General features: G+C 31.9%; 3 protein-coding genes across 3 annotated transcripts; all 3 read left to right on the top strand.

Annotated features, from left to right (window-relative positions):
• Positions 1 to 29,498: 29,498 nt before the first annotated feature.
• Positions 29,499 to 47,786, top strand: LOC117933642 (phosphoglucomutase, chloroplastic). Its single transcript, XM_034855115.1, has 22 exons — positions 29,499 to 29,857; positions 29,954 to 30,019; positions 30,234 to 30,278; positions 30,377 to 30,469; positions 30,557 to 30,609; positions 39,861 to 39,912; positions 40,027 to 40,095; positions 40,391 to 40,459; positions 42,255 to 42,377; positions 42,463 to 42,515; positions 43,445 to 43,523; positions 43,612 to 43,676; positions 43,766 to 43,833; positions 45,295 to 45,413; positions 45,539 to 45,613; positions 45,748 to 45,863; positions 46,465 to 46,606; positions 46,756 to 46,837; positions 46,920 to 46,966; positions 47,050 to 47,127; positions 47,226 to 47,331; positions 47,407 to 47,786. The coding sequence occupies exons 1-22, from the start codon at positions 29,681 to 29,683 to the stop codon at positions 47,472 to 47,474; spliced, it is 1,845 nt and encodes a 614-aa protein (XP_034711006.1). The 5' UTR covers positions 29,499 to 29,680; the 3' UTR covers positions 47,475 to 47,786.
• LOC117933643 lies at positions 33,597 to 35,902 on the top strand. Its single transcript, XM_034855116.1, has 2 exons — positions 33,597 to 34,805; positions 35,123 to 35,902. Exons 1-2 carry the CDS (start codon positions 34,079 to 34,081, stop codon positions 35,155 to 35,157), a joined length of 762 nt encoding a protein of 253 aa, XP_034711007.1. The 5' UTR covers positions 33,597 to 34,078; the 3' UTR covers positions 35,158 to 35,902.
• Positions 47,787 to 62,377: 14,591 nt separating the features above from the next.
• Positions 62,378 to 64,389, top strand: LOC117932962 (gibberellin 20 oxidase 1). Its single transcript, XM_034854289.1, has 3 exons — positions 62,378 to 63,132; positions 63,256 to 63,577; positions 63,725 to 64,389. Exons 1-3 carry the CDS (start codon positions 62,579 to 62,581, stop codon positions 63,995 to 63,997), a joined length of 1,149 nt encoding a protein of 382 aa, XP_034710180.1. The 5' UTR covers positions 62,378 to 62,578; the 3' UTR covers positions 63,998 to 64,389.
• Positions 64,390 to 72,089: the final 7,700 nt, after the last annotated feature.

Genomic DNA, 72,089 nt, shown 5'->3' with positions numbered 1-72,089 from the left:
ATGAAGACCATGAAAAATTAAAAAATAAAAGGATAATATGGAATAAAAAAATTGAAAAAGAAGATAATTATGACTTATCTTTTCCAAAAAATAAAAAGCTTTAAATTGCCAATATTTCATTATAAAATGATGTGACACATTGTTGGCCACTCATTCTATAGTGTGGATAATTTTTATTTTCAAAGGAAATGATTATTCCTACCGAGTGTGATCAAGATTTGAATCATATTCTTTTGACTAAGGATTTAACTAATCATAGGATGCTGTAGGTGGTCGATGGGACTCTCATTCGTACTTTTATACTTACTAACAAACAAGTATAATATAAGGGTAGAGGAAAGGGAAATATTAACATATGCACAATCCAAAAAATAATTTTCCATTTCTATTATATTAATATTATTAAATGTTTTATAATTACTTTCATATAAGTTTATATTTTTAAATATAAATAAATACCATTTATATGATGTTGCATATACACGTACTTGTAGATTTATTGTACTTTAAGTTTATATTTTCAAGATGACGATCAAAGTAAAAGAAGAAATATTTAATCACATACATGCTAAATTGTGAAATTCAGTAGAAAGGGCTTTTAGGATTTTTAAGTCACAAATTTTAATTTTGAAAAAGACGACACCAAATCATTTCCTAGTATAATGGAATATTGTTATTGCTTTTATAGTAATATATAATTACTTTTAAAGAATAATAGTTAATTATACATTTCGTTCGTTCAGAAAATTTTTAAAATACCAATATTGCCCTTATTCAAGTTAATTTTCAAATCAATCATTCTTAATTATCTATCTTTTCATCTTCTCATGTCCATCTTCCAAATCTTGGCATATTTTTTGTATTATTCAAAAGTTCTTTTTCATAGGAGGTAGATGAGATAGAACACAACTCATTCATAGTCAAAAGAAAAAAGTTATGGAAATTCACTTTCATTTTCTTTGAAAAACATCTTTCTTTAAGATTTGGTTGGTAAGTAATCCTAGTCATCACAAGATTTGGACATTGTTTCGAAAATTATACTCAGTTTTAGTCTTTTAGATGAAAGTGAAACACACAATCAATTTTGAAAACCTATCTCCATATGAAAATATAGTAATATGGATTTGAAAACCTACCTTCATATGTGATAAGGATGAAGTTTTGGAACCTCCATATATAATAATGGATTTGGGGTTTCTAAACCTAAACATCTTTCTAATTGGGATGAAATGACTTTTGGCTATTGCAAACGATTAATTTTCTATCTTATATTTTCTTTATGTTCAAATTTTGCTGTTGAAATAAAACCACCTAGTTTGTTGTGCACAATCAGATTTTCTTTATTCAACTACCTACTACCTGGTATGCTGCAGCTACTATGGCTATCAATTATATTTTCCTTTAGGAGTCCTTTCAGTCCATGGGAGTTAAAAGAATTGGAAAACAACATGGGTGCAGCTTTCTTAGGTTGCCTTCTTCAACTCAAACTTAATCTAAACTCAATTTAATGTTTATATGAAATTAGACCATCATTTTTATTATTTAGATTAATCTTATTTAAGTTTTTTTTTCTTAAACTCAACTTAGATTGGGTTCGAACCAATGTTTGAAGAATTTGAGCTTAGTACAAACCCAATTTATTATTTTTATAATATTTATAATATGTAATGATGTTCAGTTCTTTTTAATTTTTTTAAAACATCAATTATATAATTTTTTTTCATTTTTTCAAAAGATATATAAAAATTTATTTATTTTTACTTTTTATTATTATTTTGAAATTTGTCCTATGGATGAGTTTTGAATCATACTAATCGAGTTTAATCTAATAAATTCGAATCTAATCCAAGTACATAAGCTCAATTTAAGTTCAAGCTAGAAAATGGGATTGGGTTGAGCTTGTGTGGAGTACCTTAGGATAAAAATCAGGTTGGATTTGAATTGATTATTTCCTAATTTAAGTTAGATTAGAGTTAGCCATCGCCCCAACCTAACCGACCCAAGTTACAACCCTATAAAATAAGGTGAGATGAGATTGTTAATTCATTTATTTCATTATGATTAGAGTTTGGTAAGGAGATAAAATTACAACTAGGTTTCGATAAGATTTGAAAAAAAAAAAAGAATAGTTATGGTTAAATTGTAATTTTATCTTTTTGTCGGTGTATTCTCACGAATCTTACGGATAAAACCTGATAAGAGAAGTTAAACAAAATTTCAAAAAATAGAGGGCAATTCTAAATAATAAAGACAAACGCCCAATAGAAGATGTGTATGATATTTCCTAAAACATTATTATTTGGTTTAAGAAAAATTGCTGGATTGAAAGGCATTTCAGTCATTGAACCAAGCAGCAAAATGATTGGGGAGATGTTGTAATGTAGATATCAAGAGTTCTTATCAACAAGAAACACATAGGTGTCTGAACTTGTATGTCCAATTATGTGAAGAGACAAGTTATTCCTAACCATGCACTCTACACAAAACCCTGCCATTTGAAGTGTTGAGCTACTTATAGCATCTACTGAAAGTGCCAAACCTCCCATGTTTCCCTCTACCTAATCCTCATGGCCCCCAACACCTGCAATAGAAGAAGAAGACATGTACATTGAAATTGGACAACCATTGTAGCTGCTCCACTCCTTTGTTTTATTTTGCCATTCTTTACTTGTCATGAAAATGAGAGTCACTGAATTATTTGATTGGAACACACCAATTATTACTTGATCTATTGTATAATTATTAGAGGCAATGATCCACATTTTCATTGGGGTTGTTGCCATGGATAGAGGTGAGAGTTAGGTAAAGAATTTTTAGGACATATTTGAAGTTGTTTTGGGTCCTATTTGGGAGCTAGCTAGTTTTGAAAACAATTTTCTATTGTTTAAGTTTTGTAATTCAAAAAATACATTTAGAAAATTGTAGACTGAAAATAGTTTTTTGAGAATTTCTTATGAAAAGAGGCTATTTTTGATATATTTGGTAGAGTATTTTGAGAAACAGCTAAAAATAGGAAGAACACTTAAAAAACTTTTGCATCATACATGAATGTTTGATATTTTCATAAAAAATAAATTGGGGAAATTATTTTGCAAATAGAATTTTTTCTTGAAAATAATTTAAAATTATTTTTTAGAAATATTCTTAAAAATATTCTCAAAAACTATTTTAATTTTAAGAAATATTTTTAATGATATTGCCAAACAAGCCCTTCAGCTATATATCTGTCACCAGAAACTGCATACATGGTGAAAAAGAAAAAAGTAGACAAATAAAAACAAAAGGGAAAGAGTGATAGAATTTGAGCTTATTAAAATTATATATTATTATTATTATTATTAAAGAAGTGAATTTGGAACTTCTTATATATTCTAATACCCAAACCAGGTGGTAAGGGTTCATAAGTTTGTGTCTTCTCCTGTGTTTGTCACTAGGAATGTAAGTAAAGAATGCCATGGTACTTGTGTTTATGTATGGGTAAGGATTTTTTTTTTCCTCTTTTCTTCTTTTTAATTTTTATTTTTTCTATCCTCCAATGGAGAGTCTTTAATAAGATGAACTGGTATCTCATTTTATCCCTTTTGAAGAGTTGTATGATCCATCCAAAGAAGATTGGTTCCACATCTTAATCCAATAATAAGGTGGCATTAATTTGTAAGTAAATCTTAGGAGAGAAACACTATGTTACATCTAAATATAGGTGATCTATGAGAGACGAGCCCCCCAAGATAGAAGGACTAATATCATGAATGTATGAATAAATCGAGTAAGCTATTTCAAGGTAGAGAGTCTTGATTTGATCATATAGGAGGAGGTGGGGGCAATTCCCATGGTAGGAGGTGCTCTTTTAGGTCATCATCAAGTTAGAGTTGTGAGGGAAGCTTCTCCGAGTGCTAGGTAAACATTAAAATCTCACTCATCACATTTTATGACCAATGATGCATTATATATTTTGTCTTAGGTAAACATAGAATGTCATTCATTGCATTTCATATGACCAATAACGTATCATATTTTTTTTTTTATCTTATAAGGAGGCTTTATAACATGAAACTTGTATTAGATACTCTTGATGATAATATCACATGCTATGCATAATTACTTGGAACAACGACTAAATATTGATTACTTAGATATTATATCTAATAAGTGAATAGATGATTTGAATACCATGTGTAATCGTTAGAGAATAGGTATTATATATGATTAGTTATACGATATACATGATCATATAGAGTAGAGACATTGCATATGACCTCGTAGATAGATACTATGCACAATCTTTTAGATTAATTACTACATATAGACCTTTAGAATACATACTTAACATGTTTAATAATGCATTGTTATTAGTTGCAAATTGTTCCTACTTATTAGTGATCAATTGATTGGATAATGTATATATCTATCATTGCATGTTGGGATATGAACATACCAAGAAATTGTTGCATGCATGTTTCACTACTTTGGGTTAGCTAGAAACTTTTAGACATTGTATAATACTTAGTGAGTTTAGATCATAGGTTATGAGTTGTATGAACCTCTCTTAGAGTTTTTGTGTCATTGTATTTGAGGTATTAGGTTATAGGCATTGGATTTGGTAAGCTTTCAACTCATAATCCTAAGCACTGTCGATTAAATACTATACTTAGTATAAGGATATAGGTTCTAGGATGGAAACCCTAACAGTACAAGTTATTGTTCTTAGAGAGGCATATAGAAAAATTCATTTCTACTGAAGTCCTTAGACATTAAAAATGGGTGGATCCTTGAAATGGGAAAGGATCATCATGTGCTTAAAGTATATTATCAAAGAATTATATTAATTGAATCACTACCTAAATATAAGAATTTCTAGGATGGAATTCTTTGAAAGGGGAAGTATATAGCATCCCAAATTTTAGGTTAAGAAATTGTCACAATTGGGTTAAATTATAAAGGTCAAAATAAGATAATGAAAAATTCTAATAATTAAAATAAATAGGAAAATTAAATTAGTATCAAGGCGATTATCTAACATCATCAGTATAACTAATTATGATCACTATAAGAAATCAAACTTTTTAAAGGTGTTTCATCCTTAAAACCTTTCTTTTTTTAAAAGGAAAAAAAAAAATCTCCATGAAAAGGGTATCTTCAATTGTTCTTCAATATGTCATTCCTAATTCTTGTGGTCGACAAAATGTTTTTGCCTTGAGGAACTGTTTTTTGCAAATTATGTTAGTCCCATTACTTGGATGAAAATATTTATTCATTCGGAATATATTTTTGTTACTAAAGTTTTCGTTTCTAAAGCTTAATGATAGTAATTGAAAGTTCTTTTAGTTGGACAACTCTCTAGTGTTGGGAATATTAGACATCAATTTGTTGAAAGCTCTAGAGTCCATGAAAGCCTTTACTCCAACTCTATTTTGTGTTGGAAGAATGATGCTCCTGATGTAGAGAATGATTAATAGAGTTTTCTTGAGGTTCATGAGTATTAAATCAAGTAACTCATATATGTTAATCTCTCTCTCTCTCTCTCTCTCTCTCTCTCTCTCTCTCTCTCTTCTCTCTCTCTCTCTCTCTCTCTCTCTCTCTCTCTCTCTCTCTCTCTCTCTATATATATATATATATATATATAACATGCATATTCAAATATGCTATAAAATATCAAATTATATAATTTTTTTAAAAAACTTATTGTTTTCAAAGGTTGAAAATATATTTTTTTTAATCTTTTGAAGGCTTGCAATCATAATTTAATACATAGTATGAAATATTGAATTTTATATATGATTTTCAAAATTTTGTTAAAAAATGATAATTTTCAAAATTTTAAAAAACAAAATTAGATTGTTTTAAAATATTATGATCTTAGTTTGATAATTCATATTTGTAATATTTTAATTGGATATATAGTAAAAAAAAATCAATAATTTGTTAAAAATAATAATTACAAACTTTTTTAAAACCTAAATTACATTCTTTTAAAAACTAATAGTAATAGAAAAGTTAATAATATGACATGTATAATGATAATGATTTAACATATAATAAATCATTTAGGAATCAGTATTTAAGGCTTCTCATGTATGAACACCCTCTTACCCATGCTTTAGCCACAAGAGATAGAAAAACAATCCAACTGCTTAACGAGAAAGGTTACAAGACTATATGAGGAACTTGATGATTGAAATTCTTGATCAAAGGGATAACCCTTGAAAACATCAATAAGCCTTGCACCTCCATTATGTAATAGAGTCATTGCATCAACATCTTCTACTTTGTGATATTTTGACAATTTCAATTTTAAACTACCACAAATTTGTTTCATAACTTCCAATTAACGTAATGTAGACTTTGACTACTAGATGAGTTTGACATTAACAAAATGTATGACTATGATAAAAGAACTCTATTTTCGAAAAAGAACTTCCATTTGTAATCGGGATCACATTAGAAGGTGTAAAGATAGGCTAATAAAACCTGTTTATACCTTCAATGATTACACTTGAATTCTAAAGTTCCAATGAATCTTCACAAATAACTCAAGTGATCTACCTCATTTGATAAAATCTTTTCACAAGATGAAAGAAAGGTAAGATGAACAACCATAATCTTGGTGAATCTTCACAAAGATAGGCTAATAAAACCTGTTTATACCTTCAATGATTACACTTGAATTCTAAAGTTCCAATGAATCTTCACAAATAACTCAAGTGATCTACCTCATTTGATAAAATCTTTTCACAAGATGAAAGAAAGGTAAGATGAACAACCATAATCTTGGTGAAGCATGATAAACTCATAATACAATGGTAATCTAAGATTAACTTGATGGTACTCTTAAGATTTACAAGTTGAGAAATGAATGCACTTTGAAAGAGTTTTGAATGAGAGAATAACGTAAGAAAGCAATTGAAAACTCAAGGTATCTTTTTAATAAAAGTTATTAAAAATCTTAATTTATAGGTGAGCAGATAAAATATCCTAGAACTCATCGCATAGGTTTGACCAATTAAACAACCGGTTCAATTGATTGACTAATTGTTGGATATTAAATGCCCTAACAAATGACCGTTAGGGTTTAGAGCTTAATTGGTTGAGCAACTACTTCAAAAGGTCCGCGATCAATCAAGACTCTTGCCTCAACTACAATAACCTTTTAGAAGTCTTGGTGTACATAATCCACCTTGACTAGTTGAGTCAAATCAACTCATCTAGTTCCTTTTTACCTTAATTGGTTACACTTATAAATGTTGAAAATTTGTCGAATCAAGTTTGAGAAGCTCTAGGAAAGCTTCCTTAATAACAATTAAATGCTTTAAAGAATATTTTGAAAGAATTATTAATGATAAGGTTTAATAAGAAAAAAAAACACACACACACACAAATGTCCAATTTCATGAATATGCGATCAATTTAAACGCAAGATATAATGATTTTTAAAAACTTTGAGTGCATGAAAGCTTTTAATGAGTCAAGTGTGCGCACCAACAAGACTAATCTTACATTGGTTCCTACATCTTCTTAGGTCTTCAATAAGTCCAAGTCTTCATTGACAAGAATCTTTTATTAATTTCCTTGTATTTTCTTCAAATTTCTTAAAAATTTGAAACAATTAACTTGATTGAACCATTAATAAACTTAACCCTATTTTTTAAATGATCAAAACTTGATTAAGAGAAACCTTAAGCTAACAATCTCCTCATTTTTTATGATGACAAAACTAACCTATCTAGTGAAAAACTCATCCTTACTTTATGCATAAACATTTTCCAAGTTAATTGAAAACTTAAAAACAAATGAATGATGCTTAAATAAATAGATGATAGAAAAATATATATCAATATGAAGAAAACATCCATCAAAGTGACATCTAAAAATAGTATTAAAGCCATACATGAACGAAAGTAGAGCAAACAACATGTCTCAAAAGATGCAGCAAACATTCCCATGCCCAAAATATGCAAAAGCCAAGCCTAGATATGGCTATATAAAGATGTTTCCTCATTTTGCTACATTAAAAACAAGCTAACATAAATAAAAGATAATGGATCAAGGTTAAGAAAGAGAAAGTAGGAGAACAAGTAAGTCATCATCTCATTGTATTGTAATTGCATTCGAGTAGAAACCTCCTTAAGGCCATCATTCAACTGATTAAATTGACTTTCAAACTAAAAAGTCATAACATCTTGGTGTTAGTCCATGTAGTCTCTAGAGAATAGAATTGGCAGTCGCCCATAAGGCTACTAGCGCTCACTTTAAGGATATGCCAAGTGAACCGATTTGTGCAAATATGTTCTCCTAATATTATTGATCAAATGGAGTTAGAGCACGAACATCACTATATTAGGGAAAGTGCTCAAAGGCATCATAGAATAAGTGGGAGCAAAGTGAAAGGACTTCTTAATGGCCTATAGGGTTGGATAAGAGACATATGGCTAAATAGTGGGGAGAGGTTTCTTAGTTTGTGTAATGATCCAAATTTTATTAAAAGATAATTTAAGTGTTCTTAATTTCTTAATGTTGTGTAGTGTCTTAGTTAAATAAAATATTTGGTTGGTAATTAAAAAAGTTGATTAGCTTGTTAATTGTCTTGTTGAGTTAAGTGAAAGATGGTTAAAGATTAAGTGTTGTTGCTATGTTTTTGTTGGTCAGAAGTAGATTAGCTGCTTAGTCAACTTGTTGGATGAGCTAAGTGGCTTAGATTTCAACAGGAGGTTGTTATGTTACTTGGTTGTCAAATGAGCTAACTATTATTTAATGGTACAAGTGAAAATGGGTCAATTTAAGTATGAGAAACAGGAGTTGGGAAATACACTAAAAGAGGTTTCTAGGGGAACATTTAACAATAGTTTAAAGTTTAGTCTCTATTTTAGGTATAAAATTTGAAACATGAAAGTGATGAGAGAAGTTTTTGGGAAAAATTTTGAAAGACTACTTAAAAAAGATGTGAAAGGAAAAGTTGAAGACTAAGGTTGATCAAGTTGTTGGATAGGTAGGAAAGTTTTTTTAAACCTCTATTTTCTAAATATTGATTAAAAAAAAAACTTTGATAAAAGGTTTGGTTAAATCTGGTTTTGAAAACGGTTTAATGAGTGGTATCGTGCATGTGCATGTAGAAATTTTTATTGTGCACGATATTTGAACACAAGGATTATTGTGTGAAATTTGTTATTTATATTTGATGTATACTTTGGTTTGTTAAGATATACTTTATTTTTGTTGGAATTAACTTGTTGATACACTTGAGCAACATTGATTGGTGTTGAAAGCATCAACACAACTTTTGAAAAAAAAAAAATACCAATAAGGATGATCTGAAATGAAAGGTAAAAAGTAATAGATGGGACACTCCTAGGGTGAGAGTTCCTAAATGAAGAAGAGTAAAATACCCTAGGGTAAAAGACCTAGAAACATCTCTAGGAAGTTCATAAGTGGATTAATGGGGGGCATGGAAGTATATTCTTGTGTGAGAGCCCCAAAATAATTTTCAACAATATTAATTATTATAGGTTATGGAAATGGAAATGAAGGGAAATATATGGGTGGAAATTATTGGTTTAAATGATTATAATTGTTATTATTGAGTTAAATTTGATGTTACATTGAATTAGTTGTAATATAGTGTGCAAGATGTTTTATGAACTAGTTTTATAAATTTTATTATTAAACTTAAACCTTTCTTTACCATCCATGTTAGTATGACCTAACTTTTTATACCACAACCAACTTTGATAATGCATGGATAAAAATCGTTTATTATGTTCATTATATTTTTTTAATATTAATTATGTAAACAATTTCATTTCTTTGACTCATGAAAATAGTTTGATCACTTTGAATATCTTTAATAATGCATAAAGAAGATAAAAAAATCACTTTAAAATCTTTGTCATAGAATTGGCTAATACTAAGCAAATTATGATTTAAATCATTAACTAAAAGCACATTTTCAATCAAAGAAAAATTGTCATTACCAATGTTTCATTGACCAATGATTCTTCATTTTTCATTATCTATAAATGTAATAAATCCTCAATTTTTTGTGAAAGTGACAAATTTGGATTCTTCTCTAGTCATATGTCTTGAGTTCCCACTATCTAAGAATCCAAATTTTTTTCTTTCCTTGGAATCTACAAGATAAATCAAGATGACTTGAACACTTATGTCTTCTTGTATCCTTAAGGGTTAGTGTTCTTATCATTTGCAACCCAAACGTTTTTTTATTTAAAAGTAGTAGTAGTAGGAAATGATTTTTTCAAATGGCAAGTACTATTAACGTGACATCTTTTTTCACAAAAATTGCAAGTAGGAATTGAGCTTACACCAAATGTTTCCTTCATAAAATAATTTTTGAAATACCTTTTTATTCTTGAAAGGCTTATAACTTAGTCACTTTTTTTTTTATATATCAAAATTACATTTTTGGCTTGTAAGAATCATTTCAAAAACTTCTTGCTCATAAGAGAAACTTTAGAGGAAATAGGCCAACTACTCATTTTCCTATTTCAATTCATTATTTTCCTTTCGAAAAGTGGTTTTTGTCTTCTCTAGATTTTCAAAATTTTCTTTTAGCTCATGGAGATCCTTTTCAAGACTTAATTTTTTTTCTTAGGAAAGTCATTTTTCAAATAAAAAATTTCAAGTTCAAGATACATTTCCTCAAATATACTTTGAAGATCATCATCATTACTAGTAATGTAATTTACCTCATTTTCATTATCTTCACTTGCCATGAAGCATATGTTTGCCACTTCATTCTCTATCTCTACATCGAATGATTATTTTTCATTAGGAAGCATGATTTTCTTATTTCTCCTCATTAGCTCACTCTTGTAGATGGGATATTTATACTTGTGTGTCCTGGTTTCTTACACTTAAAGTATATGAATTATCTCTTTTCCTTGTCTTTACTTGAGAAGTCCTTTTTATATAACACCTCTTTCTTATGTAAGGATTCTTTCTTTGGAAATGTTTTCATTCCTTTACTTTGAAATTTCATAAGTTTTTTGAACTTTCTTGAGATGAGTGCAAGACCTTTATCTTCTTCACTAACCTCCTCTACTTCTTCCTCATAATTTTTTTTCTTCATTTATTAAGACTTTGAATTATTTTTTACTTCTTGATGATTCTTTATTGTGACTCATGAGTCAACAAAAAGTTAATCAACTCCTCTATAGGAAGTTTAATGAAGTCCTTAATCTCTTAGATTGTCGAGATTTTGATTTTCCACTTCTTAGAAAGGGAGCTTAAAATCTTCACTACTTTCTTTATTTCTATGTAGAATTTTCCTAATTCTTGAAGTCTATTTGTGATGTTGGTGAATCTAGTGAACATCTCAATCCATAATCTTTTATTAAAAATAATTCATAACTATGCATAAGGATGTTAATATTGGATTTTTTAACTTAGCTGGTTCCTTCATGAGTTACTTCTAAAAGTTCCTAAATTTCCTTGGTCGACTCATATTAGCATGTTATATGATATTCATCTCTATAAAGAGACTAATGAACATAATAGATGGTCTTTGCATTTAATTGAGTCCTTCTTTTTATCAAAATCATCCCATTCTACGATTTAAGAATAAACATCATGTTTTCAATCTTTGTTGGAGTATGATGACCATTTTTTATAATATACCTAAGAAAATAAAGGGCTAATCTAAGTAGATAAAAACACCCAAGAGGGGAGGGTGAATTAGAGTTATAAAAAAAATTCTTTTTAAACATAATAAAATTAAGCACAAGAAGCACAAATATAAATAGATAAGGTTGTAGAAAGCAAACACAGATTTATAGTGGTTCGACACTTCCTTGCCTACATCCACTTTCCTTAAGTTCTTAACTGAGTGAGAGTTCCACTTATACTTGAAGCTTCAACCAAGCTTCTAATCACTTTTTACACTTGAATTCCAGCTCCAATGGACTCTTACACAATTTCTTCAAGACTTTACTCACTTGAAGATTTTAACACTTAATTAACAAGTTTGAATCTCTTAACTTAACTCAACAATGGCTCAAATACAACTCAAGGCTAGGATGAATCACAAAGGTGTACTAAAGAATATGCAAATGGAAATTTAATGCACCAAGAAAAGAATGAGAGCTTTTATGTTAAGAACAAGTAGGTAAACAAATAAATGTAGGTGTTATCTTGCTCATAAATGAAGTGGAGCTCTCAATTTATAGGTTTCTAAGTTTGTGAGCCAAAAAACCAAAAAACAGCCTCGACCGGTCAAGTTGGGAGTCAACCGATTCATTAGCCGTTGGAGCATTAAATGCTTAGCAGGTGACCGTTACCTTTGACCGGACCTTGAATGGAAAAACAAATCCCTCGATCGAGAAAGAAAAACTACTGGAAAAGAGATAAGGTTTTTTTCATCTCTCGATCGGACCTCGACCTGGAAGGAATAACCGCTCGACCGATACCTTAGCCAGTTGAGCCGGTTAGCTAGTGCCTCGACCAATTCACCATTTTTTGGCCTGAAAACCTATCTTTTTCTGGTCTTTTTGCTTTTAGTATTTAGGCAAAGTCTTTAGGTAAAATAATATGTCAATTTTGAAACGTTTTGCCTAAAATTCATTTGATAGAACTCGGATTTTGATGGAAATGTAACTTTAATGCATAAACCGAGTTTTCAAAGATATATGAAATGATATGAGAATTCTAAGCTCACCCATGCATTCATCTTACATATGTTTCCTGTGATTAAAAGATCTTTCAAAAGCCTTGATCTTGCATCCATTAGGTCATTTGATGAATTTCCAAATTAACACCTGAAATTCTTTATAATTCAAACCAATTAGTAATTTAACCATGATTTGTTATCATCAAAACATGATAAGAAGAACCCTTGGGCTAACAATACCATAAATCAAAATCAACAGATTTTAAAAACCATGTCATCCTATTTTTCTAATAAGCATAATTGGTTCTAAAAAATAATGAAGATCTCTTTATGAAGATCTACATATGAAAAACCTAGTTATACACCCAAGGAAGAGAGGAATGAATTCAGTGTTAGTCTATTTTGAAAATTTTAATGAAAAATACTTAATTAACAAATAGAAATGCAAAATCAAGTATACAAGTAAATAGCATAGATAGAAAGGAAGTCCAAACTCAGTTTATAGTGGTTTTGGCTATCTGCCTACATCCACTTTCCTCCATTTTCTATCTAAGCGAGGGTTTTACTATTCTTATAGGCTTGAACCTAAGCTTTCAATGAGTACATTTAGCACTACAACAAAAATAATTTATGGTGTCACTATTTATGATGTCACTTTTAAAATAATGACACCATATGACTTAAAATTCATAAAGGTGACACATTATATAAAATTTTTTAATTAGGATAGATGATATTAATTTTAAATTTAGTGTCAGTTTTAAAAAAGTGACACCATATAAAATAAAAATTTTAAAATATTATAACTAAATGGGCCCACTTTGAGAATAATAATAGTATATAAAAAAAACTCATTGTTTCCACATTCCCACAATCCAAAAAAATCTCATTCCATAACCCATAACCATAACTTTCTTCTACCTCTCTTCTCACACCCGTAGTTCACACACAACTACTCTTCTCTACTTCGTGGACTCTCAGGTAACCCAAAATCTATTAGATCTATCTTTTTTTTTTTTTTTTTTTATTAATGCCAAAATCTTTATTAGCACAACTGATTTACATTCATTGATTTGGTATATTTGTAATGTAGATTGTGTAAATAGTGTTTTTTTTATTGAGTTGCAGGAAAGTAAAAATTAGGTTTACCATTCCACCATATCTTTTGTTTCATTATTTTTACCTTCTTTTCTTATTGTTTTTATATGCTTTCACCAAAATTTAGAGTAATTTGAGATTGATGATGAAATTTCCCTTTCAAGGTTAAAAAATTTCTATAAAATCCTTTTATTACAGAAATTTTCCTTCCATAAAACTTTTTTTTTTTGAAAAAGATATTTTATAATTTTCTTTTGATTTTCTATGAAATTTCCTTTAATTTGTTTATTTTATAAGAATATTATAATATGTTGTGATGAAGATATTGGTTGGTAATATTTGGAAAATAATTTTTGAGAAAATTATTCTCAATATTGTCATCTCCCTTAAAAGGATTCTAAAAATTTGTTTTTTTTTTTTTTTTGTCTTCTTTTCTTATTGTTTTTATATGCATTGACCAAATTTTGGAGTAATTTGAGATTGATGATGAAATTTTCCTTTCAAGGTTAGGAAATTTCTATAAAATCCATTTATTACAAAAAAATTTCCAATCCCTTCCATAAAACTCTTCATTTTCTTCATTTCTCTTTTTTCTGAAAAAGATATTTGATAATTTATTGATCTAAAGAATATCAAAAGTAAAATTTAAAATATTGAATATCTTTTCCTTTGATGTTTTTAATCTTTTATTATTTTTATTTGAACATATTTTTCATATCTAGATTTTTATTAATTATTTTAATTAGAAAAATAAATATTAATTGGAGTTATGACTGAAAAATTAATAATTTTTATGAAAGGTTCTTTAATTCTTTCTTATACTAATTTTTCTCTTAACATTTTTAATAATGAATTATGTTTTTTGTCTTATATACACAATCTTCAAGCTTGTTATAATATCATGTCCTCTCATATTAGTAGTTGAAAACATTTTTATATTTTATTACTAAAATTTTATTTTATATAATTGAGATGAAATTTAATGGACATTGTTATTTCAAAAAATGAACATTAAAAAAATATTGAAATTAAAAAAATCCTTCCAAGAAATAAAAAAATATATAAAAGAATTAAATGTTAAAAATGATTTTTAAAGCACAATGAATTATAAAAAAATAAATTTAAGAAGTGTAGATTTTAAGTGGAAGATTACTATTTTCTAAAATTTTAGATTTATTTTTTGATTTTCTAGTTTTGCTTTATTTTTTATTTTCTTTAATTGTTTTTATTTGAGTTTAAATGTGACTGCTTTGTTATGAGATTCATTAAAGAGATAATTGTTGATTCTACAATTATTGTATTAAAGGTTTTACTCATTTAATGAATTGTACTTAGTTTCATACTTCCAATTATTATGATATTAATGTTACTCTCATTTGATTTCAGTTTTATGATAAATAAATAAAAAAAAACATATTCTCAGGTAGAATTTGATGAAATTAGAGGAGAATTAACTTCTTTTGTGTTATAACTAATCATAAATCATATTGATAAATCATGATCATGCATGGTGAGTCCCTTAGTTGTTATATGAATTTTCCATTAGTATTGTATAACATTACTTATTCTTTACAAACTATTTTTATATCAGAATGGGAAAAAGAAAAAAGAAAACATTATTACTTAGATTTGTTTATTTTTTATAACATCAATTAATTTTTATTTTCAATAAAACTCTAAATCTCATTAAACTATGAAATGCAGGTATACACTCTTGGGAAGACATTATGAAGAATAAAAAGAAAGGAGAAAGAAACAACAACATTTTGGGTTTTTAGATGTGACTCTTATGTCATACATTATAGGACATCAATGTTACTTTATTTGGTATTGAGAATTTTGGGTTTTTGGATGCAACTCTTATGTCATTTTATGATTAGCCGGTTTTATGCATATGAAATGCAGGTATACATGAATGTTGGAATACTTAACATTTCTAAATCATATTTTAATATGTATTCACTTTTCTTTTTTAGTTTCGGTGGGTTTGATGTACTATCATTTTGTAAACATTTGATATACAAATATCATTGGATGATATAATGTATTACAGGTTAATCCATAAGCATTACGAAAATATAAGTTAAATGTGATATGATTATTATATTTATGGACAAAATATACACAAGTTGATCTTATTTGTTAATAAGCATTACAAAAATCAACAGGCTAATTAATAAAAAACAACCATATCTTCCATAATCATTTACAATGATGTGACACCATAACTCAAAGGTGATGCATTTAACATGACACCATAACTAAAAGGTGATGCATTTAATATGACACCTTATATATCTCATGCAACTCTATATCAAATTAAGTATAACTAAAAATATATGGTGTCGCTTCTGAATGTGTCACCATTTATCTGTTTTGGTGTCGCTTCCAAATACGTCACCAATTGGTACCCTCTATGGTGTCAGTGGATGAGGTGACGCTATGTTGTAGCGACACCCTATGTTTATAGTGACTCATTATAAATGTCACCATATCTCTTTTTTCTTGTAGTGTAGATTCCAAGTTTACAATGGACCTTACAAATAATTCAAGGGATCTACCTCACTTGATAAACTTTTCTTACAAGATGAAATAAAGGTAAAACGAGCAACCTTAATTTTTATGAAGTAAGATAAACTCACAATACTATAGAACTTTAGGATTGACTTGATGGTGTACTTAAGATTTGCAAGTTGAAAAATGAAAAGCTTTGAATGAGATAAGAAGGTAGGTAAGAAATTAAAAACTCATGGTCTTTTACTTATAACTATTAGAATAGAACACTATAAAAAGCATGACATGATGTAACAGATTTTAGTTTCATTAATAAATTTATTTATTATGATTTTGGTTCTCTTTATGTATTCTTTTTGCATTAACCATCTTTTGAGCATTTGTGTCCCTATCATTTGCATTGTATGTGAGTTGGGTGCAGTAGGAGTTGCATAGAAGATTTAAGTTATAGATTCCTTGCAAAATGATAAGTTGTTCACAATTAGTTCATGGATTTAGGTAATCGATCAAAGACTATAGTACACTACTTTCTAATTGAAGGGATGACTTGTCTTGGTTATTAGAATGGTTTTCTCATGTTGAGTACACTAGTGTGTATGATTACATATTAGACAATATATACAGTAAATTATGACATTAACTATTAGGTAATCATGATTCACCAAACTATTATACTACATAGACTCTTAAATTGAGAAAATATTAACCTATGTTAAAATCAACAAAAGGCTTTGACATATGGGTGAGTTCCTAAGATAGTCGTTTATTCCCTATGAATTAAGTCATTGTTGATGAAGGTTGGTGACGACAAGTATTCTCGATAGAAGCACCATGATATCCCATGAAATTGAGACAATGCGTCCCATTGGGTGATCCTAAGGATATGTTATTAAAAAAACTATGATCATATTAATTCCTTAAGTGAAATTTTATATATACACTTTATGCACTAGAGTATGTTAGTTGATCACATAATAGAAGGATTTTTAAGCGAAGAATTAAAAAGGTAATCTTGAGATAATGATAATACATGCCTCATTAAATTACTGACACCAGTTCATGGAGGGGAAAGGGGTTGCATGTAGTAGATAGTAGGTTACAAACCTAAACTTTGTCTCATTGTAATATCATAAGATAGTGAAGTGCAATTAACTCTCTTTAGTGGAGTGTTAAGTCAACTTCAAAATTAGATTATTAGGGAGTTAGTATTTTTCCTATGGGTCTAAGTGATCTCTGTTCGAGCACCCAATTCATGGTGACACGTTTGTTTAAGGGAATTATGGGTTTGTAATTCATAAATGTGCATAATGGTGTTTTGATAAAAATATAAGGTTGTTATTTTTATGAATGACCTTTCTAAGTTAGACTAACTAATTAATTTGAGCCTGATATGACTAAATAATTTCTAAGACCTAAGTGGTTTGCATTAAATGGCCCAAGCCCAAGTTAGGCTCAAGTCATTTAATCTTATAAGGAAGCTTATATATACTCCCTTAATGGTTTAGGGTTTTACTTTTGACCATTGTCTTTCAAACTTCGAACAAGAAAACCCTCTCTCTAAAGAAAACCACTCTTCTCTTATGCTAGAGATCCATGAAAGAAGTGATCAAACAGAAGATCTTTGGGTGTATAAGATCTATGATGCCTACGATTTGATTCATTAGACTAGAGTTAATTTAGAACATCCAAATCTTAGGTATGATATTTTCTCTCTAGATCTATATATATTGTTATGGTTTTATTCTCATGTTTTCCACTATGTTTAGATATAGAGAAACCTAAGAATCATGGTTTTAAAAATCAGACCGGACTGACCGGTCCGACCGGTTGAATCATCGATCGGTGAACTTTTCGATTCGGTCCATCTCAATGAACTGTTTTGTGATCAAACCAGCATTGAATCGTTCAAATCGACCGTTGAACCGAACAAACCATCCGATTTTTTGCAAACCAGCCACACCTTAATCCTACAAATATTTGTTTACTATTAAGAGACCCATTATCCACCAGGCCCATTCCACGCCTAATGCTTTCAAAATTGAAACTAATTATAAGCTCATCTTTGGTCCAAGCCACTAGGCCCAGTCCAATGACAAGAAAGCTTATAACACTTTTATTTGGGCTATGCCTCCAGGCCTAATTTGTTGGCATGTTTGGCTTAAATATAACACTTTTATTTGGGTCATGCCTCCAAGCCCAATTTGCTAGCTTGTTTGGCTTAAAGGCATGTTGCAAGGTATTTATAGAGCATATAAAGCACATAAAATTCATGTGCTTCTGATGTGGGATTGGGAATGAGACTAATTAAAGGTAAAACATTACCTCTTGAGGGTTGGACGCACGAAACTTTGAAGTCTTTGAACTTTGAACCATTGAGTATTGCACCATAATGTTGTTAATATATATATAATTAGAATCTAATATTAATGTTTTTATTTCAAATTTTTATCATATAAAATCTTTTAAAAAAATGTAAATATTTAAATTCCTGTTTATTTTTATAATAATAATTGTAGAAAATAATATAAATTAATTAATAGAATAATTTTAAAACAATAAAATACAAAGACAAAAAGATAGAATTAAATATTATAAATTTTTTCATCTTAAATATATCTTCATTATTAAATTTTACATATTTCTATGTAATAAAATTTAAAATATTAAACTTTATCATTTAATTTAATATACCAAATATGAAAATCAAACATTATTAAAATTTGTAATTTTATATATTTTTTATTTTTATAATTATTTTTAATTTTATATAATATATAAATTATATATTTAATTATTTATTACATCACCGATTCAACTGCGATTCGACCGTCGGTCAGACCAGTAAACCGTGAACCGATAATTTTTCTAGTTCAATGACCAATCCAGTTCTGAAAACATTGCTAAGAATAGATTGCATGCACCTTACGAGATTCAGGACTAGAAAATGAACCAATCCAAGGTTCCTTATAGTAGCAACTCTTAAACATCTTAATTCATTGGTAAGCAACTCATAAACCCCATAACCCATGACTTGGGTTTTACCGATTGAGTAATCAGTTCAATCGATTGACTAGTCATTTGGTATTAAATGCCTTAGCAAGTGAATCTTAGGTCTTTGAGGCTCAATTAGTTGAGCAACCAATTGAACCAGTGAAGGTTCTTGCCTTAACCACTTAAAACAACCTTCTAGAAGTCTCAATGCATAAAATGCACCTTAATCACTTGAGCCTAATAGGCTCAATTGGTTCATTCCTACTTTAATTGGTTGCATTGTAAATGTTGAAAATTGGTCTAAATGAAGTCGAGAATCTTCAAAAAAGCTTCCTTAACAAGAATTAAACTATTTAAAGCATATTTTGAAAGAATTAAGGCCAATATTTAATTAAAAAAAAAAACATGAAATTATAAATTTTGTGAAGATATGATAAATTTAAAAGCAAGATACGATGATTTTGAAAACCTTTTAAGTTCATGAAAGATTGTAATGACTCAAGTGTACCAACAAGACTAGTCTTACATTAGTTCCTAAGTCTTCAATAAAGTCAAGTCTTCAGTAACAAGGATCTTATATTGAGTTATTGAACTTCTTTTAAATTTCATGGAAACATGAAATAAATAACTTGATTGAATCATTAGTAAATTTAACCTTGTTTTGTTATCATCAAAACTCATGTGATTAAGAGAAACCCTAGGTTAACATAAGGAATTGATTAGCACACAAAAATGATGTTTTCTATCTATATAAATAAATTATTTTTCATATTCTTGAGTTTTAATTAGTCCTTATAGGATGATATTTTTATCTAATGAAAGGTGCAAAAAAAAATGATAACAAGCATATATTATGCAAGTATCAAATGAAGCCTAAAAATCTAAGAATGATGGAAACAAGATGGTGAAGCTGGATATACACAAGAAAGACTTGGAGTTACATAAAAACATGGAAAAGATAAGGAAAAATAGAATAATCAAATGCCAAAACAAAACTTGATATTAGAAAATGTATTTTGATACCTAATCAATAAAAGGAAGATAAGATGCTTGGATGAGGATTTGATGCTTAAAGCATATCCTTTGTATTCATGGGATACCTTAGACAAACTTTCCTAGTTGATGATATTTATTTTCATTAATTTTAGTTGCCTTTCATTGTTCTAGGCATCCATTTATTAATTTTGAATACAAAGATGATAATTTTTTTTCATGTTTCACTTTATGCCAAAAGAGAACACTTGCATCATTATCATTGATTGATATATTAAACACTTGGTATGTAAGCACTGCCACCAAGGATAGTATATCTTAATTTAACCCTATAACATTCATTGGGTAATATAGATTATTGCAATCTTAGATTACCTAATCAATAGTAGCCACTTGCATGATGAGTTTCCCTAATCTCAAAGGGCCTTTGTAATCAAGCAGCAAAATTTGAAATAGGAAGACCTTGGCACGCATGAAAGACCGCCCCAAGAACCATGTCCCTTTTCTTAAATTCTCTTGGTTGAACCATAGAATTATAAGCAAGTGCATTTCATAGGTTGTATGTTTTTAGTTGTTGAACAATTGTGCAATGCTCATTCAAACATTCTAGGTTTAAGAGTCTTTGATCTAGATCTAATTCACTTTCTAAAATCATCCTAGTTGATGGAACAACAATCTCAATAAGTAAAATAGCCTCTACCCTATTTGATAAGAGAAAAAGTAGCTTGAGTTGGGCAACACTTTATGGCATAATAGGCCTATAGTGCTTAGGGTGTCTCATGCCATGTCTTTGGAGCATCATGTAGATTTTCAATAAAATCTTATTTGCTGCCTTTACTTACTCATTGCCCTTAGTATAATATGGAGTAGACTTGAGATGTATAATCTTGTAGCTGGATAGAAATTTGCAAACAATTTTATTCATAAAATTAAAAGTATCATTTTCATAATATATTTGTCTAGGTATACCAAAGTGACATGATATGTCCTTGAAATAGATTATCTATTATAGCCCTTGACAATTTATTTATTTAATGTAATAGCCTCTACCTGTTTTTTATAGCACTTAGTGGCCACTAGGATTGATATATGCCTTTTAGTTGCTAGAGATATAGGGTTAATAAAATCCATGGCCTGAGTGTAAAAAGGCTAATGATGAAAAAAAAAAAAAAACTTTTGAATTCAAGTAACGAAGCATAAATATGATTGCCATATATTTGGCAAGGATGGTAGCAATGAGCATGTTAAATAACATTAGCCTCCATTATGGGCTAATAATAACCCAAATAGAGTTGCTAGCTAAATAGCTTATAATCATCTTAATGTTCACCACATTACCCTTGATGAATATAATCATAAAAAAAATAGCTTTCTTTTGATGGCAACAACTTCTTTTTTATCAGTAGGGGGAGAATAATCAATAAGGTAGCCAATACAAGGTTGTCTCCAATCTTGGACTTTAGTGACTAAATACATTATATGGTTAGGAAGTTCTTGACACTTGGTGCATTTTTGTTGAAAACTCTACAACATCTTTAGCCATAGTGGGCCATTAATACCCTTGATATTAAAGATGAAGACAAAGACTCATGGATGCATTGCCACAATTGTTTATATGAATCTAATATAGACAAAGATGTGCCCAAGAGCTATTGTTCACTAAACTCAATGCTATTGATGTACTAAGATAAAATAATTTCTATTCCCTTCAATTATTTCCAAGATCGAGAGGGAAACATGTCTAAGATAGCTTTGGCTTTAGATGAGTTAATGTTTATACCATTCAAATACATAAAACACTTTTTTTCATTCATGAAGCAACTCTCTTTCTTTCCCCATCTCCCCTCTTACTTTCCCACATGTGATATATATATATTTTTTTGTTTCAAATTCAAATTCCTTTCTTCTCTTTCAATAAGAGATTTAAATAAATGTATGCTCTCCCATCTTCCTTTTTCAACTCTCAATAGCTTACATCAATTTTCAAGATTTAAACTGTTTTCTTTTCCTCCCCAATCATAAAACCTCATTATTTCCAATTCCTACCTTCTTCCAAAGATTATACCTCTCCCTCTTCCTTCTCTTCTTCCTCTTGCATCTCCCAATATCAAGATCCTTCTCCATTCAACTCTCTTCTTTTTCCTTCCACCATTCTTTCCACTTTGGATTACGTCAACCTTTTCAAATTTTCTAAACTTCTTTTTCTATCCCACAATCATTGTCAATCGATCCCAATTCAACTCTTTCTTTCTTTTTTTGGTTTTTTGTTTTAAAAAAGTAAATGGACTTGTAATCCTTAAATTGAGTGAAAGTGGGCTTTGTCTATCTTCTTACTTGGGCTTTAAGGCTCTAAAGAAATGAGTCTTACTCAATGGACAAATTGGAAGTATATAGGTATTATTGTAAATATCTTAACAAATAAAGCTAAATAAAGTGTCACAACAAAACTCCGGATCACTTGTTACATATGACAAATTTGAATTCGAGTACATGCTAGACTAGGCCCATTTCAAACTTTAGATTTTTTTTTCTTTTTTCTTTTTCTTTTCGAGTTTGTTATTGACTTTTGGGTACCAACTTGTTTTAATTTTTCCTTTTCTTCTTGAGTTTATTGTTGACTTTTGAGTATCAACTCGTGAATTAAAACATTTTAATTGTTATTTCTTTTAAAAAATGATTAACTAATAGAAAAAGACTCATTTTTGTTGGTTTGTACATACAATTTTGGTTCCGTTTGGATAACTATTAATTAATTTAAATGAGTTTGAAAAATTATTTCAATAATTACTTCCATAATTTTTATATGTAAAGAAAATTCAACCATACCTTTTGGGTAGTGGGTACTATACTAAATAGATCAGCTAAGGAAAGAGTCCATATCTGTCTTTATTTTTTTTTCTCAAAAATAAAAATCCAAAAATACTCGGTCTCTTTTCCCTATTCTTATCCAATTTAAATTTTACTATTCTCCTAAAATTTATATTTCCCTATAATATCTAAATAAAAATTTAAAAAATACCTTAGTAATTTCCAACAAATTAAAGAAAACTAGCTAGGAAAAATAAAATGAAATAAAATTAAAATTATGAACTATTACAAGAAATAAAATAAATTAAAAATAAGCTATTTTATTTGTCATTTTATTTTCATTGTTATAGTGTATTATTGATTTTTATATTTGAAATGATTTTTTATTTATAAATAGCATGGATAACTCAATGGATTATATTGTAAACTAATTTATATCTAATAATTTTTTTTACATGAAAAATAATATAAATAAATAAATTACTATTTTCATTATCGTTTTTTATTTTTCTTCTCTACTAGTGATCTTAATAGTATAATAAAATGTTTAGTATTATTTTTTTTTACATAAAAAAAATTAAATAGCTAAATTATATTTATTTAGTATTTTTTTATTTTAATAAAATAATAAAAAAATTTAATATGTCTATAATTAATAAAGGTATTGAGCTACTATGATCTATTAAAATAAGTTACTTTTTAGTTTTTAATATAAAAATATAATATTATTGGTAAAAAGAAAAAAAAAACTATAATATTGTGATATTATTATTAAATATTTATATTTCTATAATATATTTTAAATTATTTTATTGACCTACGTGTTTTCACATTTTAAAAATTTTATCCACTTTCTTTAAAATAAAATTTCAAAACATCATATTGGTGTTTTCACTTTTTCTATTTTTTAAACTTATTTAAAAAAAAAAACCAAAATGGAAATAGAAAATAAGGGTATGTTTGGTTGCTATTTTTGAAAATTGTTCTGGAAAACAGTTTTTTAAAAAAAAAATTGTGTTTGGAAACTGAATTCTAGAAAATAGTTTTTTTTCTAAAAAAAAAAAACATGTTTTATTGAGTTGATAAAAAAGTTTTTTAGAATAAGTAAAACAAAAAACATGTTTGAAAGCTATTTTTAAATTAATAAAGTGTTTTCTTCCATTAACTTGATATTATAAATATATAAATAATTTTTATATGCACAATTCATTTAAATTAAAAAAAAATATTTCATTTTGAAATTTTTGCACCAGTTATAATTTTCGTAAACAAATGATGACTTTGTAATCATATGTAAGTTTATTAATTTCAAAATTTTAAGGAAGAAGAAAGGGTTTGCAGGTGGGGGTGGGGTGTGGTAGTTAGGTGGAGCTCACCTTTGTGGAAACACAAAAAGCAACTAAGAAAACACAAAAAGAAGAAAAAGAAAACACAAAAAGAAGAAAGAGAAAACACGAAAAATAATCTATTCTATGAATAGTGAAAAAATAATGAAAACATCTTTTTATTGTTATAAAAAAAATGGTTTTTGGGAATACGAAAAACACAAAAAAAAAAAAAAAAAAAACAAAAAACACCACTTTCCTCAAACAAGTTTTTTGTGTTTTTTATTTTCAAGAACAGAAAACAGTTCTTGAAAACAAGAACCAAACAGACCTTAAGAGACTGTTTGTTAACTATTTCAAAAACAATTTTAAAGAAACAGTTTTTAAGAACAATTTTTTAAAACTGTTCTCCCATGTTTTGTATAAGTTTGGAAATTTAAAATATTTTTAACCTATTTTTAAAAATCAACAACAATAAACAAAATAACTCAAAAGATTGAAAAGATTGAAAAAAAACATAAGAATTGAAAAAGAAGAATCAAACAAAACAGAAAACAACAAGTCAATAAAAACAAAACAATAAACAATAATTTCTTAAAAAGCGGATAAGTAAATACTTTTTGATGTTATATATAAAACAGATTATGAAGGTTTACAAAGAAAATAATTACAAAACTTAAAAAAATTAATTCTCACAAAAAATACAACTAAAACTCGAGTAATTAGACCTACACAATAGTTTATGGATGAAATTTTTAATAGATTAAAAAATATTCAAAAGTCCATGACTATTGAAGATTTGAAAGATAGAAATATAAGAAATATGATAGGAAATAGAACAAAAAAAATGAACAAATAAAAAATTTAATACAAAATAAACAAAAAAAAATTATGTTGCAACCTTTGATAATTAAAATACATAAATAATAACGTCAAATAAACAAAATCTCATAGAATTATTTATTAATACAATATCTAAAATGGATTTTCAGAAGCTAATATGAATTGTATTCAAGAAGGAATAATATCTACTTATTTTTGTGCAAATAGAAGTAAATTAGAGTGCACTTATTTTTATTCTATATTTATCCCTTTATAAAATAAAGAATTTTATTATAAGATAATTTTATATTAAAATAAGTCTTCTTTTGTATCAAAATTTTGCTAAAAAACCAATTTTAGTGGATGTCTATGAATTATATTAAATCTAGTTCTATATTTTTAATTGATTCTTGTTAAAATTGAATTTTTCTTTAAGATATAATTCTTTGTTTTTAGGCATGATAAATTCTACTTAATTTATTTATAAGAACTAATATTTCAGTAAAAGATAAATCAAGAGATGGAAAATTATGATTATATTATATTTTTAATAAAAAAAACTAAAAAAAAAAAAAAAAAAAAGGATTGTATTACACTTTTTACTATAATTTATTTTTATTGATTTTTTACTATATATTATTTTAAAAAATGCTATATTTAATTTTTGAAAATTTTGATAAAAGTTAGAAAGAAAAAATTTATAAAATCAAAATGATAAATAAAAGTGTGTTTGATTGTTATTCTTGAAAGTGTTTTTAGTTTTTCAAATACTTGAAAGATAAAAGTTTTCAAATATTAGAATGTTAAAAACATTTTCTAAAATTACTACTACAAACTTTAAAACTTTTTTTAGTTGATTATTTATAAAAAATTTGAGAAATAAATTTTAATAGTTAATAAATCCATTTTCTAAAAAAAAAAAAAAAAAATTGAAATTTTTTTATAATGTTATACCATGTTCCTTATTTAATATTTTCTATCAGATTTTATTTGTCTTTCAATAGGAAGAGGATTTTTCTTGATATGTTATTTTATTTTAATATATATATATATATATATATATAAAATAAGAAAATGTAAAATTTTCTATTTTTTTTTAAAGTAAAAAATATATGTGTGGACCCCGTATTTTGCATGATGCGTTCCTACTTGATGGCGTGACTCATATTTATTTATTTATTTATTTGGTAAAAAATATGATTTTTAGAAAAGACTTAGAGTCACCACTTATTTTTGTTTTATTTTTTTAAGGGAAAATAAAATAAGAAAGAAATCATAAGTGTGACTCCTTATTTGAAAAAGACAGTATGTGGAAAATCAAAGTCGGGTTCGAGGGTCAAGTTACCAATTGAGAATATACGATGATGAGTCGTAACACCCTTCTAAACTCTATAATAAGGTCTCTACTAAATAAGGTGATACAAGTATGATAATTAATAAGGAAATCAATTGATATCAATGAAATGATCAAATAATTAAACAAATCGAGTATGAGAACGAATAAATAAATAAAGTAAGAGTGGGAGTGTACCTTAGCAGCAAATAAGAACGTGCTATCATGGAAATAAGGTTAGCTCATAATGATAAAATTAGCACATACATGCCAAAGAGTAGGACAAAGATCAGACAATATTCATTAAGTATAGCAATTGACAATCAGAAGAGAAAACTCGTATATATGGCCCCCACCAAAGCTCAATTTATTTTATTATGAATTGGTTCCCATAAATTCCATTATTTTTTAATTATGAAATTTTATTCATTTTTATTAAAATTCGAGAAAATTGGAAAATTATTTAAAGATTCAAATAAAATTTGTGAAAGTACTTACCTAAAGGGAAATGTAGCAAGTTTATTAAAAAAAACGAGATTTTTGTTGACTCTAAAACCTGAGGAATGAAGAATAAAAGAAAATACTTAAAATGATTTGAAAACCATAGTGGAATTAAAATTATTTTGAAAATATAGAGTTTTGAAAATTATTTGAAAATTGAAGTTTTGAAAATTATATTTTGAAAATTAAACTTAAAAATTGGAGTTTTGAAGATTAATTTTTTTTAAAAAAAAAAACTAAAGTTTTAAAAATTATTTGGAAATTGGAGTTTTGAAAATTAAATTTTGACAATTGGAATTTTGAAGATTATTTAAAAATTAAAGTTTTGAAAATTAGATTTTTGAATATTAAATTAAATAAATAAAAAACTAGAGTTTTAAAAATTATTTGGAAATTGGGGTTTTGAAAATTAAATTTGAAAATTGGAGTTTTAAAAATTATTTGAAAATTTAATTTTGACAATTGGAATTTTGAAAAATTATTTGAAAATGAAAGTTTTGAAAATTTGAATTTTAAAGAATTATTTGAGAATGTAATTTTTAAAATTAAATTTGAAAATTGGAATTTTGGAAAATTATTTAAAAATGAAAATTTTGAAAATTGGAATTTTGGAGAATTATTTGAAAATGAAAATTTTAAAAATTAAAATAAATTTTCAACATCAAAAGATGAAAAAACATGATGATAGCATGTGGCAGTCGAAAGGATGGCATGTGGTCATTGGGATTGCATGCCAAAAGTGGTCATGCATGAGTGTGGACGCAAGGTAAAAAGGTATAGGTTTTGTTGGTGGTGAATTGATCTGACACTATTGGAATTTGCAGAATTCCAAGTTTCTCTCTTAACTTCTAATTCCCATTTTTTCCAAGACAAAAAAAGAAGGCACCACATATCATCTAAATGGTCCTGCCACCTCATCACCCACAAAGTCATCACTCAACACAAAACAACCTTGGCCCCACCGTATTTCACCTCATCCTTCTCTAAAAACCTTAGTACTTCTTTGAAAAACCCCACTTCACAGGGAAAAACCAGGCCTTTGCTTGAACGAAGCCCGAACTTCTCCCCCGCCTTGTTCAATAGAGCCACGAAGATTGGCAAGTTCAAGAGCCTAGTTGGGATCACGAACCGTCAGCGATTCGTGCCTACATAGATGGCCAGGAACCTAGAAAGGGTACGTCAAATTGACCCGGAGGTGCGATCGGAATCAAAATTGGAGAAGGAGTGTATGGACCATGATTTGAGACTCACACTCATGGTCTTCCATTGCTGCAAAAGTATACTAGCAACATTTTTTAATGTGAGATTATTATTTTTTATAAGACCATTGGCTGATTTCTAAGTTCGAAAGTGTAGCAATAGTTGTCAAGAGGTTAGATTGCACCAACCATTGAGGTCTTGGAGGCTTGGGATCCACAATTAGATGTCCCTCGAAAAGGTATCATCTATTAGCCCTATTTTTTGTTGTTTCTGAAGCTTTAGATGGGATCTCTACATGGTTCAGTTGTTGCCTAGCACCAACAATGCAACTCTTCAAGTTCTTTTTCTCAGAAGAATCAGTCACCATGGATTCAGCCTGTTAAAAAAGCCTTAACCCAGCAAGCCAGAACCCGAGAGCAAAGAGTAAATAACAAGGGAGCAAGCATAAAAACAAGGCATCAAATAAGCCAAAGAAGACATTAAAATGAGCCCTTTCTCATACTGAAGTCAATGGGCATATGTATAGGTGGGAAAAACCAAGTGGAAATAAGATCAAAGATGCGACTTAGACACCCAAAGGAAAGCTAAAAAGGAACTAGATCACTCTTAAACAAATTTCACATAAAGAACATGGCATGAATTTATTATAACACAATCACAACAACCCAAATAAAATCAACTGCAATCAATACGTGGTCTAGCAAACATACCTAAAAATGCTCCCTTCCAGCGGAACTAGCTGTGGACTTCAAGCTGCTCTACGTCTTCTCCTAAGCTTACATCAAAACCACAACAAACCCACTCCATTTCTCTCTTTTTGTTCAACTCCTTCTTTTCCTTCCTTCCTCACCTAGATATCCTCCTGTTTTCTTCTTTTCCTTGCTTCTACCCATTCCACTGCTTACCGTTTAGCAAAAGAGTCTTCATCTTCAACCACCACCATGGCAAGGCGGTAGCGTCCTTTGCCACACATCCCATGTAGCCCGCTCTTATAGAAGCCATCCCCCCACTCCAACAACATGCTGCCAGCTCCTCTCGGTCCAAAGGAATATTCGAATATCCCTTGGTCCACAAGGAGGGTCTACAATATGCAACCATTATTGGTATTGGTTTTGTTGTCAAATAAAATTCTATCCCCTTTCCATTAAAAATTTGGTTGCATCAAAACTTAGGAACATAGGAATTATAAATTGCACCCATCCCAAGAATATTTTTTCCAAAAGAAGAAAAAAAACCCTTAAAATACACAAAACTTATAAAAAAAGAAAAAAAAAAATGTAATTGGAGGATTGGAAAGCAGTTCACGGGTTGGAGAAGCTGTGTAGATAAGCGTTCCTTGAGACCTGTGGCCGCTAGTGTACTTTCTCCGATTCTGGTACTCCTTCACTCAATTTTCCTCACTTTCTCGCTCTCCAAACTAGGGAACACAGGCAAACTGAGAAAGAGAGAAGCAAAGCCAAAGAAAACCAAATCATCAAGATGGATAGTGTCTTCTTTTCAACCCTCAAACTCACTCCACTACCCAATGCCTCTTTCTCCAATCGCCACTTCGCTTCTCTTTCTCTTCTCTCTCGCAAGTTTCCTATCAGAAGACTCTCCGTTAAAGCCTCTTCTTCTGCGCCTTCCACCTCCACTGCCAACTCTCAGACCATCAAGGTGGTTTTTTTTTTTTTTTTTTTTTTTAAATGTTTTTGTTTTTGTGTGATATGATGTTGGTTTGATTTTTCTTTTTGTGGGTTCTCTGTTTTTCAGATCATATCGATGCCCACAAAGCCGATTGAAGGCCAAAAGACTGGAACCAGCGGTCTACGAAAGAAGGTGTCTTTTTTGTTTCTATTGAATTTGCTGAGAACCTGGATGAAAAGAAAATTGTGGGTTTCTAATTTTTCTGCTGTATGATGCAAATAGTTGTGTTATCTTAAGTTGAATGGAGCGTCTGCTATTAATTGGGAAAAATAATATTGAAGATATAATTTTTATTTATTTATTTATTATAATGCTTTATGATGGTTCTGTTTCTCTTTCTTCGTAGGTTAAAGTTTTTATAGAAGAAAATTACCTTGCGAATTGGATTCAGGTTTGAATTATTGTGTTTTTGTAATTTTGAATTTGGAATTGATGTTATGGGGTTTATGCAATTTGGGCTTGATAAAGATGAGGGTTTTGGATTTATAGGCGCTGTTCAATTCATTGCCACCTGAGGATTACAAGGATGGGGTGTTGGTTTTAGGCGGTGATGGCCGATATTTCAACCGGGAAGCTGCACAGGTCTTTCTTTATCATATTTCCTAAATTACAGTTGTTGTAAGTCTGTATTATTCCTGAATGTTGCTGTTGTTTGTATTCAAAATGCAGATAATTATCAAAATTGCGGCAGGGAATGGCGTTGGAAAAATATTAGTTGGCAAGTGAGTATACAACTATGCCCCATTGTCCCCTTTAACAGAGTGCAGTTAATATAACCATTTTCTTCATTATCTTCAACTGAGATATGGTAGTTTATAGTTCATGGGTTCAAATCCCACTCTCAACAATCACATTAATTTATCAAAAAAAAAAAAAAAGTTACGCAATGGATAGAACCATTGGAACCTTTTTTTGAAATGAAAAAATTGTTGTATTTGACTTAAATTAATTGTTATTGGTTTTTGGAATTGTGTTGATTTATTTCTACTGACTGAACACCAAGCTACCAATTCTGTACTTGTTTGCATTAAAAGGTTTGGTTGCTTTAATGAGCTCAAACAAGTGATTCCTAAATGTCCTCTTAATAACTTAAACAATCTTATTAGGAGGACATTTAGGTATCACTCGTTTGAGCTCATTAAAGCAACCATAGTAGTCTATAGCTAATGGAACGATGCACGATGCCAACAATAACCATAGGAATTGTCTTCTTGAATCATTCCAATAAGAATTGTCTTATTGTTGGCATCATGCATCATTCCATTAGCTATAGACTACTGTGGTTGCTTTAATGATCTCAAACAAGTGATACCTAAATGTCTTCCTAATAAGATGTTTAAGTTATTAGGAGGACATTTAGGTATCACTTGTTTGAGCTCATTAAAGCAACCACAGTAGTCTATAGCTAATGGAATGATGCATGATGCCAACAATAACCTTAGGAATTGTCTTCTTGAATCTTTGGAGATAAGGGGATTTTCATCTTTTAAATCCTTTTAGAGATGTATGCAGAGTATATGTTTGAGTTTAGGCAACTAGAGTGAGGATGGAGGAGTTTTCAAGGGGCTGCCGGAGTGGAAGGCATGTTGGCACGTGGAGGGCGGTGTTGGTTTGCTGTGGACTCTAGGTCCTTTGATATTTCTGTAGAGGCGGTAGGAGGGAAGTTGAGAGGTATCATTGAGGAAAGAGGGAAAGGCTTTTCATCCTGGATTAGGTTCGGGGATTTGAGCTTTTGATGTCTTTTGGAAGGGGTGGAATTTTGCTGTAGAGATGAAGTCTTGGCAAGGTGGAATAAGTCTTGGGAGGAGGGTGGGAGAAAGTTCAAGTTGGAGAGGCATTCGAATGAGGCAGGGAGGTTTTTGTTCTGTGCTGTTGTGACGGAGGAGGTGAAAAGGTTTTCATTAATCTTCCTTGAAGGGAGGGGTCATCTTGGGGTTGGGTTGTCCTGGATGAGAAGCTTCATTATTTAGGCATTATTCCCTTTTCAGAGGTTAAGGAGTTGGGCTCCTCTGTTGAGGTGAAGAGTATCCCCAAGGAAGGGATTGCTGTTGGGTCCTTTGCAGTAGTGGTCAGGAAGGATCTAAGGGTGGTGGGAGATGTCGTTCGATTTCAGTTGGAGGAGGGTGAGGTGAGTTGTAGGGAGGAAAAGTTGAGGAAGTGTTTGGTAGGTCGGTTTGAGGAGTCGTCAAACCAACTTCTTGATTTTTCTTGGTTGAAAAACTGTGTTGAGTCTCTAGTTGTTGAGAGGAGGGGTGAAGATTTCAGCTTTTGGGGGAGCATTACTTTTGTTTGACTTTGATGAAAGCTCTGAGGCAGAAAGGCTGCTCGTTAGAGGGGTTAGAAGGTTCAAGGAGAATTTTTTGCACCTTGAAAGATGGCATCCTGAGGTAGGGTGTCTTCATAAAGGGGGGTCTCTTAAGGAACTTTGGGTGAGGGTGCTGGGACTTCCGCTGCACTTGTGGGGTTGGGAGGTGTTTAAAAAATTAGGGGACCGTTGTGGGGGCTTTTTCACAATGGATGAGGACACTGCGCTCTTGTCTCATCTTTAATGGGCGTGGATTTTGGTCAAGTATGATGGAAGAGTCTTGCCCGGTTCTCTGCAAGTAGATCTGGGTTGCTTCGGTTTTTTGGTTCAGTTGTGGTGGGAAGCTCCATCTTGGGTTTCTATGGATACTTCAAGCAACAACTGTAGCGGGCCTTATGGTTAGGAGGACAGGGAAGAAGTGGAGGGTGGTCCATGCGCCTGTGAGAGAGTAGGAGAGAAAAGGTAGCTTGCACATCCTACAGGTGGCATCGTGTTGTAGAATTTTGGCAGTGTTTCTTAGATAGGGGGAGAAACAACTTTAAGTTGGTCAAAGGCTGTAAAAGTAGGGGAGGAGTAGGAATGAAGGGAGAGGAGTACAACTGGAGTGGTGGGGCCCAGTGTTGCAGGTGGTATGGGTGGGTTGGAGATTGGGCCTCTTTCTTTGGGCAACCACGGGCCTTCTCATACCCAAAACTTTGTTGGGGCTGTTGTAGAGGCCCATTTGAGGGAGTTGTTTTGTTTCTTCTGCTGTATGAGGTTTCTGGGGGGTTATTGTGTAGGGTGCTAGGTTTTTTGCTTCTTCTCTCCCCTCTTGCTTGCCTTGTGGCCTGTCCTTGTATACTTCGTATGTACTCCGATGTGCTGTTTTGCAAGCGCTTTTAATATATTTTTATTTACCTATCAAAAAAAAAAAAAAAACAACTTAAATAATCTTTTTCAATACTCTGTTATGTGACCTTTTAGACTCTCATAAATATGATAACCAGTGTTTGACACTTATAAACAATTGATGAGACTCAAAATAAAACCAATTTTGCTTATTCTTACTTCAATAAGGTTTTATTTTTATTTTTTATTTGGTTGTTCAAACTTGCGTCACCTATCTAATGGAAAGCCTTGGCAATCCTCATGACATTCTTGTCCTCGAACCCATGATAGATCGCACTAATCTCATAGAAAAACCATTTGAACCTTCAATCTTTTCACCATTTAACTCCTTCAAAGCCGATGTTCTCTTGAAAATGCCTTCCTAGCTAATTTGTTGGAAAACTGAAACTGATATGGAAAGAAATAACTTTGTAAAACTGTAAATTATTTATTAGTTGTCAATCTTTGTATTTTTAGGAAAGTAATTGTTAGGAGTTATTCTTTCCTTTTAATCAGTGATTTAGTTTCCTAATTTGAAGGATTTGTATATGCTGTAAACTCTATAAAAGAATAATCTCAATGAAAGAAAATTATTCATGTGGAACCCTATTCTTCAACTTGGTATCAGAGCTAGCAATTTGCTTGCCGAAATCCTCCTTCTTCCTCTCTTTCAATCCCTGTTCTCTAAAACCATGTCGGATATTTCAAACGAGTCCACTACTGTTCCTCAACCTTCTCTGAACAATCCCATCATCACTGATTTTTCAAAAATCAGTCCTACCACCTCAGAATCTCACTTTGTCCAAATCACCACAATTCGCTTGAATGGTGACAACTTTCTGAGATGGTCTCAATCAGTTCGGATGTACATCAGAGGACGTGGAAAGATGGGTTACCTGATGGGTGAAAAGAAGGCTCCTGCAGTGGATGATCCGAACTATGCCATATGGGATGCTGAGAATTCCATGGTGATGACATGGCTTGTGAATTCTATGGAATAAGACATTAGCTCTAATTACATGTGTTATCCAACAGCACAAGAGTTGTGGGAGAATGTAAATCAGATGTATTCTGATTTAGGGAATCAATCACAGATTTTTGAATTAACCCTCAAACTTGGTGAGATACGACAAGGGGAGGACAACGTCACAAAGTACTTCAACTACTTGAAGCGGATCTGGCAAGACCTTGACCTCTTCAACACCTATGAGTGGAAATCTGCCGAGGATGGACTTCATCATAAGAAGAGCATGGAAGACAATCGGATCTTCAAGTTCTTGGTTGGCCTTAATGTCGAGTTTGATGAGGTAAGGGGGAGAATCATTGGAAGACAACCCCTGCCTTCAATTGGTGAAGTTTTTTCAAAAATTAGAAGAGAAGAGAGTCGGAGGAATGTGATGCTGGGCAAGAAGGGACCTGGAGTTGCTATTGAAGGTTCAGCCTTGGTTACCACGGGTGGAGGCTATAATAAAGCTGTTGCGTTTCAGCACAAATCAGATGAAAGACCATGGGTTTGGTGTGATTTTTGCAACAAACCTCGCCATACTTGTGAGAATTGTTGGAAAATCCATGGGAAACCTGCAAATTGGAAAGGAAAAACAGGTGACAAACCAGGCCGAGCCATTATTCCTACTGCTAATGAGGCTGAAACCATCCCCTTCACCACTAAGCAAATGGAGCATCTTCTTGCACTGCTGAAATCCAACTTGACATCCGGTACTTCTAGTGTTTCTTTGGCACACACAGGTAATGAATTATATGCTCTATCTTGTCGTTTTAAATCTACTCCATGGATAATCGATTCTGGAGAATTCGACCACATGACCAATTCCTCAAACATGTTTGAATCCTATTCACCGTGTCCTAGAAATAAAAAGGTTCGGATAGCTGATGGTAATTTCTCACCTATTGCAGGAAAAGGTCTAATAAAAATCTCTGAGGGAATAGATCTTAAATCTATTCTTCATGTTCCTAAACTTACTTGTAATCTCTTGTCTGTTAGTAAATTATCTAGAGATTCTAATTGTTGTGTTATCTTCTATGAATCCCATTGTATTTTTCAGGACCAGAGCTCGGGGAAGACGATTGGCAGTGTTAGGATGATCAGTGGTCTCTATTATTTCGAGGATAATTTACCTAGTAATAAAATTGCTCAAGGACTAAGTAGTATTAGTTCTCTTTCTATTCGTGATCAAATAATGGTTTGGCATTGCAGATTAGGCCATCCTAGTTTCTCTTATTTAAAACATTTATTTCCAGTGTTATTTCAAAAGGTTGATCCTTTTTCATTTCAATGTGAAAGTTGTTTATTGGCAAAGAGCCAACGAAAAACTTACATTCCAAAACCCTACTATACATCAAAACCATTTTATTTTTTTCACAGTGATGTTTGGGGACCTTCAAAAGTAACCACAATTTCAGGAAAAAAAATGGTTTGTGACCTTTATAGACGACCATACACGTCTTTGTTGGGTATATTTAATGAGGGAAAAATCTGAAGTCGAAAGGATTTTTAAAGAATTTTACAGAACGATTGAAAACCAATTTCAAACAAAAATCAGTATTTTGAGATCTGATAATGGGACTGAGTACTTTAATAAAGTTTTGGAAACCTTTTCAAACGAGAAAGAAATTTTACATCAATCCTCGTGTTTTGATACCCTTGAACAGAATGGAATAGCTGAACGTAAAAATAAACACTTGTTAGAAGTAGCACGGATTATGATGTTTTACATGAATATTCCAACATACTTATGGGGGGATGCCATACTAACTGCTTCATATCTAATCAACAGGATGCCTACAAAAATTTTGCAGTATACCACTCCTTTGGAGTGCTTGAAAAAGGTATTTCCAGAATCTCGAATTAATTCCGAATTACCCTTGAAAATATTTGGTTGCACTGCATATGTACACATTCCAAAAAGGTCAAGATCTAAGTTACACCCAAGAGTAGAAAAATGTGTTTTTGTAGGATATACTTCTAATAAAAAGGGTTACAAATGTTTTAATCCCCTTACAAAACGTTTTTACACAACTATGGATGTTTCCTTTATGGAAAATGTCCCATATTTTACCAAAAATTTACTTCAGGGGGAGAAATTAGTAGAACCAAATTTTTGGGAAATTGTTGAACCTTTGCCTAATGTAATTCTTGATATCTCTCTTGAAAGAGAAAATAAGGAAATTAAGCCTACTGAATCCGAATCTGAAATTGGTCTATCAGAAGAAGAAATACTACGAATGAAAAAAAATAGAAACAATCTTGAGCTTGTGGTTTATTCAAGAAAAAAAGTCCTTGGAAGAAGTAAAGACCAGCCGATCATCCTAGCACATGGTCAACCGAAAGCCTTGGGCAATGGCTCTCTAAATGTCTCAGGTAACTCTCCTTCTATTCCTACTCATATACATACTTCTTCTTCTTCTGTTACTGATTTAAGTTTACCATCACACTTTGGTCCAAGTCCAGAAATATCTGCACCCGAACCCGGTTTAGGATTAGCCCCAATTGTTCCTGCACAGGACCTTGACCTTGATCTCCCTATTGCTCTTAAAAAGGGAACCCGAGCCTGCATTAAACATCCCATTGCCAAATATATCTCCTATAGTAACCTTTCTGACAACTATAGAGCATTCACTACAAATATTTCAAAACTTGTGGTACCTAGAAATATTCAAGAAGCACTAGATGAACCGAGTTGGAAATTGGCAGTGTTTGAGGAAATGAATGCCTTAAAAAAGAATGGCACTTGGGAGGTTGTAGATTTGCCAAGGGAAAAAAAAGTTGTAAGGTGCAAATGGGTGTTTACAATAAAGAGTAAAGTAGACGGAAGTGTTGAGAGATACAAAGCCGGACTTGTGGCAAAGGGTTTTACTCAAACCTATGGGATAGACTACTAAGAGACTTTCGTCCCTGTAGCTAAAATAAACTTGATTAGAGTTTTGTTGTCCCTTGCAGTAAATTCCAATTGGCCTTTACACCAATTGGATGTTAAAAATGCCTTTCTTAATGGAGACCTGGAGGAGGAAGTGTTCATGAGTCCTCCACCAGGTTTTGAAGAAAGTTTTGAAGTTGGGAAAGTGTGCAAATTGAAGAAGTCCTTATACGGACTTAAGCAGTCGCCTAGAGCTTGGTTTGAGCGTTTTGGCAAAGTAATAAAGCATTATGGATATACTCAAGTCAAACTGATCACACGATGTTCTACAGACATTCAAATGAAGGTAAAGTAGCCATCTTAATTGTGTATGTTGACGATATTGTGTTAACTGGGGATGATTGCAATGAACTAGAGAAGCTGAAGGGGAAACTTGCTGAGGAATTTGAGATTAAGGACCTGGGGGCATTAAAATACTTTCTTGGGATGGAGTTTGCTAGGTCCAAAGAAGGTATCTTTGTAAATCAACGGAAGTATGTTCTTGATCTTTTTGATGAGACAGGTATGTTACGATGTAAGCCTGCTGAAACACCTATAGAGCTGAATGTAAAACTGCAACAAGCCAAGAATGTGAAGGACCGGGATCGTTATCAGAGACTTGTTGGGAGATTGATTTACCTATCCCATACACGCCTTGACATAACATTCTTAGTGAGTATGGTTAGTTAGTTTATGCATGCGCCTGGACCAGAGCATTTTGAAGTTGTTTACAGGATTCTAAGGTATCTAAAGGGGACACCAGGTAGAGGTCTTCTGTTCAAGTCACGAGGACACCTACAAATTGAAACCTACACCAATGCAAACTGGGCTGGAAGCATAGTGGATCGAAGGTCCACCTCTGGGTACTGTTCATTTGTAGGTGGCAACTTGGTTACGTGGCGAAGTAAAAAACAGAGCGTGGTTGCTAGAAGTAGTGCTGAGGCTGAGTTTATAGCTGTAGCTCATGGTATTTGTGAGATTATGTGGATAAGAAGATTACTGGAAGAGTTAAAGATGACATGTTCATCTTCTATGAAGTTGTATTGTGACAACAAGGCAGCAATTTCAGTAGCTCACAATCCGGTTCTCCATGACCGCACCAAACATGTGGAAGTGAATAAGCATTTCATTAAAGAGAAGATAGACAACGGATTGGTCTGTATGACCTATATCCCTACTGAGGAACAAGTGGTTGATGTCTTCACCAAAGGACTACACAAGAGGCAATTCGATGTTCTAGTTGGCAAGCTGGCTATGGAAGATATCTTTAAGCCAGCTTGAGGGGGAGTGTTGGAAAACCGAAACTGATATGGAAAGAAATAACTTTGTAAAGCTGTAAATTATTTATTAGTTGTCAATCTTTGTATTTTTAGGAAAGTAATTGTCAGGAGTTATTCTTTCCTTTTAATCAGTGATTTAGTTTCCTAATTTGAAGGATATGTATATGTTGTAAACCCTATAAAAGAATAATCTCAATGAAAGAAAATTATTCCCGTGAAACCTTATTCTTCAACTTAATCACCTTTTGAACCTTTCATCCTATAGAAAATAAGACCATTTGAAAGACAAGGTCTTCAACCATTTTCTCTTTTCATAAAACAACATTTTATGCAATCTTGATTATCTTCCCTGGAGAGAGACAAGATGATGGTCATATTCTCATTTTGGTTGTCACAAAGTTTGGGAGTTTCTTGAGTAGATTTTATTGGATTTCTATTACAAGAAATTTTTGAAAAGAACTTCTAGAGATGATAAATTTTCAAATTAAAAAAAAAAAAGAAGAAAAAAACTATATTAAGACTAAACATTAGATTGAATCCATCATAAACCAACAGCCAAATAGGAATAGTTTTTCATTTACATCTTTTATTCCCAAGAGTAACTATTCCTAATCCATTTGGAATACCCAAACATGCCCTTAATTCTCCTTTTAGCGCCATCAATGTCTCGGTTAGAATGTAACTAAGAGACGTATGTAACTAAGAGACGCATTCATTCTAGTACTTTCCCACAATCCCAAATTTTTTGACAAAACCCTCATCCTTGCTTGACAATTTCTCAAAATTGGTTGGATTCCTTCTCCATTTCAAACCCCCAAAATCATACAAAATAGGAATATTGTCTGACAAGAGATGTGAGAAAATGCTTCATGCTGATATCTGACTTGTATTCTTCCAATATGGAAATGTCAAAAACCTTGCAATCCTCCTCATGGCAAGACTCTTACGACTGTTTGTCCAAATACAAAACCACCCTTCAAAAAGAAGTCCCGACGACACCGCACCCCCCGCCCCAAAAAAAAAAACAGCAAAATCACCTTAATTTAATTAGTAAAATTCCTCTAATTCTAGAAGAAAGTACTGCACATCCCCCAAAGTTGAATCCACCATATAAAAAAACTTCTGTCCTTTTTGAACTTAAGTTTCAGTAACCCTGGGTATGTGTTCTATCTTTCAATTCAACTTGGAAAGATGAATGTATTTTTTGAGTTAAACAGATTGGTTGTTTCTGATTATTCTCATATTTTTTACTTGATTAAATTGTTAATAATAAGAAAATAACTAAATAAGTGAAGAGAAGGAACTCCTTAAGATTGAGATCCCACCAGAAACTATCCAGTTTACACAATCTTGGACTGCCTTGGCATTTCATTTCCTCGTGAAGAAAAGGATGCATGTCCCTATGTTATTAGTGTTGTAGTGAATCCATTTGGGGTCTTAATTTAATTGTCTTCAACTACTTGTGCTATGTTATTGGTTGTCTCTTCGACTGCTTGTGTTACATATGATACTGTGAGCAGTTTGAATTGGCAGAGCAGTATTTTCTTGAATTCTCAATCTGGTTGAGTTTCTATTATGGAAATTAAGAGGAAATTTCATCATTTCAGGGAAGGCATCATGTCAACTCCAGCTGTTTCTGCTGTAATCCGGAAGCAAAAGGCAAAGCATATTCCTCTCCTTGTTCCTAGCTTTCTGCATCTGGCACCTTATTTTAAATCCATACTCATCTGCCTTGTTCTTTTATAACACAATTAAAACCAAATAATTTTTCAGGCCAATGGAGGTTTTATAATGAGTGCAAGCCATAATCCTGGTGGGCCTGAATATGATTGGGGCATCAAGGTGAATGTTAATGCTCATATTTATATAGTGTCCTTTGCATAATTATTTTAAATTCTCAGCAGTTTTTTGGTTTACAATTACACTGCAATAGTTACTGAACCTAATGGGATATATATATATATATATATATATATTAATATTGTTGTGGAAATTTATAAGTTCTGATTCATATTGCCCAGCATAATCCTGCTGTGTAGATATATTTTGCATCCAATGACTGGATCAAATTATTTGCAATTCTCTAGTTAAAATTTTCTGACTGAAAATGCTGTTGTTTTCATTTTTCATTTCCCAGTTTAATTACAGCAGTGGACAACCTGCACCTGAAACCATCACAGACAAGATTTATGGGAACACTCTTTCGGTATGCTTGCAATCTTTTATGTCCTTTTGTTCTCCATGTTTTCCTAATTGCTTATTGCTTTATCTTGTGTAAAGGGCATTTATTTCATGATCTCATTTTCAAGATTATCCTTTTGCTCATGTAAAGTTTAATCTGATTTATATGAAAAATGTCATTATGAAGTTAACAGCACCAACCCCCAAGAAGGAAGAGGAGAGAGATGGGTGGGGGGTGGGGCAGTTTGGTTTGGGATTGTGGGAAAGATAAAGAGGATGGTGTTTGTCGAGTTAGAGCAGAAGGAGAAGTGGAAAAGTGCTATACGATTGTTTTGTTATTGCTGTAACAAAAATAAAAAATATTGGTAATTTTGGGGCATCAATTGGGGGCATTGGTTTGCCATGTTGTGGGGCGAAGGAAATTTGTAGAATTTTGTCAAAATACCACCGAAATTTCTGAGTTGTTTCCTCAAAATATTGATATCAGAATTAATGCCAAAATGTCCCCAATATTTTAAGTTACTAATCTTCTTTTTACAATTTTCATCCTTATCCTTAAAAAAATTATAGGAAAAACATCAGTAGTTATGAGAGAAAAGATAGTAGCACTAGTTGAGAACCAAATTAAGAGAAGTTGTTTAAGATGGTTTAGCATGTATAATGAAAAGCTATTGACTATCAATTAGAAGGAACCATAGGCAATCAATTGGGAGGAGCTATGTGATTCAAGTGAAAGGAGATTTTAGGACATGAGGTGAGAGTTCATGTTTGCTAAAATGATGACCCTATGATGTAGGATTTGAGAAAATTCAGATCTGAAGGAAATGAATTTGGGGGTAACTTTAGGGTTGATTACGGTTGAAAAGCAAAGGATTGTGGAAATTTTGGCTAACTGACTGAAACAAAGGAATTAGGGTGGGGACTTCTCTAGGTCTCATTTCAGTCAAAATCTCCCTGTTAGGGTTCAACTTTCTGATTGGGTATGGTCTAGGGTTCATGGATTGAAATGTGAGGATTTTTGAGAGTGAATGAGTTTTTGAAGCTGAAGTACAGTCAGGTGAGATTTTTATTCCTTTTGAAATCAATCATGGCAATAGCTATGAGACATTCCTCTGTGATTTTATTGATGGCCATTTTGTGCAGGGCTTCCTCTGTTTGTGTTTCTGTTGCAGACAATCTTTTGCCTATTTTCTCCTCCTTTTTTTTCTTCTTTTTGTGTTATGCTGGTGAGTGGATTATCCTTAAGGAGCAGCAACAACAATGGCAAGAAGTTGGCTATATGACTGCCATTGAGCTCTATCTTGGGGCATGTCTTTTAAAAATTTAGATTACCGTGTCTTTTCTCATTATCTTGACTCAAGTTCTTTTTGGTCTTCCTCTCACCATGCAATGAATGCTCAGCCACTGGCAATGCAAACACCCACCTTTAAGCATTCCTGAATCCTGACCATCATTTTCAAGTATTCCTTCATTTCTTCACTTAATCACACCAAAATTCTTTTCAATATACACATTTCTTTTGTACTTATCCTAAACCTTGAGATGCCAATTCATTTCTCTGGAGCTCTGGAATATTAACTCTTAACTCTAATCTTACGACTCATCCACTTAAACAATGAATTGCATCTGATAAATGAATTACATATGATATTTGGTGTAACAGAATTCAAAATGCAGCTGGAGGTATTGGCCACAAAGTTTCTTTGAGCATTATAGCCCTAGTGATTTTTCTTCTTTGGTTTAGCATTTGCCTGATTATTTGCAACCAATAATTTATTGTTTACTGTATTTCAAGTTCCATTGGTGGAATTGTTGTGCAGATCTCTGAAATTAAGATGGTAGACATCCCAGACATTGATCTTTCTTGTCTTGGAGTCACAACATATGGGAATTTCAGTGTTGAAGTTGTAGATCCAGTTTCTGATTATTTGGAGCTACTGGAGGTGAGAACACATAATATTCGTATTTTCAATTTTTATTTGACAACTCATGTGCATTGGATATGATTGTTTTATGGGTTCTTTGCAGAATGTATTTGACTTCCAGCTCATTAAAGGTCTTCTTTCGCGGTCAGATTTCAGGTATCAAGCAGTGTTGCAAACAATGAGTATTTTGGTTTTATTAGGTGCTCTGGTCACTTTTTTTCTTCAGGGAGATTCATTCCTAGGTAGAAAATAGTGGGAATTTGTTCTATCAAAGCCGATACTGAATTGCCTAGTTGGGAGTCCTGCTAAAGAAATCAATTTTTTTTTTTTTCAGTCTTGACTCCTGTCAATTCTGGCATCTGTGATGCCCTACCATTCTTGAAAGTCTTTATCTTTTGCCATTGAAATATAAGTTTGTTTGAATCTACTTGTAAGATGCAGCTTCTGCATTCTTGTGCCATGAATGCTTTTGGATCTACTCATAACTGAAGACTCTTTGAGAATAGTCTAGAATTTTTTATTTTATTTTATGTTTTATTTTTAAATTTATGAGCAAAAAAGCGGAAATATATCTTGAGTAAGATCAGTATCTCTTCATTACAGGCCAGCACTCTTGAGTTGCTTTACAATAATGTTATCTAATTCTGAGAATGAGCTTAAATTTCATGTCAAAAAATCTACTTTACACTTTCAATTTGTTAACAAAATTTGTCAACTTTTCTTTTGAGATGTGGGTTTGCGTGTGGGGTGGGGAGGAGGATGTCAGGGAATAAATTAGCACTTGCAACTCTGTGCTACTATCGTTGGAAAGACTCAAAATCCAACCGTGGGCACCACCAGATGAACTTAAGTTTCCTTGATCTTCCCCTACAATTTCCCTGTTTGAAATTTTCTATTAAAAAGATCTCATACGTTTAATTTGGTAGTTTAACCAGAGTTCCATGTTCTGTATAGTGTTATTGAAAATCTTGGTTTGTACTTTAGATTTTCTTCCTATAGGAATGATTAAATCTGGAAGTATTGGACATGGTTGAAAGTTATATTCCATGATTCAGGGTTATTTCATGTTTCATTTTACTTTTCAGGTTTACGTTTGATGCCATGCATGCAGTTACAGGCGCCTATGCAAAACCCATCTTTGTGGACAAGCTAGGAGCCAGTCCAGTATGTTCTATATTAAAAATTGTTTAGAGAATGTTTATAACCTAATTACTATTGAAGTTCCTGATAATAGATATTGTATAACTTATAGGATTCAATTTCAAATGGAGTACCTCTGGAAGATTTTGGGCATGGTCATCCAGATCCTAATCTTACGTAAGAGAGTAATACTTGTTACATAGTGTGATTGCAGGTTATTTTTCATTATTACAAGCATCATTACTTTTACTTGTATGGTGAAACAGGTATGCTAAGGATTTGGTGAATATTATGTATGGTGTTAATGGACCTGATTTTGGAGCTGCAAGTGATGGTATGTGAAGAGTTGGCATTTTGTTCAATGGTTTGAATGTTTCAGTCCTAAGTTGTATCAGTAAAATGTTTGTATATGCATCAGTGAAACCACCTTCGGATGTTTGAATATTATGTATGGTGTTAAGTCGTTCATAGGTCTCATGTTTTTTTTTTTTTTCCTTTCGAGTACTTTAATTCACATTTCTTTAGTTCTTATCCTCGTGTTTGTATAGCCATAACTTGAACTACAACCAACTTCTCTCTCTCTCTCTCTCACACTCACACACACACACACACACACACACAAACAGCACCAACTAGCTAGCAATCATCATCATCATCTTCTTAGTTGATCCTTTGTCAAAATATTTTCTGAGTCCGCCTCCCTAGCAAAACACACACAGAGACACACCCACACTTCCATTGGGGCTTTTTAACCTCATGCTTGTGTTTGGGAAAGGACCTCAAAAAGCATACTCCATTGAACAAAAGAAATATTTAAGATAAAGCTTCCCATCGTCAGCTCTCTTCTAGACTAATCTCTATCCTTCTAATCCTTCATTACTACATTCTCTTATATCTATTTAAGAAAAGATTCCACTCTCCAATTTCCAAACATGAAAGCTTGTTAAGAAACAACAATTCCAATACCTAGCTACCTACCTCCTCTGATATATTGACAACTGATGCATCCGTAGACTTTGAAATAGAGAACAATGAGGCATAAGAGTCTCTCAAGTAGTATCACGACAGCACAAATCTTTCTAAGACCTCACTCTCCTATCATTACCCATTACAACTTGACATGGGACTCAGTCCACCCTCTTCTAATTGCTTTCTACAACCCTATGAGAAACTCTTTCCCTTCCCTTCCTAGAACATCACCTCTCTATCTCCTTTCCAAATTAACCCAGTATACTCCACCTCCAAAGCCTCTTCATCTCCATTGTGGATCACCAAGTTTTACTTATTACAACCTTGTTCAGGAAAAAAAAGTTTCCAACACCTTATCCACCCTTTTGTCCAAGCACACAGTTGACCAATTCCCTAAATTAGTATGCTTCTCTAAAAACCCACCTTCTCTTAAATGCATTCTTTTAGACTGAGTTTGTCACTTTCTGTACACCATGCAATTGATGATTTACTAATAAATACTAAGATCACAGGAGTATGTTTTACTAAGCTCCTTAGTGATTATATCTTCTTGTTTGAAATCTTGTGTGCTTCAAGGAAATTCGTGTGCTTAAACTAATGAATAGTGTGTGACACTATTAATTTTAACCACTTTTGTTCTTCTCATAGCGGTAATAAAATTAGTAATCTCTGACTGTGTTCTTTTTTATTGTCTGCAAAACATTGTAACATTAGACGTTGTCTTGGTTTTGTAGTAGTATTGTGGTCGAGTTTGGATTATTATGTAGGCATAATGCTAACATAATTCTAACATTTTGACTCTTCTTTTTCCTTAATCTTTTTTCAGGAGATGGTGATAGAAACATGGTTCTAGGAAGGAGTTTTTTTGTTACACCTTCAGACTCCGTTGCTATTATTGCTGCAAATGCTCAAGAAGCCATTCCATATTTTCAGAGTGGCCCCAAGGTAGGAAAGTTGTGCTGTTTTTTCTTGGAAGGTCTCCCTCCACTGTGTATGAAATTAAGAAAAAAAATGTAAAATTAAAAAAGAAACTTCCTCTTTTAAGCACTTTTTTTTTTCTATTTTTGTAGGGTTTAGCTCGATCTATGCCAACGAGTGGTGCTCTTGATCGTGTTGCTGAAAAATTGACTCTTCCATTCTTTGAGGTGAAGCCCTTCTGAACTAATTTGTCATGATTAACATGGAAAACTGTCTTGCTTAAAATGGAAAGGTTTATATCCATTGACATACTTCTCTCCTAACAAACTATGTCCTTAACAATGACTATTCTTGGTTTCAGGTCCCCACTGGATGGAAATTTTTTGGGAACCTTATGGATGCTGGAAAGTTGTCTATTTGCGGGGAAGAAAGTTTTGGAACAGGTTCTGATCACATTCGTGAGAAGGATGGCATATGGTAAGTCTCTAAATTTACTAGTAATAGTGCCTTTTTTTGCCTCAAGATCGTCCGTAACTTAAAGCAATTAACCCAACGATGCTTTAAGCCCCAACTCTTTGGGGTTGGCTTCAAGAATTAGATTGTTTTCCTCTTCCTTTTAGCTCTATTTAGGGTTATCTCCCGGATTGATTACATGTAATCATGTCTTTCATTACTGTCTCAGCCCTTACTTTTTTTTAAAACTTGGATCAGATTACTTTTTGGTGGTTGATGCATTTTTTGGCTTTTCCTTGCTCATGATTAAGATGACTTGCCTCATCTTTTTCTCATCTGGTTCTGCTTCTAGCTTGCAGCATAGCTGGCCCAGACCATGACCTGGTTTCAAAAGTAGTGATGGTATATTGAGAACATACCTTGTATCCTCCTTTAGTTCTGCTCCCACAAACTTGTTTTTACCATATTACTCTAGTTTCATTTACTAATATTAAGTTGGTCAGAAATCTGACTCCTGCAGTTTGATTCTAGGTTGACTTCTGTTTGTTTCATCCCTTCGAGCTATTTCTGTAGATTTTTAAGTCCGGATCCCATGTGGAATGTCATTAATTCTTCCAATTGACAGGGCTGTTCTAGCTTGGCTTTCAATCATTGCATATAGAAACAAGGACAAGAAACCTGGAGAGAAATTGGCATCTGTTGCTGATGTCGTAAAGGAGCACTGGGCAACATATGGAAGGAACTTCTTTTCTAGATATGACTATGAAGTGAGCATGTACATCTAATTTGTATTGAATTATACTGGCTCAACTTTTGCTGTCAATTTTGTGTTTTCTGGAACATACACACTAGAATTAGATGTATAGTCTTAGAGTAGCAATTTTTTTTTTTTTGACTAATTCAAATCCTTATTCAGGAATGTGAATCTGAAGGTGCCAATAAAATGATAGAATATCTTAGAGATTTGGTCTCTAAGAGCAAGGCAGGTGAAAAGTATGGTAAGTTCACAAAAATATTTTGTAAATCCATCAAAACCTTTCATGATAACATTCAGATGCTAATTGCTTTTTGGTTTAATAGGAAATTATGCACTTCAATTTGCGGATGATTTCTCATACACTGATCCTGTAAGTCTGAATCTAATTACTTTAAGGAACCTTAAAACTTGGTATCTGGATAGGTTTGACTTGGATTTTATTTAATTGCTCAGGTGGATGGAAGTGTGGCATCAAAGCAAGGTGTTCGATTTGTTTTTACGGATGGATCAAGGATCATATATCGTTTATCAGTAGGCATCATTAATCAACCTATTTATATCTCTTCTATTCCTCTTGGGGATCCATTTACAACTGTGGTGGAAGTAACTATTGGGTCTCATATTTACAGGGAACCGGTTCTGCAGGTGCAACTGTTAGAATTTATATCGAACAGTTTGAGCCAGATGTCTCTAAACATGAAATGGATGCCCAAGCAGCATTGAAGCCATTGATAGGTTAGTTCAATGTCATTTCCACAAGATAAACTAACTCGTATCAAGATATTGATTACTTATTTGCTCATGTTTTAGATTTGGCGTTATCTTTGTCGAAGCTCAAGGACTTCACAGGAAGGGAGAAACCTACAGTGATCACATAAGGCACATTCCCAGTCAAGTTCATTGTCCAATGTCATCCTAAGTTACATGGAAGGCAGGTTGGGCTTTCCATCTTTTCCCACTCTTCCACTCTCGATCTCATGTAGCCCAACAACATTATAGTTACATGGAAGGCAGGTCGGGCTTTCCATCTTTGTATGGCGTAGGTTATTATAAATATTCTTTTTATTCAGTTTTGGTCGTGCAGTAGATAATTTCCCTGTAAGGAATAAGTTCTACCATGTAAAATGTATGAAATAAATTCCCATTAAAAATAAAATGTTCATTTTCTTAATAATATCAATTCTCAATGATAGGATGCTGTTCTTATCTTGATTCAGCTTAATGCCAAGCCACATCCAGTCGTCATTATTTCTTGCAAGGGCCTCCACATGCGGTGTCTTGCATTATTTGTTCTTTTTTCCCAGTATCTTATGAAGTTCACACAACCCACATACAATGAACATGCGTGAGTGTTTTCCTCTATGCTGTTTCATCTTCTACTGCACTGGCATTTGTCCATGGGACTCATGACATGTTAAAACACCATGAGTGTGGCTCAGCACTTACAGTTTCTTTCATTTTCTTTCATTTTCATACTTGTTTGTTGGATCATGTAGTGGAGAAATCTTTGAAAGAGGTAGCAGCCATAGGAGATGTACTATTTGTCCAATATAAAATTAGGTTGACTTCTGAAAAACTTTACACTGTAATGAATCACTAGATATTGTGTTGAGAACCTGAAGTGCGATCTTGTCTCACTGTCTTCCTAGGAAAGTATAACTAGTGTCTGGAACATTCATTCTCCCAAGGGGCCAATGCATGTAGTATAGAGTGAGCCATCATCCTGGATACAACTTACTAGTACGCAACCAGCTGGTACCCAGTCAGGACTCATCACATGTTAAAAGTCTACTATTCTTTATTAGCCCCTCAGGTCTTTACCCTGTTATTTCATTTTCAATCAGTTTCATCCATCTCTATGGCAATGTTAGTAGAGAAATCATTCACTGGAGCACTAGTCCAAGGAGAGGTGGGATACAACCCGAGATAAGAGTCTGTTGACAGTGGGGAATACAACCCGGTGAAAGTGGTTTTAAAAAGCACTTTTAGTATAAGCACGTCGGTGAAAAAAATTAAGTGTTTGACAAAATCTTAAAAGCATTTTTAAAGAGTTGAAAAATCATTTATAGTGCTTTTTGAAGAAACCCTTGATGGGTGATTCTCCTTTTGATATACGATTTTCCTTAAAACGTTTTTAGTGAGATACACTTGTATTAAAAATACTTCAAGTAGAAATGTTGTCAAAGAACTTATTTGATAATGATTTTATGAAGTGTTTATAACTTTATTAGTATTTAAAACTAAATTTTTTTGATAAAAATTTGAAGTGTTAAAAAGATTAGAAGTATGTTTTAGAATCACCACCAAAACTTGTATAAATGTTTCACTTTGAAAATCTTTACAAGTCAATTGGTTGCCACTTAATAGTATTGCATTGGAAACCCGGATTTGTGATCAATTTCCTGCATTCTTAGAAGTTATAACATGAGTTGCTACCACAGCCTCTGGCGAATGGGATAATGAAACGTACCTTATGGCTACCACCTAGGAGATGTCACCTTGGTGTATTGGACCCAGATACTTTATCATGGTTGCCTCTCCTGAAGACATAAATTAGGTGGTATTTCTTTGAACTTGACACCCCACTGGCCTGCTTTTGGTTTGATGAGATCTCCATGTTGATAATCATTCAATGGCAGATCCCGACCACCCGATGTGGGAGCCAAGTGTACGACTAAGACAAGAAGAGACACCATCTTCACTTGGAACAGAAGAAATGGGGAAAAAGTAGTCCTATAAATACCTCTTTTGGAGTCCTCCCAAGTGCAAGCCAACAATTAATCATCCACCCCAACAACCACAAATGACATCAATGCACAGGGTGGTGCAAAGGCGCACTCAACGTCCAAGATAAACACGTTGGGACACTATTTTTGTCCAACAAAAACTTCCAATTACGATCTGTCACCGTTCAATATTTGGTCTCCACTTTCTTTTTTGGGATGTGACAATGTCCAATGCCTTCTCCCGCTGCATTTTCTTTTAGCACTACTGCAACAGTGTCCAACTGCTTGTTGGAGTACATTTCCTTCCACAATACCTAGGGGTCGGCCCCCTGAGAGAGTGTCCTTTTCTGTGTAAGCGACAAGCTGTTGCATGCACACACGCCCTGACACATTCTTTTTAGGAGGAAACTCTCTGATTTATTCTTAATACAATGTCTATAGATGAGTTTAAGTGTCTTGGAGTTGAAGCAAGCACCCAATGGAGAAGATTTTTGAAGGGTTTTTCTTTCTCTTTTATTTTACAATAGGTGTAGCAGATTTCTGTGCCCAGTTAACAATAGCATTCCCCGTCTAAGAGAAACACACTTTTGAAACCATTGTCGTCAGATGAACCTTTTTTTCTTCAAGAATCCAAACCCAAAATCAATTCTGATCGTCCCTGCTCCCCATTTCTCATAAGATCTGAATCTCCCACTAGACCCACCAACAAATAATGGTACAGACAAGGAAAAAGTAAGCAGCAATCTTTGAGTGGATAATGAGAGGGTGGGGACAGACTCGGTCTTTTAACTATAGTTGTATTGAGCCTTCCTTGTTGGGTCTATCGTTTTCATGGGATTTGCCCTTGGAAGGAACTAATTTGCCCCACCTTTTTCTGCATGACATTGTGACAACTCCACCATCATGTTAGTTGCCTCTATAGATGGACCTTGATGTCGCCCTCCCTCTTCCCCACCCATTGTTCTGTCCTTTACCATTGAATTCAGGACTTGGAGAAATATTTCCAATTCATAGAGTACTCAAAATATCATAAGCAAATAGAAACTCCTGAGTAATTTGCACTAATTTTGTCTTGGTATGATTGGTCACAGCTAGCCTTCTATAGTCAACTTCCTTAGGTGCATACACTTTCAAATGTGGAAAATAAAACAAGCATTTCATGCCACCATCCTCATGGAAAATCTAACAAAACTTCCTTGTAGTCCATGTTTGAAACACTACAAATTAGAAGATACAATCTTCTAGATGAAGATCACAATGGTTTTTTGTGTGTGATATTGATGATGGTTTCCTGTAAGGAAAGTCAACTCTTGTTCTTCAATTATCATGAGCCAAAGTTAATTGGTGACCATTACCAAAGAAAACCTTGAGCTTGATTGGTCAATTGGTGGGTGGTGTTGACAGTATTGGACATCAGATAAGGACCCAGTTTGATATCCCTTTTTCTTTTTGATCATTGTACAATTTCATTTCGTAAAAGGAGAGGATAATTTTCTTTTTCTTTTATCTTCATGGGTCCACTGAAATTCCAATTTTTTTTATAGGAACTGTAAACTCCAAGGCGTCCAAAATCCTTAATGAATTCTTTATGTACATAAATCCCAAAAAATTCCACCAAGCAATGGGTTGCTCCTCTAATGCGACACACTTCTATCAGCACTAGATGCACTGAGAAACAGAGGTTAGAAATGGCAGGAGATCTGGGTCTATTTTGGAAAATTCAGTTCAAGCGAGTAAGTTTTGATTATTCAAACTACATTAGTTTGGTAAATGGGATTGAGCTTGTAGATTCAGCGACTAAGAGGAGAGTTGATATTAGCATGCCTTTGGGAAAAACTCAGAGGATAGGTAAAAAACAAAGGAATTTGGGAATGTTGAGTACCAAAGAAGATAAGCTTCTTGCTAAGGTGGTGGCTAATAGGTTGAAGGGGGTGGTGGGAAATGTGGTTTTTGAGTTTCAGATGTATTGGAGAGGGAAGGCAAATACTTGATGCGGAGCTTAATAGCTATTGATTCTATGAAGAAGAGTGACAACCACAACAACTAAGGTTTTTTTTATAGTTATTATTGGAAATATGGGATTTGGATAGAAATGGACTAAATGGATTACACAGTGCATTACAATAGCAAGTTTTTTGTGGATGATACTCCTTTAGGTTTTTTCAAAGCTTTTAGAGGCTTGAGACAAGGGGACCTCTCTCTCCCCCATCTTTTTGTTTCAGTGATGGAGACGCTTAGTACTCTTTTGGAGAAGGCTAAGGAGGGTAGCTTTTATTAGGTTTTAGGATGAGTTTGAGGGGGCGAGAAAGTGGAGGTGACCCATGTGTTGTTTTCTGATGACTCCCTAGTTTTTTGCAAGGTCATGCAAAGTCATTTGAAATATTTAGGTTGGGTACTATCTTGGGGCTGAAAATTAATCTAGGAAAAAGTGAATTAGCCCTAATAAGGAGGGTGGTTAATGTGGAGAATTTGGAGTTAGAGTTGAAATACAGTGTTTAAGAGGTTTCAACTATTGGTTTTTTTTTTTTTTTTTTTGGAGCTTCATTTAGAGCAAAGTTAGTTTGGGATAGTGTGGAAGAAAGATTTTGTAGATGATTATCATTGTGGAAAAGACTATTTCGAAAGGGAGAACGCTCATCCTAATTTGAAGTATTTGTACCTTGTCCAATTTACTTGTTTATTTTATGTTCTTGTTTGGCATGCTTAGAAAGGTTAGATTAAGGTTTGAAAAAATTCAAGGAGACTTCCTTGGAGGAGAAAGAGTTTTAGAAAAAATGATGCATTTAGTAAAATGATTGAATATTTGTCAAGAGAAGAGAAAGATGGTATTAGGAATGAAAATCATTTCCTTGTTTAATGGGTTCTCATGGGAAAATGGTGTTAGAGATATTCTTTGGAAGGAGGAATGGAAAAAGTTCATTTAAGGAAAGAATGAAGAGCATGTGGGGACTGGTGTTCTTGCAAAGTGAGGGAAAGGAATAGGGTTAGAGTTTGGAAAAACATAAAAAAGGGTTGAAACCTAGTTGGCAATCGAGATTCCTTTTATGAAATGGGAGGGGGCCACCGGAATCCTTGTTTCACTAGACATTTAAATGATTGAGAGCTAGATAATGTAAAAGTGCTTTTCTCAAGGCTTCAAGGAAGGTTCAGGAGGAGGTATAAAGTGCTATGGATGGATTTTATGAATAATGTATTCTCTAATAATTTTTTATATTTCATTTTGAAGTCAATGTAGCCAATTGCTTTCCCTATGCCCATTATTTGGAATTCATGGATAACATTAAAGGTGAGTTTTTTTTTTTTTTTTGCTTAGGAAGTTAGTCACGACAAAGTATTGACCTTAGATCAACTTAAGAAGAAAGGGTCATTGATGGCAAACAACTGTGTTCTTTATCAAAGCAAAGTCAAAACAATAGATTATATTCTCCTTCATTACACCAAATTAAAATGGCACTATTTGTTCTCTTTGTTCGACATTGCATGGGTCTTTTTTTACGATCTAAGACTCTTTTAAGTTGACAGGACTCTTTTGTGGAAAGACAATGTAAGAAGGTTTCAAGAGTCTCTTCCCCATGTAGTTTTTGGATAATTTGGAAAGAAATAAGTAAAAAATATATTCAAAAGCAAGCAACCATCTATTCAAATGCTAAAATGCTCTTTCCTAATTAGTAATCTTGTATCTTAGGTTAGCTTGTACATAGATGAACCAATACAAAGAATGACCGGAGGAGAGAAGGAGTGCACCGTATTTAAATTGTCAAATAAGAAAAGATAGTTGATGATGTCATCTAGGTCTAAGGGGACAAAGGAGTGAAAGGCCTAAAAGGCTATTTTATGGAATTTCATGATCTTATGACACTCAGCACATACTCTTTGGAGTATTGGGTCAAAATGATCAATTTATTAAAAAAAATATAATATCTAATCACGGTATGAAACTTATGTTTAAATTAGTCTCTTTGGTGCCATATAAGCATCATGTCATTAAAAAATATTTTTTTCATCATTTTAGTTAAAGTCTTAATTGACAATTAAGGCTTCATTTTTTAACTAAAGTCTCAGTTGGCAACTAAGGGTTCATTTTTGAACTAAAGCCACAGTTGCCAACTGAGACTTTAGTTAATTTTTTTTAAATTAAAAATTATTAAATTATACAAATAAATTAATATCTTGAAAAACAACAAATTAAATATCTTAAATTAATAAATTATACAATTTTATATATTATTTATATGTTATATAAATTTATTATTTTAAGATTATTAATTTATTAATAAATAAAATATTCATTTACAATATCTTCTATTTATCAATTTATATTTGTTGAATTAATACTAGATTATTAAGTTTAAATATAAATAATTTATTATTTAAGTATATTTTTAAAATTATAATAATAAATTTTAATTTAATAATTTTTAATTAAATTTTCAATTTAAAAAAAAATTAACTAAAGTCTTAATTGACAACTGTGGCTTTAATTCAAAAAATGAAGTCTCAGTTGTCAACTGAGACTTTAGTTCAAAAATGAAGTCTCAGTTGCCAACTACGGATTTAGTTAAAAAATGAAACCTTAATTGTCAATTGAGACTTTAACTAAAATGATAAAAAAAAAATAAAAAAATTAATGATATGACGTGTACGTTGTACCAAAGAGATTAATTTGAACATAAGATTAAAAAAAATGACATGTTATATTTTTTTTAATAAATGGGTCATTTTTACCCAATACTCTACTCTTTGAAGGCAAGTAGAATCTTTAATACGTGACAATATCCATGAAATAGGTTCAACATATTATGCAGGTTAATTGTACTGTCTACACACATTTAGAGATGGCACAGAAAAAGAAAAGAGACTAGATATTGCAGAACAACGAGATGACTCTGCTTTAGATATACCATCTTCCCAATATTCTAACCGTAGAAAAGGACAACCAACCCATATCATCATGCTAATAGTACTTGGAGGTGACAATTCGTATGGAAAAGCTTAGTCAATGAACTTAATAGATCAACACAAATAATAACTGAATTAAAGACAAAAACTCAAATACGATTTAATTATCAACCAATAACAGTGTTATATAACTCATTTAATAATTTAGTTAAATTAAATCTTGTTTAAATTTATATGATTGACTTCTCAACCCAAAATGTTTATGATTCATTTATTCAAAATTAAGGTTTAAATAAATCTAATTTTAAATTTAAATAGATCAATTCGGATTAAATTTGTATTATATAAATTGACTAAAAAAGAATTTATTTATCAAATGAGTTATATAGATCGATAAGAATTTGATCCAAATATAATTATAATCAATTCAAATACAACTATATTCAATCCATACTCATTTCCCTGTATGCTATCATTACATGTATACATATAGATGGACAAATAGCTTAGACTTTTAGGACATGTAATAACTTAACTAAAGGAAAACTGGCAGAAAGAAGTTTGAAGGTAGAACATGATAAGCAGGCTTGTTGGTACAAAAAAAGTCATGTTACAATACTTGGCAAAGGAATTTAAAACAGTGACATGTTTTAGAGAGGATTAATATATAAATGGAGGAAATTAAAGAAGTGGCCTGGAGGTTAAAGCTTATACAGGATAGGCAGAAAACCTGATCATGTTAACCGCAACAGGATTGAACATTAATTAGAATGATGATCACTCAAAGGTTTCCACTTCAAAGCTAGTAATTACTAGGAAAGCGTGTATATATATATAGATAATGTTAAAAACTTATTGCCTTATTTGATTCGGGATATCATGTGATGATTTGTGTTTTCCTTTGTACAAAAGAAAAAGCTTATCATAAATGGGTTTGCCTAGAAGTTATTCACCTGTTCACATCAGTTGCACCCTTATTTTCAGACAAAAAAAAGGAAAAAAAAAAGGAGAAATTGTTTCCACCATAAATTCCATAAATTCTAGTGTTTGTCCACATCCCCATATGCAACCTCTTTTCCGATATTGGATTTTTGCAGTTTCTACATTTAGTAGAATGTTTGTCGAGATCTCTGGCCCCTTTTACCGTTCTAGATTGTAGTGTAGGTTTTTTTTTTTTTCCCTCTATCTCTCTCTCACATGCGTGCACAAAGACACACAAAAGGTTTGGCAAGACTATGCCTAGCCTGCTTTTACTTTCTCACCCCATTCTTTCACTATTTGTTCTTCTGTTGCCTGTGTTTGGTCATGTGGCTTTGCTTGTATGTAGCCTATCACCATTCCTCGAGGGGGTGGCCCTTTTTCTTCTCTTTTTTGTATGCTAAAAGATTAAACCCAAAAAAAGTAATAAAAAAATTCACTTTAAAAGACATGAATGAAAAAGCTGTTCATCTTGGCCACATTGTCTTCATCATATTACTTTATTGACCTCCACTGCAGTGTTCGGGCCCTGAAATGAAACTTTTGGATCCCTTTACACAAATGTTTTTCACATTCTTGTTTCACCATCTCAGATACCAGCTTAGTGATTGGGATCATGCTACATACTTTTGCTGGAGTAAGTAATATTAGAGACTCCAAGACAAGGCATAATGTTTCATTATCATATGATAATTCATTTGCCAATATGTTTCTCTTACAACCTTAATCCATGTCCTTTACGACCTGTCTGTCTTTGGAAATCGGTCATCGTTAAACATTTCCAAATTTAGAAACTAGAGTTGCTTTCTCGCATGAGTTATAAGGTTGGAATGATAGGTTTTTTATTAATCTTGAGTAGCTTGAAAGTCTATGATTGTTCAATCCTCTATATCAAATTCAGTCTTGTTTGATTTTAGAGTGTTCAGTAAATGGAATCCTGGCCTGTCGATGTCCACAGGAGCTGAGAATGCCCAGTCTGTCCCATTCAAAGGAAGCTAGTTAACCATTCATATATGGGTTGAGTCATACTTTGTGTTTTCTAGTTCTACACGAGATTCAAATTTTTTTGCCTTACATATGTTTTTGTCCCTTCTTTTGTATGATCCACCGGAGCTTTTCTAGGTACATCCCCCAGTACAGCGTGCCTGCTGTGCCATGTATTATTCTTACTAAAACCCTAACGAGGGTTTTGGGGTTAGTCGACACAATAGAAATGGAAAACACACTCACAATTATAGAAAAAATAAACGCAAAGACATGATGTTTGAGGGGCATTTGTTTTGCAAATTGACCTCTTTTTGAGGCCACTTCCATCTAACCCAACCTTCTTTTGTCTAAAATCCAAGCCAAACCAAACCCCATTTTCTCATAAAAATCCAGATTTTCCACCAGACCCACCAGCTAATAATGGAAGAAGTAAGAGAAACTGGTAGTGGATAATGAGAGAAAGTGAACTTTATTTGTCCCAACATGGCACTCACTTTCTAAGTATAGCTGTAGGGTTACAACCCACCAAAATTGGGGTCTCTTCTCTTGTTTTAAGGGATCTGCTTCGGAGAGAACTAATGAGATCCCTCTAATCTGCATGACACTGTGACCAACCCCACCTCACTCTATTACTACACCTTGATTGCCTCCTCCCCTGTACTATTCCCTACCTCACTTGTAACTGCTGCTCCCCATTTTCTTTCATCCGGAGGACCATCCGCCTGACCCACCTTGTTTTTTGTCCTTAGAAATGATGGTGAATTGGGTTTTGGCCTCATAATTATAACCAAACTTTTTTTCTTAGCTTAATTTATCACATTTGAGACCACCTATACCCCTACTTAATATGCCTGTTTTGGCCACTTCTAAAGTTCTCTACCATAATTATGAGAACATTACAATGTCTTTTGATTATGTTAAATCACTAATTTAATTCTTGATTTGGACCTTAGAAATGATGGTGAATTGGGTTTTGGGCTCGTTATTATGACCAAACCTTTTTTATTAGCTTAATTTGTCACATTTGGGACCATCTTGATCCCTACTTAATATGCCTGTTTTGGCCACTTTTAAAGTTCTCTACCCTAATTATGAGAACATTACAATGTCTTTGATTATGTTAAATCACCTTAGAAATGATGGCGAATCCGGTTTTGGGGTCATAACTATAACCAAACCTTTTTTTTAGCTTAATTTGTCACATCTGGGATCACCTTTATCCCTCATTAATATGCCTGTTTTGGCCACTTTTAAAGTTCTCTACCATAATTATGAGAACATCACAACGTCTTTGATTATATTAAATTACTAATTTAATTCTCGATTTGGACTAAAGCCCCAACACCGGGTTTCATGGGTGACTTTCTTTTGGGTTAATTTGTATGTGAACGTACAATATGGTGAGGTTCACAATCAAGACTTTGATATATGTCATGTTTTAAGTTACTGATTTAACTAAAAGTTTTTAAGTCATTAGCTAATAACTAACAATAAAGTGTATATATTAAGTTGACTTTAAATAAAATCCTAACAAGTAACCACTAAAAACCATTTATTTCCACAAATGTCTTATCTTTTGGTCCTTAATATTGAAAGAATGGAGAAGGAAATGAGAGGAGAGATTATAATTTGGGATTTGAAAATGGAAGGCCTTTTTGTCTTGTAGCTAATACATAAAGATAGGGGGCATTACGTGAAGTTGACTAGCTTATTGCATTCACAGTTAGGATCCACCATTACGTAGATGCCCCAAGAAGAGTTTTGCAACTTGTTTTATGACTTCACATTGTAATTAGTATAGTTGACTCCACCTCAAATTGAATTATGATCACTAGTCGAGAAGAGTAGAAGATTATTGAAGAAATTGGACTTTTTGAAATGCTTCCACACAATCATTCAAGTATTTTAGTTTCTTCTATCTCTCCCTTTAAAATCATATCAATCCCTTGCTCTCAAACTAGTCTTCCATAAAGCTCTTCCACCACTCATTGTGGTCGAGACTTATTGCTTATATCAAATTGCAAGTAGTCAAAACATATTAGTATAAAATAATGGTTTATCTTGAGTCTTGATTAGTTTTCCACCTTCCACTTGAAATCTCCAAGCATTCTACAGATTTTGAATATGTATTTATACGTATCTCCATGAGCAACCATGGGTGGATATCACAATCACTACTTATAATTTATAAAGAGCACATGATTTTATTAGGAGTTTTGAAGTTTTAAATATCACTTTTATATTTGTTATTCAGACCAAATGATGAATCTCTCAATGGGATTTACTATATTTTGATTGAGAAAAACATTTCTTTCAAAAACATTTCTTTAAAAAGAGGATTAAGTGCCAAATGACTTTCTACTTTAATTGGAAAAATGAATCATATATTGAAAACTATATATAGATTATCACAATGATAAAATTCCATTACTAGTATGAATCCATAGTGGGATAACATGAGTGGTTTACATCAAATTGTATTTTATACTTCTAATAAAGAGGAAATATAACATTTGTGTCCCACATTGACTATATGTAGTAATTTTTCTTAAACTCATTTTAAGTTATGAGGGTTTATTAGGCCTAAAATAGATAATATCTATATAGGAGAAAGTAACTCATTACAAAATGTTATCAAAACCCTATTCATAGTGTGAGACTTTGAATGGCCCCATCAATCCCGTGTAGGGATGGCAATGAGGCGAGTTCGGATTGCCCCCATTTCAACCTCATTTCTTTTATTCAAAATAATTATTATCCTCATCCCATTAAAAAAATTAAACAGGGTTGGATGAATTTGTAAATTTCCCATACCCCATTCTACCTTATCCCGTTTAACTTTAAAAAAAAAAAAAAAATAGTTTAAATTTTTCTAAAAAAAATTAGTTTAAATTTTTCTAAAAAAAATTAGTTTAAATTTTTCTAAAAAAAAATAGTTTAATTTTTTTAATTACATTAAAATAAATATATTTTATAAATAATTAAAATAGTATAATTTTTATAACTTATTTTATTGAAAAGTATTCTATTATTATTATTATTAGTATTACATTAAAAATAGAAAAATAAAAATTAAATTAAATAAATTCAATATATAATCGGGGTGAGGAGTGATGGGACAAGACAATACTTGAACCCGCCCTAAACCCATCCCACGTTTAAAAAAAAATTCCAAACCCAACCCTAACCTGTTTATTTAAATTTTAAGCCTGCCTCATTAGGGGCACGGTGGGATGGGTACCCAAAAAAACCCGTCTCATTGTTATCCCTAATCTCATGAAATAGAATGATGACAATATATTTGCATAAGGCTAACTATGATATCTCATATCAATTCAAGGAAGACGTTTCTGACATTATTTATGTAATGAGTTTCTCTTAACTTTTTGAACATGTTTTAAAGCCAAAATGACTCATGGGTTCAAAGTGAATAATATCTATATATGAAGGAATTGATTGTTGTAAAATGATATATCACATGAGACACAATAATGATATTGTATCTATATAAAGAGGTGATTGTGATATCTTCTCGTATTAGATATAGGGTCATGAGGGTCATGAGGGCCTATTGAGCCTAGAATGGACGATATTTGCATGAAAGAGAGTGGATCCTTATAATGGTATAGTCAATCCTTGACTTGAGAATGAGATTTTGAGTGAGTGTTTTAAGTAGTCTTGCAATCCTTTGAGACACAATGAAGATGTTGTGTTTGTACAAGGGATGATTGTAATATCATATCCCAAAACAGGGAGAAAGCTTTTTAGCACTATATATATAGTGAGTTTTTTTTATTTTTATTTTTTATTTTTATATATTGCTTGTTTTAAAACTATGAAAACTCATTGGAACCAAAATGAACAGTATCCATACAAGATCAAGTGAGTCCTTACAAATAGTATTAAAGTCAATTCTTATTTCTAATGTGGGGCTCTGTTTATTTAACCTCATAAGGGTGTCTATTTGTCTAATCCCACAATCTCAAGGTACATGATGATAATATTGCCTATATGGGAGGAGGAACAGAGGTTGATTGGATGTCTCACATCGCTTAAGAAAAGAAATTACTGACACTATATATGTAGTAAACTCATTTTAATCAAGTAGACATATTTGAAAACCACGAGGGCTCATTGAGTCAAGCTGAAAAAAATCTTCAGGATAGAAAACATGTTACTACAAGTGGCATAACTAATCATCAACCTTAGTGTAGGATTTTGAATGAGTGTTTTGAGTATTCGTATTCTCACAATCTCGTGGGATACAAGAATGACATTTTATATGTATAAGTGATAATTGTGATATCCCACTTCAATAAGGGAAGATATTTCTTTCATCATATATGTAGCGAACTTTTTTAAACTGGGCATATACGTTTTAAATTTATAAGAACTTATTAAACTCAGAGAGGACAATATTTATTTGAGAGGAAATGAATCATTACAATTTTTATTTCTACTTTTTTATTTGCTCAATTAACATGTTCCATAACATGGTTTTCAATGTTTAATTTTTAGAACATTTTATAATGTAGCATTATGAAAAGATCCTAATAAATTTTTTGCAAGTAAATGTATGTTTCTTTTATTTACTAAAAATTTTAATTTAATTGATTATATAAATTTTTATAATAATGTTCTTTTAAAATTTGAGCATTGACATTTTAAGTTTAGTATCTAACTCATTAGCAATATAACATCTTGTATGGGCAAACTTTTTTTGGGAAAAAAAAACTTACACATGGAGTTAACAAACAGAGGAAAATAAATATCCCAATTTCTAACATAGAAAAAAACATTCAAAACAAGAAGCAATTTTTTTTATTGTTTTCATTTTTGTTTTGTGGTATATTTGCAGCTAGTGTAGCTTGCTTAGATGATAGCTATAGGATTCACATGATATGGCATTCCACTAGCTGATACTGATTTGAGTGCTTCGTTCATAAGTCTTGGTGAAGGCAGAAGACAATGCTGTGTCTTCACTATATCCTTTAGTTAATTTTAACTTCAAGATTAAGGTAAAACTTAAACGAAGTGCTCTTAATCCCGTGTGCGCCCCAATATACAAGTATATTACAGGCCTCCTACTCCTCCTCCACCAACCTTATATATAGTGGAAGATCAGTAGCCCCAAGAAATTAGTCACTGCACTCAATTTCCAAAACCCATATCAAAGAGGTGATTATTGATTAGGATTTTTAAAGTCCTAGTAAAGGCCAATATCACCAAGTACTCATAAGAGAAGCTGATCATTGTTGGGGGTAACTCAAACTCAAGTCCTAAGGTCATTATACACTCAGCTTCTTTTTTTTTCTTTTTTTTTTTTTAATTTTCATGAGTCATGACCACCCCATTATCTCTCTCTCTCTCTCTCTTAAGTTTCAGTCATTTTGTTTCTCTTGAAGATCCTAGTGATTGCAACAGAAACTTCTGTCTCTTCCTTGTACTGCTTAAGTTGGGTTGGCAATCATTCTGGTGCGCCATTGCTACTACAAAAACAACTGCTTCACAAGTACTTGGGCTCACAATTTTTAAGTACTTTTTTGTGCTATTTCACTGTTCCAAATGTAATATGTATATTTTCTGCTGTCTTACTTTTGTTATAGTGCTTTTACGCTTTGAGGGCAAAATAAAAGTTGAAAATGTCTACGGTGGTGGTTGAGGTACTGTTTGAAGTAGATACGTGTCATGTAAAACAGATGGGAAAGGGGAAAGGGTAAAGGGAAAGGGGAAAGGGAAAAGGAGAAAGAAAAGGGAAAGTTGGTCATTTGGGTTTCTCATAGAAATGTTTTGGGAAAGGGAGTATATATTTTTAGTAAAAGAGTACAGAAAATGGAGGTTAACACTTGTGTCTAAGTAGCCTAATAATTTCCATGTTTGAACACTGATCAACACTGACTAAGGAAGATGAGATTGGACTGATGATGGGGAAAGAGGGTTAGGCTGAGTGAGTGAGTGAGTGAGTGAAAGGCGGTGAGTATAGGAGATGGGTGAAGCAGGAAAAGCCAAAATGCCATTGGGAAACGCTTTTCTGGCAAAGCATAGAAAAGACAAGAGAGCAAGGGACCAGACCTTAATTTGGGCATGGAGAAGCACCCTCCATGTGAATATGGGTTTTAAGGAGCCCCCTGCTTGCAAACTAGAGATGTTGAGAGTGCGAGGGAGAGCTATAAGATTCCACTTTTTGTTCGTTCATCTCCCCAATGAACGGCCTTGGCTTTTCTTTCATCACAACTCTCTAACTTATTTCACACTCCCTTCTTCCTCTCCATTAACTAACAACACTGGTCTCCCTCTCTCTGTCTCTCTGTCTCTCTATCTCTCCCTCACACTGTCTCCATTGCCAATCACTCTCAATTTCACCCCTTTAGCCTTTGAAACTACTTAATGCAATGTCTATAGTTTGTGTCGAAGGTAACCCACCATCCATGTTTAATCCGCCTACAGACGACCACAAAAACCAGGAACCACTAGTGTTTGATGCCTCGGTTCTTCGGCACCAATCCAACATTCCCAAGCAGTTCATATGGCCGGATGCAGAAAAGCCAGGGGACAAGGCCACAGAGCTGTCTGTTCCACTCATAGACTTGGGAGGCTTCCTCTCTGGAGACCCTGCTGCAGCCATGGAAGCAACTAGGCTTGTGAGGGAGGCATGCCAGAAGCATGGCTTCTTCCTTGTTGTTAACCATGGGGTTAATGATAAACTCATATACAAAGCTCACCAGTACATGGACAGCTTCTTTGGGTTGCCTTTGGCCAAGAAGCAAAGGGCTCAGAGGAAGCTGGGTGAGCACTGTGGATATGCCAGCAGCTTCATTGGCAGGTTCTCTTCCAAGCTGCCATGGAAAGAGACCCTTTCTTTCAGCTATTCAGCTGAGAAGAAGTCATCCAATGCTGTGCAAGAGTATTTCCTCAACAAAATGGGTGAAGATTTCAGTGAATTCGGGTACTAAGAACTAAGAACATGACCATTGTGATCCTTTTCCTTTCCATTCTGTTTTTTTCTTTGCTGTTACCGACTTAAATAAACATGTACTTTTTTTTTTTTTTTTTTTTGTCTTGTGGGCAGGCAAGTGTACCAGGACTACTGTGAGGCCATGAGCACGCTTTCCCTAGTGATCATGGAGCTGCTGGGGATGAGCCTGGGTATAGGCGGAGCCCATTTCAGGGAATTTTTCGAGGAAAACGATTCGATAATGAGACTCAACTACTACCCCCCATGCCTAAAACCCGACCTCACTTTAGGAACAGGGCCTCATTGTGATCCAACATCTTTAACCATCCTTCATCAGGACCAAGTGGGTGGCCTTCAAGTGTTTGTAGATGACAAATGGTGGTCCATTAGCCCAAATTTCGATGCCTTTGTTGTTAACATCGGCGACACCTTCATGGTAACCTGAATCACGTTTTCACAGACCCACTTTTAGTTACTGTTTTGCTTCAAAAAAAGGTTTTCATTTTTTTTCATTTTTTCTTTTTCTTTTTTGGTTTTTAGTGGTTGATCATAAGTGCTTTGTGGGGTTTTTGCCATCTTTCAGGCTCTTTCAAATGGAAGGTACAAGAGCTGCTTACATAGGGCAGTGGTAAACAGCCAAACTCCAAGAAAATCTCTTGCTTTCTTTTTGTGTCCAGAGAAAGATAAGGTGGTGAGGCCACCAACTGAACTGGTGGACACCAAGAGCCCTAGAATATATCCGGATTTCACTTGGTCCAATCTCCTCGAATTCACCCAGAAGCATTACAGGGCTGACATGAAAACACTTGAGGTTTTCTCTAGCTGGCTTCAACAGAAAACAGCTGAAGCGGTGTAACCAGTTCGGGGCTTCTTCTTGTCCTTCTTATCCTACCAAACGACATCTTTCAGAGGAGATCAATCGTGGTGGGGGAGCTTTTAGCTACAGTTTGGAGGAAGACATGTGGCAAAGTAAAAAAAGAAAAAAAAAAAAAAAGGCAAGAGCAGATACAAGTGATGAATAAAGAGTCTTAAAACTAATGAGCTAAATTTTTGGTTTTTTCTATGATGATATAGAATCAATAGTATTACCCTCTCTCCATGTAAAATCCATAATAGAGAATAGGCCAGTATCTCTACTGTTTCAAGCAACTCCATCTAATAGCAAACTTCCCTTTTCTTCTCTTCTCACCCCTGTTTTTTATTGTAATCTCTGTCTGCATGCATAAGTATATACTATATGTTTGAGCATGTGGCAAAACATTTCCCTCATCCCACACAATACATAAATATCTTTAATCGAGTTTATTAAAGAAAAGTACATAAATAAAAAATAAAAATAAAAAGTGTAAGATTTTTCTTAAGGATGGGCCAAGCAATATATGCAGACCATCGATCAGCAGCAGCATCTCCAAAAGGCTAGATAGATTGATAAATGATAATGACGTTGTGGGAGAGAAGTAATGGATATGGGAAAGCCCACAGTAGCCTCTATAAATATTATATGAAATGGAAACAAAATGGGTATGGCCTGTGGCCACCATGATGGCGAATCACAGCCTTTGAAACAGGGTCATCCCATGCTGCTTGCTTTGAAAATGAAAATGAGTGCGAAGTGATTTGGAAGTATGTGGGTAGGATTTGGAGGCGGAAATGAAGGGAAAGGAAGAGGGTGGACGGTAAGAGGGTCGAGGGTGGGCCAGAAGAATTGAATGATTCAGAAGCAGAGGGAGGTAGAATCCATAGAAGATTGAGAAAGGAGAGGAGAGGGGAAGTCTGAATGGTTTTATTTTTGTTGTTATATTAAATGTGGAGATTTGGAGGGTTGTGGAGTAAAGAATACTGAGGAGATTGTCGTGGGGCTTGTCCTTAATGCTGCAACATTCTTCTTCTGATGAGTTTATAATAACAAGACACGATATATTGAAAACTGAAATGTGGTGTGAGTTCCCACATAATATATGAGCACCTCTTACATCACTCTCTCTTTTCCCCACCTTCCCTCTCTCACCCTTTCATCTAAGGCGGTCAATTCTCTCTCTCTCTCTCTCTCTCTCTCTCTCTCTCTCTCTCTCTCTCTCTTTTATCTCAACCACACCTCTCCTGCTTCGATATTTGGATCCTAGTAACAGGTGTTCTATTTCACTGTTAGATCGAAAATTTTCGTCGTATTAGAAAAGATAGAAACTTTTTTTAAATCATCCACAAACACACTCTTAATTTCATCATATAACTCTTGAAACTTCTTTTTAATAGAAGGAACATGGCTTACAATAAGATGTAATCCCACACAAAATTTCACTTTGGGCGGAGTGGCCCTTCTACACTCTGCCCAATACCAAAACAAGTAACTCTTGAACTCCCATTTCAGCAATGGCTTTCTAATCAAAATATATTCTTATGTCCATTCCAATCTTCAAAAGAAACCAATGAAAACATAAGGGCATATTTGGTTCCTGTTTTCTATTCTTGCAAACAAAAAACACAAAAAGTTATTTGGGGAAAGGAATGCGTTTTTGTTTTTTGTGTTTTCTGTATTTTCAAAAATCATTTTTTTTTAAATAATAAAAAGATATTTTCATTGTTTTGTCACTGTTCAAAGAGTAGATTGTTTTTCATGTTTTTTTTTTCTTAACTGTTTTTTGTGTTTCCACAAAAATGAGCTCCACCCAACCACCACACCCTCACCTATAAACCCTTTCTTCTTCCTTAAATTATTGAAATTAATATATTTACACATGATGACAAAGTCATCATTTATTTAAGAAAATTATAACTGGTGTAAGAATTTTAAAATGAAATAATTTTTTAAATGAATTGTGCATATGAAAATTATTTATATATTTATAATATCAAGTTAATGAAAGAAAACACTTTATTAATTAAAAATATAACTTTCAAACATATTTTTTGTTTTACTTATTCTAAAAAACCTATTTATTAATTCAACCAAATATGTTTTGTTTTTTTAGAACAAAAATTGTTTTCCATAATTTAGTTCTCAAACACAATTTTTTTTTTTGAAAACACATAAAAAAAAAAAAAAAAAAAAAAAAAAAAAAAACTGTTCTTAAAAACTTTCTCAAAAACTGTTTTCTATTCTTGAAAAGAAAAACCTTGTTTGGGGAAGAGGGTGTGTTTTGTTTTTTTTTTTTTTTGTTTTCTGTGTTCTCAAAAACCATTTTTTTTAGAACAATAAAAAGATGTTTTCATTGTTTTTTCATTATTCAAATAATAGATTGTTTTTCTTGTGTTTTTTTTTTTTTTTTTTTTCTTAGCTGTTTTTTCTGTTTCCACAAAGGTGAGTTTCACCCAACCACCACACCCTTGCAAACCCTTTCTTTTTCCTTAAATTATTAAAATTAATATACTTACACATGGTGACAAAATCATCCTTTATTTAAGAAAATTATAACTAGTGTAAAAATTTCAAAATGAAATAATTTTTTTTAAAAAAATTTAAATGAATTGTACATATGAAAACTATTTATATATATTTATAATATCAAGTTAATGGAAGAAAACACTTTATAAATTAAAAAAAAAAAATAACTTTCAAACATATTTTTTGTTTTCCTTATTCTAAAAAACTTTTTTATCAACTCAACCAAACATGTTTTTCTTTTTTTAGAACAAAAACTGTTTTCCAGAATTCAGTTCCTAAGCATAATTTTTTTTTCATGAAAACACAAAAAATTATTCTTAAAAACTGTTATAAAAAATTGTTTCCACAACCGTTTTTAAAAACAACAACCAAAGAGACCTTGAGGGTCATTTTGTTTGAAAATTCAAATATAAAACAATTTTCTTATCTTTTTTTTTTCATAGGTATCATACACTTATATAAAAGTTCTTAATGCATTTTTCTTATTTTCAATTATTTTATATAAAAAAAAATTACTTGAAAACACTAAAAATTTTGTTGTAAAAATTAATAAAAATTTATCAATATTTCAAAAAGCAATTTCTTAACAAGTGGATTCTTATACTCACTATATTTAAAATTTTTAATTATCATAAAATAAATGTAATTTAAAATTAAATAAATTATGTCCAATTGGTTTTTTGGCATAGGAATGGTCCATTTTATTTAACTGATAAGTTCAACAAATAATAAGAAATTTAAAAAATCCTAAATAATAAACATAGTGTTTTTATTTGAAACGGCTAGTGATCTTCAACCAATTATGTTCTTTAATATAATTAAAATGAGTAAGTGTTATACTGTTTGTTTCTAATACTCATTTGATACACATTTAGATTTTATTTAAAAAAAAAAATAGTAACGGTAGGAATTCTTAAAAACTTGCAGTAAAAAAAAAGTAATATTTTTAAAATTTAAATTTAAATTTTAAAATATTTAAAATGATTTATAAAGATGTAAGATAAATTTATTTATTTTAGAAGTTTTTTATTTTAAAAACAAAAATTAGAAAATGTATCCAAACGAAGACTTAAGTTTTTCATATTTTAATTTTTTGAAAAAAGTGAAACAAAATATATTTTTAAAATAAGTTAAATCAAACATAGATCAAGTACTCGAAAAATCTAAAGATGCCCATTTTTTTTTTTTTTTTTTTTTTTTATGTTCTAATGAAAATAACTTGGTATCAAATGGGATCCATGGCAAACCTTCCAAGTTGGCCTACTTGGTTTAAAATCCTTAAAGCAAGAATTGATAGCAACTTGTTGATGCAGGCAAATTGGTGTTGCCTCACCTCTCCTACTAGACATCTAATAGGCTCATCACATAACCATCATCAACAAAAACAAGAGTGGGAAAAAACAGAAACCATCTTTGGAAGAGAATCATTTAGGCTATAATTATATCACAAAATACTTTAAATCCATATATTTCTTTGAACAAGGGTTGTTCCACGACATTGAAGTATACTTTTTACGATAAGTATTGAAACGACACTATCAATCAATTAATGTAATATATGTAACTTGATTTTATCTGTTTGTATTTTGATCTTTTACTTTTATATCTTAGTTGCATCATTCTTATCTTTACATTAGTTATTTATATCTTAATATCATTTTTTTATACACTTGCTTAGTTTTTGTTTTCAAATGGAAATCCAATTAAAAAAAAATAGTAAGACAAGAATATGCTTATTGTTTTTTATTTTGACAATAATCTCTTTCTATGATTAAATGTCATTTTTTTTTACCTTAAAACTATATTTGGTTCCATAAAATACTAAGAAAAAAAATCAAGAAAAATAATTTTCTCTTTGATTTCACTATAATTTTTTTAAAAGAAAATTAAATATAATTAAAATTAGTTAAAAAATTATATATTTTAAAATTATTTAATTTTTATATAATATAGGAAACTATGTAAAATGAGTTTGAAGAAAATTTTAAATCTATTTTTTATTTTATTTCATTTTTTCTCTTTATTTTCTTTTCTTTATATTTTTCATCTCATTTTTCAAAACTAAACAAAGGCTAAGAATCTTTATTATCTAATTATTCAATATTTAGATTTAGTCATGCATATTAGTAATGTGACACGTTGACATCCAATGATTAGTAATATCTAAATATATTTCTATAATATTTACTATTGTTAAAATTAGAAAAAAATATTCAGCAATGATTTTAATTTAAAAAATATTAATAAATATTTAAAATTAGGCATCAACAACATAAGTGTCTTTGAAGTGGCCTAATATGTTTATTTTTTTAAAAAACAAAATAAAAATTAGCAAACAAAAATAAACGGCTCAAATAAGCTGAAAAGGGGGTGAGGCCGTGAGGGGACTTCCACACAGCCGCCAGCAGTAAGGACAATGACAGTCCCTTTCCCGTACTGCCTTCCAAGCATTTGGACTCTTCCTCTTTTTCTTCTTTTCACTCATCTATATATATATATATATATATATATATATATATATATATATATACAACTTAGGATTTATATCAACTCATTTCCCATCTATCCAACCTCCTTCACATAAAATTTCCAATTGGAAGCAATCTTTATAGTATTCTTTAGGTTTTTCCTCTTCATTCTTATAATAGACGTGTCTGCCTTATATGTAGAGATATCACACATGAATTTTAGAATGATCACGAAAGTTTTTTTGATTAAATGTTAAATGAGAGATGTTATCTTATCAGCATGACCTTATTGACAATCAGGTGATGACATGTAGGGATACAAAACATAAAAATACACATCTTGATAAGTGGTACTGAAAGGGTTCCATTCTTTTAATCATAACATCAAATTAAGTTGCATCATTTCAAGGGTACTTAGGTGACACGTACCTAATTTCAGTATTACCATCTATATAAAATTTACTCATATATATATATATATATACAAGGTCATCATTTTCAGTATTACCATCTATATAAAATTTACTCATATATATACAAGGTCATCATCTTGTTAGGCATAGGGTTAGAAGAATGAAGTCTTGCTTCTTCTTCTACTACTTGTTGGCTCCATAGCATTTTATGGGGGAGAAAGAGCTTGACTGGATTGGGTTTTTTGGTTGGGGACACGTACCTAATTTCGGTATCATCACCCATATAAAATTTACCCATAAATATATATATTGAATTGCATCCTTCCAAGGATACTTAGGTGATATATATCTAATTTCGGTATCATCACTTATATAAAATTTATCCATAAATATATGTATTGGTTTTGTTGGGATATATATATAAATGGGACCATTCCATATTTACTATACATCCCTATCCTAATTTTGATGCATCAGCCCATTTTAAATATATCCGACCGACCATGCATGTGTCATACATCCATCAATACACAATAGCGCCTGGTTATGTGGATTTTTGCGAGGGGTATGAGAGCAAAAGCAGAGCCCCTAGTTGGAGAGAGGCTTTTAACGTTTTCCCAAGTGAAGATAATGATATACGACGTTACGAAAAGGTAGGATGAGCAGCTTTTATGTTTTTATTTACGTCATGATGAGGTAGGCTACATCCATTAATAGGTTCATTTTATGAATCCATGATTAGGAAAAATAAATAAATTAAACATATATTATGTACTAGAATCTTTGGAGAGGACCCTACCATGGTGTTTATAGAAAAGACTTTGGGGGTCAATTTGATAGTGTTTTTAACACCACCCCCCCCCCCCCCCCCCCCCCCCCTCTCTCTTTTTAAATCCACTTCATAAAATCACTATCAAACATATTTTTAACATAAAAAATATTTGTAAAGAAAAATAAAATATTTAATAAAAATTAAAAAATCACTTATAATAATTCATGAATAAATACATATACACTTAAAAATATTTATTCTTTAAATATTAGAAAGACTAGAAACACTTCATAAAATCACTGTCAAATATCTTTTTAGCATAAAAAATATTTATGAATAAAAATAAAATATTTGACAATTTTTTTTTTAAATTTAAAAATTACTTATAATACTTCATGAATAAAGACCTCATATGCAATTTCCTCGATAATACTTTTAAGAATAGCATTTTTATTAAAAACACTTTGAGTAGGAATATCGTCGAACATACTCTTAGAGTTCGTTAGATAATGCTTTTAAAAAACACTTTTAATCTAAAATGTGTTTTTAAAGGAAAATTAGACATTTGACAAAATTTGTAGAAAACTTTTAAAAAGTTGAAAAAACACTTATAATGCTCCATGGAGAAATATTGGATGGGTATTTTTTTTCAAAACTACTTTGAAACAAAATATTTCCACTAAAAATTCTTTAAAGAAAAAATGTTGTTGAACTCACTCAAAAGAATTTTAATTTGGAAATTAATTTGTTTTTAGAATTATCATATTTGAAACTATAATAAGCATTTATATTAAATTTATGTCAGGGTTCTTGTTGTTTTAGCTTTTCGCTAAAAATAGTTTACTTTCAAACTTTAAGTTATTTATTTTTCAATTTTTTTATGATTTATTATAAATTTTTGATTGAATAAAACAAAACTAAAATATTTGATTTTTTCTAAGTTGAAAAAGTAACATATTGGTTTTTCTTTACTTTTTAATATTTAATAGAAATAAAATATTACAAAAATAAACAACTTAATACTTAACACTATGAAGTATTATTTAGTGTTAATTTCTATTTATAATTAAGTAAAAAAACAAACATCACTTAGTTGATTAAGATTTAATTGTTATCACTTTGGAAGAATTTAAAATCTGAAAAAAAAACACTATAAGTGAATTTTCAGATTTTTAAAAATGTTATCTAAAATTTGTCAAACATCTATTTTTTTTTTTTTTCAAAAACACTTTTTAGGTTAAAAACGTTTGTAAGAATCACTGGCAAATTAACTTTAAATCACCTTAACAAAATCTTATTTCATTAAATTTGAATATAAAAAACAAAATTAATTAATTAATATGAGATAATTGTACATCACATGCTACATGAAGGGGTGACAAAATAATAATAATTAAAATTTGAGATTGGACAAGCATTAAATTCTATGATAAGTCACCATTAAAATAAGAAAGCCAAGTGCCCATCCTTGTTTCGTATCCAATGCTTAGCATGCCTCTTGAATACAACAAAACCCTTTCTCTATTCATCTTTATACAAACGACAACCATTACTCGTCTCTGTTGGTAATTGTGCTGTTATATATTAATTAAAAATAAAATAAAATAAATATTAATTTCAAAACAAAAACAAAAAAGTTACAACTCAAAGGATCTCCCCACATTGATGTAATGAATCAGAGACAACCCCACCACTCCAATCACTTCTCAAGATTTCGTCATCTTGTATTTTTTCTTCTTTTTTTTTTTGGTGGTTTCTGCAGATATTAACTAAAATAATTTGAGGGTGAAATCAAACATGGATTAATGAAATGGGAGCCACATCGATCATGGGGAGGACGATATTTTAATTGGCACGATTAGCTCATATGGATGTAGAATCAGGTTGGCAAATGAGCTTCATTAGAGCACATG

Source organism: Vitis riparia, chromosome 16 (genome assembly GCF_004353265.1).
Source record: "Vitis riparia cultivar Riparia Gloire de Montpellier isolate 1030 chromosome 16, EGFV_Vit.rip_1.0, whole genome shotgun sequence".
Classification (NCBI taxonomy): domain Eukaryota; kingdom Viridiplantae; phylum Streptophyta; class Magnoliopsida; order Vitales; family Vitaceae; genus Vitis; species Vitis riparia.
Note: the sequence above shows the minus strand (reverse complement) of the source record. Positions and strands in the feature narration are given on the sequence as shown.

Coding starts and splice junctions, on each gene's coding strand:
- LOC117933642 (XM_034855115.1), top strand. CDS start 29,681: ATGGATAGTGTCTTCTTTTCAACCCTCAAACTCACTCCACTACCCAAT. Junction 40,096..40,390: donor AATATGATTGGGGCATCAAG/GTGAATGTTAAT, acceptor TTCATTTCCCAG/TTTAATTACAGCAGTGGACA. Junction 43,834..45,294: donor TTTTGGAGCTGCAAGTGATG/GTATGTGAAGAG, acceptor ATCTTTTTTCAG/GAGATGGTGATAGAAACATG.
- LOC117933643 (XM_034855116.1), top strand. CDS start 34,079: ATGTGTTATCCAACAGCACAAGAGTTGTGGGAGAATGTAAATCAGATG. Junction 34,806..35,122: donor TGTTTCTTTGGCACACACAG/GTAATGAATTAT, acceptor TGTATTTTTCAG/GACCAGAGCTCGGGGAAGAC.
- LOC117932962 (XM_034854289.1), top strand. CDS start 62,579: ATGTCTATAGTTTGTGTCGAAGGTAACCCACCATCCATGTTTAATCCG. Junction 63,133..63,255: donor GAAGATTTCAGTGAATTCGG/GTACTAAGAACT, acceptor TCTTGTGGGCAG/GCAAGTGTACCAGGACTACT. Junction 63,578..63,724: donor ACATCGGCGACACCTTCATG/GTAACCTGAATC, acceptor GCCATCTTTCAG/GCTCTTTCAAATGGAAGGTA.